At 27.8% G+C, this 72,089-nt stretch overlaps 3 protein-coding genes across 3 annotated transcripts in view; all 3 read left to right on the top strand.

The window, feature by feature from the left end:
• The window catches only part of LOC112596347 (gem-associated protein 5), an 11,479-nt gene extending 1,819 nt beyond the window's left edge, over positions 1 to 9,660 (top strand). The window contains exons 5-21 of the mRNA XM_025341984.1: positions 129 to 308; positions 377 to 538; positions 628 to 736; positions 798 to 1,044; positions 2,429 to 2,555; positions 2,621 to 2,805; positions 2,865 to 2,983; positions 3,838 to 4,015; positions 4,094 to 4,162; positions 5,071 to 5,271; positions 6,112 to 6,268; positions 6,333 to 6,590; positions 6,662 to 6,872; positions 7,655 to 7,879; positions 8,263 to 8,458; positions 8,528 to 8,860; positions 8,938 to 9,660. Of these exons, the coding sequence (XP_025197769.1) occupies positions 129 to 308; positions 377 to 538; positions 628 to 736; positions 798 to 1,044; positions 2,429 to 2,555; positions 2,621 to 2,805; positions 2,865 to 2,983; positions 3,838 to 4,015; positions 4,094 to 4,162; positions 5,071 to 5,271; positions 6,112 to 6,268; positions 6,333 to 6,590; positions 6,662 to 6,872; positions 7,655 to 7,879; positions 8,263 to 8,458; positions 8,528 to 8,860; positions 8,938 to 9,569 (3,589 nt within the window). The 3' untranslated portion in view covers positions 9,570 to 9,660. The remainder of the gene's footprint in view (positions 1 to 128; positions 309 to 376; positions 539 to 627; positions 737 to 797; positions 1,045 to 2,428; positions 2,556 to 2,620; positions 2,806 to 2,864; positions 2,984 to 3,837; positions 4,016 to 4,093; positions 4,163 to 5,070; positions 5,272 to 6,111; positions 6,269 to 6,332; positions 6,591 to 6,661; positions 6,873 to 7,654; positions 7,880 to 8,262; positions 8,459 to 8,527; positions 8,861 to 8,937) is intronic.
• A 1,460-nt stretch (positions 9,661 to 11,120) lies between these two features.
• On the top strand, positions 11,121 to 18,342 carry LOC112596301 (exocyst complex component 4). Its single transcript, XM_025341906.1, has 15 exons — positions 11,121 to 11,366; positions 11,756 to 12,087; positions 12,160 to 12,325; positions 12,567 to 12,730; positions 12,810 to 12,924; positions 13,002 to 13,259; positions 13,420 to 13,541; positions 13,601 to 13,661; positions 14,648 to 14,769; positions 14,864 to 15,041; positions 15,107 to 15,327; positions 16,486 to 16,672; positions 16,746 to 16,931; positions 17,699 to 18,052; positions 18,117 to 18,342. Exons 1-15 carry the CDS (start codon positions 11,313 to 11,315, stop codon positions 18,291 to 18,293), a joined length of 2,697 nt encoding a protein of 898 aa, XP_025197691.1. The 5' UTR covers positions 11,121 to 11,312; the 3' UTR covers positions 18,294 to 18,342.
• A 4,221-nt stretch (positions 18,343 to 22,563) lies between these two features.
• Positions 22,564 to 60,819, top strand: LOC112596477 (ubiquitin carboxyl-terminal hydrolase 48-like). The gene is made up of 18 exons (XM_025342177.1): positions 22,564 to 23,302; positions 23,712 to 23,918; positions 24,033 to 24,243; positions 24,327 to 24,442; positions 24,514 to 24,756; positions 24,826 to 25,004; positions 25,077 to 25,639; positions 25,711 to 25,886; positions 26,798 to 27,462; positions 27,542 to 27,666; positions 27,732 to 27,907; positions 34,474 to 34,590; positions 40,343 to 40,455; positions 43,548 to 43,684; positions 47,837 to 48,049; positions 52,805 to 52,933; positions 57,736 to 57,796; positions 60,742 to 60,819. Exons 1-18 carry the CDS (start codon positions 23,166 to 23,168, stop codon positions 60,759 to 60,761), a joined length of 3,588 nt encoding a protein of 1,195 aa, XP_025197962.1. The 5' UTR covers positions 22,564 to 23,165; the 3' UTR covers positions 60,762 to 60,819.
• The last annotated feature ends 11,270 nt before the right edge of the window (positions 60,820 to 72,089 follow it).

Raw genomic sequence — 72,089 nt, 5'->3', positions numbered from 1 at the left:
CTTTACTAAAATTTCCCTTTCTAATTGTTTTTTCTTTACTGCTGTTTTTATATGCATATTTAAATTTATGCAATATGCTTTTTATGTATTAATCATAATTACACTGTGAACATTAAATATATTTTCAGAAACAAAAATAATTTAATTTGGAGTTGTGTTAAATGGATAAAACCAACAATTCTTATTGTTACATCTGGTTTTGGAGAAATTCTTAAAGTAGAAATTAAACCAGATATGATATCTGAGCCAATAGTGACTTTGATGAGTGATACCCACAAGGATATAATTTTTTCTATAGCATGTCCTCGGTACATAATATAATATTAAAATATAAATAGTTTTATTTGTGCAATCAATGATATATTTTGTGAATTAGGGAATCAACTAAACCATATTTATGGTCATCATGTATGGGTAGGAAATTGATTCGAACTCGCTTACTTAATACTAGAGAAGAGACTGCTGAATTACCATTGGAAGTACCAACACTTGGTGGTTTTGTTTATTGCTTTGCACTTTCTCCAGTTAATTCAGCTGAGTAAGTATAAAAAAAAAAAAAACATATTGTTTATAATATTTTATAACATAGCTTAATATATTTTTTACTTATAATTCAATCAAAACAAGCTTTGCGTTTGGACTTGGTGATGGAAGAATTTATTATTGGAATGTGTCTAATAAGCGTCAATTAGAGCTAATCACATTGAGTTATTCTATGGACTCAAAAGTATTATCAGTAAGTTAAATAGATACATTTATAATATTTTAATTAATATAATTTTATAATTTTTCTTTAGTTAGCATTTCATCCACAAGATGAAGGTTTGTTAGCATATGGTACAGGTGATGGACGTATTGGAGTTTTTAATTTAACAAGAAAAAAAAATAATGTTAATTTATTAAAAACTGTACTTGCTAATCCAATTTATCGGTTATGTTGGGCACCATTTCCCAATACAAAGACAGTCGATGATGCAAAACTTGCTCTTTATGCAGTTGGTAATGGGCAAATTATAATTTACAATGATATGAATGTTTGGAAAGGTAAATTGTAGTATGAACATAATATTAAGCTTATACATAAATATAACATCGTTATAATTATATTTAAGAAAGTAATTAAAATTTTAACTTTATTTTGCTAGAAGAATGTCATATCTATCTACGTTTATAATTATTTATAATCTTAAAATTAAAGTGTAAAAAGCCACATATAGTTTATTTTTACCTTTAAATTTGACGGTTAGATCAATTCTCTCTAGTTTTAAAAATAGTAGAGTAAAATGTATTATTCTGAACATAAAATTTGAGATGTTACACATTAGTAATATAGAAACAAAATATGAGGATAAATGTTCTAAAAGATGTATGATTAATTATTGTTAACACACAACCTTTTTATTAAGGGGATTGATATAGGCAATTACAAATAACCTTTAAGTAGTCCCATGTTATATAGCAGGGGCGGCCAAACAGTCGATCGCGATCGACCGGTCGATCGCAAACGATTTTAAAGTCGATCGTGCTAAAATTTATTTTTAGGCTGCGCACACGAAAATTAATTATGGTGGTATAGTAACTTAATAATAATAAAAACTTTTTTATTGAAGTCGATCCTCAAATGTGAAGTATATTTTTAGTAGATCGCGGCCGAAAAAAGTTTGACCGTCCCTGTTATATAGTACCATTGTTTGTAGTTTCATACTCAAAAATGAATTTCCATAGATATTAAAAAATTTTTTTTTTATTTTTTTCAAAAACCTACTAGATTTTTTATAAGTATTTCATATTGGAACTAAAATATTTGTGAACACAATTTTTTTATATATATATTTTAAATTTAAATTTGTACTAAATTAGATACCAAAACAAAGAGAAACAATTTTAGATACTTTGTTGTGATTTAAAAATATTTTTTCTCGAGGATTTGAAACGTTTACTTATATTTTATGTATACAGTGCACAATGACTTTTAAACCATTTAGATTAATTATATGTTATTGCTTACTAATAGTTTGTATTGTGTTATAAGGTAATATTGTATTAAATTGTATTATTGATGTTAAGCTGACAGTTTATTACTACTCAGAATTTTATTTCATATACAATAATTTATCATTAAGTTTAAATTTTATACATCTATTACAGTAATCTACTGAATAATAAGTATAATAGACTCTACAGCAGGGCAGTTATATATTTTTAAATCAATGATATTGGAAAATAGAAATGCTACACACAATAAATATTATTTTTATATTGTGTGTGTGTATTATTATAGTTTTTCTACTGTAACTTGTCTTATACTCTTTATTTTTCATAAACAATTTGTGGATGTAAATTTGTGGTGTCCTCAATCAAATAAAATTATTTGTAAATAATAATATACAAGTGTACATGACATTAAATTATATATAATTTATTTTAGATCCATTTAATTTGAAAGAATTTACTCAATTTAATGAAATTGAAGATAAGTTATCAACACCTGTTAAACGCATTGAAATGGCTTGGAAGCCAAATTATGATGTAGTTGCAATAGGAAATTCAAATGGGTATTTTTATATAATTAAATTACATTAATTACCAGTTTGTTTTTTACATTTTTATTTTATTTTAGGAGTATTTATTTATTAGACGGAAACACGTTAAAACTTAAACATGTAGTGAGTGGCCATGATCAATCTGTTGAGTGTATTATCTGGCATCCAACACATGTAACTTCTGACTATAGTGAAGAGTCTAAGTATAAAAATTATTTTGCATCAAGTTCGCACTGCATTAGAGTTCATCAATTTAATGAAGGTACTTATTTATTCATAGTTTAAATTTAAACTAATTATTATTTAATTTAATTTTTTCAGATTGTGAACCTTCATTGGTTGTTGAGTTTAAAGGACATAAAGAAAAAATCAATGAGTTAGCGTGGAGTCCTCATCATAATTTAATACTTTTGAGTTGTTCAAATGATTTTACTGCAAAAGTATGTTAATTATTGACTTATTATTTTATATTTAAATTAATTAACAAATGGAAAATGAACATAGCTCAATATCAAAAAAATTAAATAATTTTTATTTTATAATAATACAATTTACAATAAGGTTATCCAATATTGTAACAAATTAATTCTAAAATGTTATCATAGCACCTCTTATATTTTTAAAAGATTTGATATAGGCATTTTTAACATTTTAAGGACAATTAAAATATAATATATTACTGAATTAACATGTGTTTCTATACTCTTATGTCTATATTAAAGCTACTAATAATTAATATTATTGCAATCAAGGCTTGAAAATAATATGTTGTATGATCATTTAACTTTCAATAATTTGAATAATTTTCCATGATTTAGTAACTTTTTATTTTTTTGTTTACTTAACAGATTAAACCTTGAGATATCATACATAATATAAAATATAAAATGAGCTACTATAATCACAAAATGTTTTATCAAAGATTTTTAGTTTGATTATTTAAAATACCAAAATAAAAAATAAAGAACTATTAGGGTAGATAAGTTAATTCACATTTTAAAAATAAAAGTTTAAAATCATGTAAATAAATAATAAAGATAATAATAATTAAACAATATTATATAGATTAAATATTGTTTTAAGAAAATACTATTCGTCAATTTTTTATTTATGTAACAAGATATGATCTTTTCATACAAATCATAGTTTTTTCAAATCTAAAGTTAAAGTTGGTCGTTCTGTTTTTATATATTATTGTATTTATTTCAATTATTACACTAAATTTAATATTTGGTTTGTTAAAATTAAAAATGTTGATAGATATCTTTAGTATTATTTTTATTTGTCATTTCAGGTATGGAATGTGGAAAAGTGTACATTGATTGGAGTTTATTCTAAACACTTATGTACTGTATTGTGTGGTATGTTCTCACCTTGTGATGCTGATATAGTATTCACTGGATCTGCTGATCATTCTATTCATTCATGGCGATTATCAAAAGATTTACACAATTACACAACAGAATTCAAAAGTAAAACAAATGCTTATAAATATTTATTATTGTTTATTAGTACGGGTCATCAAATTTACTATATTTTTAATGTTTTAGAAAATCAAGATTCTCCTAATATTGTTAAAGAAAAAATTGTGACAAAAGTTGCAGACAATTCTAAAAATGGTATTTGTTTATTAATGTTTTTATTTTTTCTAATTTAATAATACATATTTTAGTATTTTTGTTAGTGTTTTATATAATCTTTTGGGTAATATCAGAGACTTCTTTTAATGTTATTTAATTCTTTTAGTTAGGAAATAAAAAAAAAATAATCTGATCTCTTATATTCAAAAATAAATGTTAGATATGACATTGTGGTTAATCTATACTTGTATTACATTTCAAAAGAAAATAACCATATTTTGTATATCATGACTGGTATCAACAGCTACATCTAGACTCATTTTCTTCAACATATAAGTTAACATTTCCCAAACAGCGGTAATTGTATAAACTTGTCTGATTTTTCATCATTGTTTGGTAATAAAATTCTACAAGCTGGGATATGGTCAGTACCAAATTAAAACTGGTTGGTGATCTGAGTATTCTCATTTAGAATGAAATCATTAGACTTTATGTTTTTAGAAAAAAACATACTCGAAATTTTGCTAGATTTTATTTGTCAAAACTTACTTAGTATATCGATTTTTAATGCTTAAATGATGATGCAGTCATTATTTATTTTTACATTGGTTATAATGTTTTTAGTTTGTCTAAAGATGTTAAATATACCTATTTATTATTTACCTTTATAGTCTATTGAAGTTACCCCATTATCAATTAATTTATGCAGAGGTTTTTAAATTGGTTTGTGTACTAATGGTATGTTCTAGATCATGTTGCAGTACCGGAAATAAATTAAAATATAAATACCTTGAAAATGATCATATATTTTACCAAATTTTTAAATTCTTTTTTTATGCTGTACATAGTTATAGTTGATTTACCATATACATTTAGAGTATACATAATGTAATGTTAGAAAATTTCATAGATAATGTATTATAATTTGATTTTTATATGAACTACAGATTCAGGCAAAGAACATTCAAATAAAGTTCAGCAGTTTCCGTTATCAAGTTATGAACTTTTTATTGGAAAACATCTAGAAAAAGCAGTAGACAAATTCATCGATTCTAAGTATAAAAATAATGTATCTGTAGATGAAGAGATAAATTATTTGGCATTTTTTGGATCAACTACTGAAATGAAAAAGTTTTTAGAGGATGAATGTAAGTCGAGAAATTATTAATACTTGAAATGATATTTACCCATAATTTTTTAATATTTAAATGAAATCAAACATAAAATTCTACTTTGAAAATTTGTTGCCTTTATGAAAATTGGAATTGACTTTTGTTTAATCATTAATTAATTCTAGGAATTACTTTTCAAACTTTACATTTATTTTATTTAAGTTTTTAAAAGTTATTAAGTTATAATTTTTGAATATTTAACTTAGAAATATCCATTAAATCAATTAAGAAGTTAATCCATATTAAAATAAATAAGCTCATTTTTGAAATTCCATCAATTATCATTGTACTAATATCTAATTTATATTATGTCTCCTATAAAAATAACATTAGGCAGTAGATAATAATTGTTATAGTTATTGTTACTTTATTATTCAAATAACTACCTACCTTTGCATTTAAAATAAATTAATACAAAATAGCAATTTTTTGACCAATTTTCAGAAATATTAGCTGACAAAAAAAAAAACTGATTTATCTAAAGGGTTGGTCTAAACTTGGTGAAAATCAGTTGCTACCTAAGGTTATTCTTATATGAGACAAGAGTAATACATAACATGAGTGATATGATTAACTAATAATTATTAGTAAAAGTTTTAACTAGTTATTATTTAGTTAATGTTGATAATGATTTCTAAATATAATATCTAAATAAGTAAAAAAAAATATTTTATATAGGTTTTTAAATAGAATAAATGTAATTACTGACTATATCTGTATCTGTCATTTAAATTTAAATTTTATAGTTTTTAGGAGTTTGAGGTCTTATTCATGATAAAAACAAATTTCAATAATTTAATTATTAACTTTGTCTAGACTGTGCATTAAAAAAAAAATCTTCAAATCAAATGATTCCTTGTATGAACAATATAAATATATGGGGTCAAAACTTAGAAGGTTATTTTAAGGATGCAATTGTAACAAAAACTATCAATGATTGGATGATAGCAGTTGCTCCAAGTATTAGTTATGAGTATGTGCTTTACATTTTTAGATAAATAAATATTGCAATATTAAATTTATATATTTATGTTTAGATTATGGACAAAAATGTGTGATGTATATGCAAGTCAACTAGAAGATGTTGGAGAAGTTACTAAAGCATCAACATATTTAGTAGCTATAAAAAAATTTGATGAAGCTGCTATGTTGTTACTAAAAAATAATTTGTTTCGTGAAGCTTTAGCAGTGGTTAAAAGCCAAGATAAGCAAAATGATGAGATTATATTGGAAATAACTAAAAAGTGGGCGGAATATAATGTTCTTCATGGACATCCTAAAGAAGCTGCTCATTGGTGAGAATATCATAATTAATCTAATATTAGCTATTTTATTTATTTATACTGTTGATGAAATTATTTTTTAGTTATCTGAGTATAGGTGATGTGAGAAATACTATTTCATGCCTTATAAAAATTAAACAAAATAAAGAATTGTTATTAGCTGCCAAGTTAGCTAGATATATAGATGAAGATATGGAAGAATCTTTGGTTGTTAATTTACTGAAAACTGAATATTTTAAGCATCATAAATGGAATGAAGCTAAAGAACTTCTAAAAGATCATCCTAAACTTAATGTATGTGATTTTCATTAATTTAGTTTTAATAAGAGATGTAAGCCTACTGTAAATTGTACACAGATTAGTTTTTATTTTTGAATATTTTATATAGATTCATTTTTAAAAACAGAAACTTCAATTACACTTTATGCTGGTTCACTTTACAAGTGGTAGCAGATAATGGTTTCCTTGTCTTGTTTATATATATATATTATACATTTATATTGTAAATGTTTTAAACATTTTCTTTAATTTGGGTTTTCTTTTAGTTATTATAAATTTAAAACTTATTTGATTAAGTATTATCATAAGATTTGTATGTAGGATTACCATAATGGTTTTAGATCACGTTTAGATACCAAAATTATATTTCAATGAGGGGGTAGACCAGGTAATAGATATATTATATGTGAACAAATTAACACAAAAATACAAATAATATTAGTAGAACTATATTTTAGTAATACATTAATCGTTTATTTTGTATCAATAATGATGACAATAGGTCATGCGATGGCATGTGTGATATTTAGAGAAAAAAATATAAATGACATATTATACATTTATTTAAGTTTAACACAAAGACCTTACACCTGATATAACTTTGTCTTCAGTTTATCTTTACTAAATCTGAAAAAGTATCTGAAATTTGAGCTGTCTGGACGAAATCCTAAAGTATGGTAACCCTATATGTGAATACTTATAATAAATGTTTTCAATATTTAAAGTATTAAAAAAATAAATAGTTAGGTTAATTATATTTACATTTCTTATTTTTAATTTGATTTTTTTTTTTTTAGTATTTGAACATGTGGACTAGTGTTCATGAAGCAATGTTCGAATTAAACCCCAAAGTAACTCAAATAATAATTAAAAATTGGATTTGTGCTATATCAGTCAACGAAAATTCTTCAATTTTAAATTATATTTTGGAGCATGTAGAGTATAAACAAGATTATTATGACAAGTTATTAAAAATAGTGGGGTCTGAATTTATTTTTGATGCTTCACTTTTGTTGCCAATGGTAAAGTAAATTATTTATTTATTGTATTAAGTAGTAACATTATTTTGTTATGGTTTTTTTTATTTAAAGATATAAACATATGTCTAGCTATTCTGACAATAGCCAAATATGCAAATTTAAATTGACTCAAAACTAATTTTTATAATTTTTTTTTTTTGTGGTTTTAAAACTAATTGCATACAATACAATTAAAAAAAAAAATTATTTTGAATTTTGCCAATTTTTAAATAGTATTATAATATTTCTTTATAACCAATGTTTTTTAAAAAAATATGTGTAAGTTACATGTATTATAATAAATTAAGTTTAATGATAAAATTAAACTAATCATATTAGTTATAATTATTATTATTTTACTTAAAAAAAAAAAATTTATTTTTTAGATTACTGTGTTCTTAGCAGGCCAGTTATGTTTAATAGCCTTACAGTATCAAAAAACTGGATTATTTACTATAGATTCTCAAAAGCGTTTAATAAAATGTTTTGCACTTGCATATAACTATGAAACAGAATATACAGATTCCAATTCAAAATTTAATAAGATCCTCTCAAGATTGATATTATGGCTTTTTCCTAAAGGTAATAAATAATAATAAACTAATCTTGATAAACCATTTAACTTAATTTTATTTCTATTTATTATTGTAGGACCTTTAACATTGGATTTGTTTACACATTTTGAATTGAATGACAATTTCATAAAGTCTATTCGATCTTATTTATGTTACACTTGTTTTTCATGGTTAAACCCTTTGCTTACTAGTATAAAAAAAAAACTTGACTTGCCGGTTGATGAAAATTTTACTGATAAAGAGTATTTTAGTGAAACCATTATTTTAATTCAACAATTTCAAAAATTATTTGACAATTATAAACATGATATAATGGATGTAGAAACTGTAAACTACTTTAAAGCTAAAAAAGAAATTGAACGTATAAATCAACTACTGACTTCTAGCTCTTCTGAAATTAATATTGATGGTAAGTATTAATTTTCCTTATTCTATTTTTAACATTTCTTTTTAGTATTTTAATATTTTTATCTTATTTAAATAAAGGGACAGTAAATGAAGAGTTAATTGGATGTATTAAGTCAACTACCAGTGAAGAAGAAAATGAGAATACCGAGTTTTTAGACAGTAAAGTAATAACTTCAAAAGCCAATGACACAAAATCTTTGATTGAAAATATGAAAGAATGTAATATCAATAGTAGTATTAATTTTAACAAGTTATGTGTAGAAAAAGATCAAGAAAAATCAAATGATTGTATCTCATTACAAAATAAGGAAATAAATAATTTACTCAATAATACTAATAAAAATGGTGATATAATTCACACAAATAATGAAACAAAAATAAATGAAGTAAATTTGGAAAAACAGAATTCTTTTACAAACTTAGACGATAAGCTAGTTATGCAAAAAATAAAATTTAAAAAGAAGATTTATCAATTTTATCAAAATATCAAATCAGAAATAGAAAATTTGAATTGTTTAAATGATCAGTCATCTGTCAAGTATATTGCTCATTTAGAAATTGAAGCCTCAAAGAAAAAAGAATTTGAACAAATTGTAGCTGAATTTGAAAGTAAACGGATTAATTCTCCTAATCCGTTTTTATTTATAGCTGAGTTGAAAACATTTATCCATGATTTTGATATCAACTTTAAATCTGATAATTTGCTGTAAAACAAAAATGGTTTTTATTTAATCTATGTGATACTCTACTGTTTCCTTATTGTTAGTTAATTGACAATTATCTCTTATTTATCTTTAAAAATTTAATAATTAAGTTTATATAACATGTATTAATATATAATAACATTTTAATTAACTAAAAATATAAATTCTAATCTGTTTATCTGGAACTACAGTAAAAAAAAAAAATTATCATTTAATAATTAAATTTTAAGACTGAGTTCTGTTTATCAAGTAATTTATTTATTTTGTTGATTTAAATTTTGATTTAAAATAAATTAAGTAATTTAATAACTATATTGTAGTCATTGTAGCATTTGTTGGTACCTATTTACTGTGAACTAAGTATAATCATAGATTAAATATTCTTAAGTATATTTAATCTATGGTATAATACACCGAGAATATATTATGAATGTTTAATTGTATTTTTTTGTTACAATATTTTGTTTTTGTATAGAGTATATAATTATTATAATTGTTTATTAAATACTTTAAAAAGGAAAAAAATGATAAGACAAAACATTGGGAATTTGTCCTGCGTCAAAACGATCAAAATGCAGCTTAATGATACAATATACATTACAATGCAATGATGGCAACTGAAAAAAAAAATACAAAGTGACTTTGATTTATAATATATCATCTTAGGGTTAGGGGCTTAGGGCTTTATATTTAGTGTGTTAAACATTTTTTTTTAATAACTATTTGTAGTTCACAATACCTACCAATTTAAAACATTTATCGAATACTGAATGAATAGTATTAGAATTATGAATTAATGAATATTAAACGCGACCTCTAATAATAGAACATTATACTTTTTAAATATAAATATTTAATGTTTCTTAAATCACTTCAATGGATGCAGCAGTGAACCAGGATTGTTTTGTAATGCTTTGGCTGCTGTTCGTAAACAGTGGTTAATCATATTATATTCGCGCTGCTGTTGAAAAATAAATTAAACTCGAATATTACATGTTCATTTTTTTTTCCGTGTTTGACGAAGAAACCATCCAGCGACAGTACTTCGACACGTACATTTATAAAATTAGATTCAGGCCTGGCCATTTCTTTTGCCGATCAACAGTGATCTAAAATTCAACTTTCAACATGGGCTCTCTGGCCTTGGCTTTTGCGTTAATCGATTCTGTGATATGTAGACTATCTATGTGAACTACAAATTTTGCTATATTTGTATTCTTTATTGTGACGTATAACTATGGTCGTAGTCGTAGTGTTGTTCAACTTTAATTATTTGGAATTTGGAATTTTGAAATAATAATACTGAGATATATTTTATGTATACGGTAAATTCGATGGTAACTGTTGGTAATGTTTTTTTTTTCAATTTCCAGTCTTTATCGGGACCTTATCATTTTTCAAACAAGTGTTTATCACAACCCGTGTTATGATAGTGAATAATGATCGAAATTTAGTGATCACTGATCACAGAAATTCTTTGGGAATTAATTATTTTAAAACATCTAAATATAATATATATATAAAAAACATTTTTGAGTATATAAATGATTATTAATTATTACAATCTAAAGACTATAGATATTATGTTTATCATTCGTTTGCTTTTTCAAACTTGATTTCATGTAAAACTTTTAGTATTATCAGCCGCTTAACATTTTAGTTATTATAAAAAATATAGATTATAATTTATTAAAATAACTTTAAAATACCTACCTAGTTTTCAAAAATTAATTCTTACTAACTTTTACCATGGCAAATCCACCAAGTAAACCACCGCGGGGAATTAAGACTCCAAAGGAAACTGTAAGCACTTATAATTCATATTTATTTGCCTATAAGTTTATAAATTAGGTTTGCACTTATAATACATAAATTTATTAATTATTTATAATATACTAACATTTCAATGTAATTTTTAGTTCAATTATAGTTAATAATGCAGTTTTAAAAATATGATATCATACAACCTATAAATTATTAACATGACTAAACAATATAACACTTTTAGGCTTAGATATTTATTATATTTTTATCTAGTAAATACAATGACGATTTGTTATGTATACACTGTATACAATGTTTACTCTAAAAATTTAAATTGTTAAATTTTTGGATTATTTCATAGTTGCATTTTCCTTTGAATAAATTGTAAATTAAAAAAAATACTTACCTATTTGTTATATTTTTCATAGAGCGGATTACTAATGACTATGATTCGAGCATTGTCTGCTACTGAATCTAACGAACATCGTGAAATTGAAAAAACTGCATTAGAGAGAGAATTTAAGCGATGTGATCAAAAATTAGAAGAATTGATTTCTATGGAACACCAAAATCTTGCTCGTGTAATGCATTTATTTACTTCAGTGTCTAGTGAAATTAATTTATCTAGAGAACGAGTTCAAGCTGCTAAGCAGAAACTTCTTGCATGTAAAACATTATTAAGATGTAAACGGGATGAGCTAAGAAAATTTTATGTTGAGAGTATTGAGCAACATCACATGCTAACACAATTGACTCAAATGTGAGAATTAAATTTAAGTTACTGACTATTGTGTATAATAATTAAGTATTTTATATAATGTATTTTTTTTAGTGAACAAATTAAAGAAGTTCCTTTTCAATTGAACGTATTAGAATCAAAAAATCAATATTTACAATGTACTAAATTGCTAATGGACACTTTGCAAATAAGTAATAATGATTTGAAAAATATAGATGCATTAAATGAATTAAGAATTGAACTGAAACACAAAAAACAAGTAATAAAAATTAATAAATACAATTATAACTTGTATCATAACAGTGTGGTTCTATCTTCACAAACATTTTTTTTTTTTAAATATTTATGATCTGAGTTACTAATATACAAAAATTACTCCTATGTTTAATAATATGCTTATTATACTAATAGCAAATAAAGATAAAACCATACTGAGATACCTATAATGTATATTTTACTATTTTATAGCTTTAATTTTTTTATATATTTTTATTTATCAGGCTCTATACAATAGATTATTGGATGAATTAATGAATCATATTTATGTTATTTCACCACAATCTGCTAAATCATTTCGTCGTACTGGGTCAGATGGATATAATTCTTCATTTGGACAAAGTACAAGAAGATCATACAAATATATACCACAAATTGTTACACACAAGTATTGATATTCATTTAGATGTACCTATGTTTACTTATTAATTTTTTATTATTTTTTTTTTTTTTTAAATTTATAACAGAGACAATTTAAATGAAAATAATGAGACTGATATTAACGAGCTTGATACCGAAAAATTTGTCCCTATAGCTGTTGAGTGCCTTGCCATACTTTTTAAGTTAAATGATACAATTGAAGTAAGTATTAATAGTTTTATTTTAAAATAGTTGATTCAATTTTATTAACCATGACCATATGTTACATTATTTTTAAGAAATTAAAATCTACAATGCAAACACAATTAGTTGAAATTGTTGAAAAAACTACAAAACAAATATTAACTACTAATCAATCAAAAAATTCTGGGGAACAATTAGTAACTTTAGTAAACGGAGTCATTTTACAATTTTATTCAGTTGTTGATGCACACCAGCTCTTTTTAAGCAGTTTAGATAAGATTGTTGACCAAAAACTACTAGCCAATGTAAACAAATATGATCTTAAATATGTTTGGGAAAACATTGAGTCTATTGTAAGTAAATTATTCAGAAACTTTTATATTTTTAGCAAGTATTCAGTTAATTTTTCAGATAAAAATATACTTCACAAATTACTTAATACTTAATAAAACATAATATATACATGAAAGTTAATTTATTTCATTAAGTTAAAATAAAGTTTAATGTTTTTAGGTGCAAATGTTCTTAAGTAATTATTTGGACGTAAATAGTCATTCAGATTTAGTTATAAAATCTACACCAATTTTTAGTAATATTGATCTAAATATTTTTTTTTCAAAGAAAAAAATTCAAAGGTAATTAAGTTATTTATTTATTAAATCTTCTAAATTTTAAAAATTTGTAAATTTTTTAGACCAAAACAATGTCTTTTTAAGTTTTCAAATGCTTTTGAAAGTTCTTCTGATATATTAGAGGTAAGTATTTACTTTGATTATATATTTTTATTTACTAACATTTGTGGAATTGAAACAGTGTTGGTATAGTATAAGAGCTATATTACTGAAAGAAAATATTAAAAAGTAATTTACTCTTACAATACTTGATAATTTTGAATGTTCACATTAGGCACTTATAAACTATCAGTTATTTTAATTAATTTGTACAAAATATTTTACTATCATTTATTTTTTTTTCAAGATATGTTTCATTTTTTTTTCTTTAATTTATTTTCAATTCATGTAATATTTATATATATATATTTTTAATTATACTTAATTAATATAGTATTTAAAACTCCTTGAAAAATTTTTGGACATAATTTTGTCAAATTTCCATATCTTCATTTTCAGATTGGAAAATCCCAATTACAAGATTTTGTTTCTAATAATCATTATTATGTTTTCCTTTTTAGAAATTTATAATTTTTATTAATAATTTAAATACATTAAAAAAATAAACACAAATCTGTTCATAACATTTAATATAAAAAATTTTAAAAATATTATGTAAAGAAATATTAAACTTATTTGAATTATTTCTATTTTTCTGTTTCTAAATTAAGAACTCTTTCAATTGGAATTGTAATCTTTGTAAATTCCTATACCATAAATTGTATATTATAATAAATTTAATAACATTAAAGTTTACTACATAATTATCTAAAGTTGAAAGACTTATACCATTTTGGTTAAATTATAAAACATAAAATCAGTAAATTGTGGTGGCTGTTGATAAAAGTAATTAAGTAAAATCTGTATCATTACTACACATTTTTTAGTAATTTATTTATACAAATATATTCAAAAAACTGATTTTTCATATTTAATTAAATATTTTGGAGAAGGGATTGGGTAATAGGATTATTCCTAACAAAAATGTGATCTTTATTAATTGATGTTTATGTATATTTTTTATTATATGAATGAATTAAAGAGTTATAATAGTTTTATGTATTTTGTAGAGACCTTTTACCAGTATAACACAGACACAAACAATGATTTGCACATCAAGTTCAGATAATATAATTTATATATATGAACCACTCACAATGTTTATACAACAAATTGAACAATCAATAAACATGTAAGAGAGTCTTAAATTAATAAAACCTTAAAATAATATATTGATTACAAATTTTATATACAATTATGAATAAAGCTAAAATTTAATATTTTAGGAGTACATGTACTTTAAGTTTATGGCTTAATGAATACATAAGAACAGTTTTTCTTGATCGTCAGCATAGTAAAGTAGCAACAACAGTTGAATCAATTACTAAGCAAGTTGATGCTTGGCATGCAATTACTACACCAGAACAAATTCAGGAGTTAATCATTTCTAGACCATTATTATCAGTAAACAATAAAATAAAAAGTTATATTAATTAATTAATATGTTAATTAAAAATGTTTTGTTTTAGAGTACTGTTAGCATATGGAATAATATATGTCAAATAAAAAAATTGGTCATAACTATGCCAGAATATGCATCACATTTCTTAATGATAATGGTTAGCATTAGTAGAAGCTATAAAGAAACTTGTGATAGCTTATTTACTTCCAATATTAAATCATGTGATAATACTACCAAGCTAGTTAGTTATTTATGGATTCAAAAACATGATTTAGTTGACTATCTCAAGTAAGAAATATTGCCTGTTGATAATAAAATATATAAAAACATGTTAATTGCCAGACACAGAGCTATACTTAATGAAATATACGTTTGTTAAGTTTGATTGCACTTTTGCGATGAAAATCAGCAAAATACAAATTAAAATATGTACCTGTTCTAAAATATTAAAATATACTTACTTTAAATGTACAGTAAAACTCGCTTAAGACGCTTTCCCGCATAAGACGCTGTTTTTAGTCGGTCCCTAGACATTTCCTATACTAGTCAATGTAAAAATCACCTGTTAAGACGCTCAGTTTTTCTCTGTCTAATGGGGTAAAACGCTCTTTTTTTCAGCAGATTACGATAAATTTTAGTAGTTTTGTGAAAATAAAAATAGAATTTTTAGTACTATACGTGTTCTTATCGTTTTATTTTATCGCTATACCTATTTTATCATTACTTATTATAACAGTTTTACTGTATTTCATCGTCTACTCCTACAATAACTATTGGTTTGCAACATTTATCGGAAATTCGGAAAATATTATCCTATGTTGAAAATTCCGAAGAAATGTTAGGTTGTCTTAATAAAATTGAAAACTTTCTTGCTGAAACACATTGTCAGAACCTTAAACGATCAAAAATAGATCATTTTTTTAATAAACAATAATAAAATATGTATGTAATAATAATATTTTTTTAAATTAAATTCAGTAGCACAAAAATATAAGTATGTATGTATATTGTAATTATAATTAATTTATAAATGTATTTCTCATTAAATTATGTTTAATAATAAAAAATAAACTCGATATTTCAACCACATCATTTTGTTTCATTCCCGCATAAGACGTTTTGGAGAGCTGGTCCCTTAAAGAGCGTCTTAAGCGAGTTTTACTGTATTTTAAACAATTTAAATTATGTTTAAAGCTTAATTTTTAATTATATTATTTAAATGTAGCAATATATATTGTATTTGCATATAAAAAGAGCATAATATTTTATACAAGTATTTTTAATTATCAGTGATTATTACTTGAGTAAAATATATCTGTTAAATTTAAAATTGTATGAAAAATACAATTTTAGTATAATTATTAAAACTAACAAAACACCAATAGTAATAATTAATTTCAGCTCTGTAAATGAATAAAATATTATTAAAAAAATAAATATTTTCAGACAATCTCACAACTGGGTTAGAAGAGAATATGAAAATAAATCAAAAAAAAGTTCAGTGGATGAATTAAAACGATATACTCAAGAAGTTGATAAGTTGTTTGAGAATTTAGAAGGAAACGATTTTAAAGTAACCAGTGTTTCAGATATAAATCAACTTAGGTGTTTAGCACACCTTTTGGAAAGCATGGTAAGTTCACAGTAACTGACTGTTTGAAATTATTTTTATTTTATAATTTAAAATAATATTTTGTTTTATTAAGGAATGGTTTGGAAAAAAATTAAATGAGATTTCAAATCCAGAATCAAAACATTATTTAGTCCCCAAATTGAACACTTCTAAAACGGACAATAATAATTTACCATTGTCACTAGTTGAAACTTTACACCAATTGGGTAAAGATTTCCTTGAGATTTCAGATAATATTCTTTTGTACCTTTATTTAGAAGTAAGTATTGTTATAATGTCTAATATATCATAATTAATTAGAAGTTTAGACACTATAGCTTTGGTTGCAATCATATTTATTATTGCTGTATTTTTTCCATTTTTGATCCAATATTATCAAAAGTAATTAAATAATCCTTTACAAAATAACCAGTTTGTTCTTTTAAAAAAAGTGATTAAGTATTTACTAAATGTATTTATGAACAGTAAATATATGTAGTATAAAAATGAAGTAATGCAGCATCTAGTTTCTATTGATTCTTCCGTCTGTCAAAATGTACATGGACTAAAGTTATGTGTTTGAAGTAGATTTTTATTTAATAAAAAAGTCAAAATATATAAATATTTATGTAGACATTTTTTCTATAGTACGTGTTTAAAAATATGAATAATTTAACAAATAGTTGTAACTTAACATTTATTTTAATCATTTAAATCATATAAAAAAGGAAAGTACTAAATATAACAACAAACTAAAGCAGCTAGTAACTAAAGAAGTAGATTGTATAACATATATAAAATAGGTTTTAGCTAATTTTTGAATGAATGATGTAGTTTTTTGAAAATTTATTAACAAAATACTTCTTAAGTATTCCATTAAAAAAATTCCATCCAATAAATATAATTAAACTTAGAAATTATAGTAACTGACTTTTAAATACAATTTTTTTGTTTAATTTAATAATAATAATAATAATGTAATAACTTATGACTAATAATACAATGTATATGGCACATTAATTATAATTTTTTTTTTTAAATTTTTAGGTGCGTGCTATAAGTATTTACTATCTTTTACCTAGTTTTGAATCGGCTATTGGAAACACAACAGAACCCAAAGTTTTGGATCTTAATCAATCTGTATCATCATTGCATGAAGCTATGTTGAATGCAATTTCAAATAGCAAATCTCAATACATTTTTGAAGGACTTGGTGAAGTGATGGCCAAGAGTTTAGTAAACTATACTCGAAATATAGAAACGATTGATGAAATTGCAATTAGAAAAATAATACGTGATATTACAATGCTAAAATACAACATAGCTGCAATGTTAGGAGCATCACAAGTTACTTTAGAAAAAACAATTCATTATTATGAATTATTACTTTGCACTCCAAAGGTAAACAAAAAAAAAAAAAAAGAAATGAAAAGTTTTAAATCTAAACTTATAATTTTATGTGTAGGAAATACTGGAAGAGATATTGGAAAAAGGAGCTAGTTTCAGTGAAGCAGAGTATTTAAATTTGCTACAAATTGTTCATAGGAGTAATAAAAACGTAGAAGAAACAACTAGTTTACAAAATGATTTGAAAAGATTATCGGATATTTTATCACAGACTAAACAAACATTTTTAATATAATTATTTTATTCGGCAATAATAAACATAAATTATATTTTTTTATAATGAACTGCTTATCTATTTAGTATTTATTAAACAAAACAAATATATTACTGTTATATATTTTAATATTATAAAGTATTATAGTTTATATTGATATTATTAATTATTTATACACTAATTTATTAATAAAAAATATTTTTTAAATGTATATATTTTTTCAGTTTTGTTGCTTGTTTATTATTTTTGAATTTTTGAATAGTTATATAATCATATTATATACACAAGAGCACAGGGAATGTATTAAACATTTTAATTAAAGTTATTGTTCACATATTTAATGTTTTATCATAATTTATAGCTCTTTAATTAAAATTAGATAATTAGATTTTAGATAGATTTTTCAGTCTAACATTTTGATGTTTTGTTACCATATCAATAGCATAGATATCTAGAGAATTTTGTGTCAAATCGCTGATCCTACCGAGCACCGGTTACCATTGCATCTTGTCATTTTATGTCAAACCGATAATTAATCTTCGAAATTGTGATTAGGACAAGCTAAATTATCTTAGTGTCTGGGCCTTAATCGTAGCAGGATTTAGAAATTCCAACAGCAAACTCAAATACAATTCGTACTTGTTTAATTTTTCAAGAAGTTCGACATGAAACTGCTAAACGTTGACACAGTTTTCCACCATGTTTACGGTTGTGCACTCTTAGCTGAGAAGCCAAAACAGCTTACGTCTTGAGCAAATAATCAGGCTTTTACCTTTAAGCTTTGGTATCGATATACGAGAATGGGATATATTTAACTCATAAAATAAAAATGAACCAACTGTCTGGAAACTGGAAAGAAGACGACTTTGTTCTCCACGTGATTTCCATCGGACTATGATTTCGGACCGGGCAGCAAAATTTCCAGATAAGCTTTGATTTGTGAACTTCCATTCGGACATCCCGTTTCCTAGGTACGTCGAATGAACACTGAACAGCTTTCTGTAAGTACCTACATCGTGACTCAGGTCGGATAATAATAATATTTTGTTTGGACAGTTTCGATGTTCATTGGAAATATATATCTAAATAGGTTAGGTATTTTACTATTTTATTACCAAATCAACTTGTCTCAAATCCTTGATTCGGTAATATCATAGAAAATTACAGTATTCGATGGTAATATCCTAGTGTTAACCTCGCGGCCACATTTAGACCGTTAGTGGCAACTTATCATTGTGATTAAATGCGATGTCTATTTGATTTTAGTTACGTGTATAGCAATAAAAACATATGAGTGGTAAACGAAAATTGAAATTTTGAGAACTGTGTACATAAATAATTTCCCGATTCCAAGGTTTCTTTTATGATTAAAAATCCCACAAGAACTTAACCTGTTACGTTTTAGTTGAAAATAAGTATGTCATAAACAGGTGGGGATCCAAAAATGTATTAGGAAGGGGGGGTAATAAATCCATCATGCTAAGCCCCGATTGACAGTCTATCGTATTTCTTTTGGGTAGTGGGTAACCTAACCGAAGCTCAAGGGGAGTATTTACCCTATTAATCCCCCACTCACCTTGGATCCGCCACTGGTCAGTGGTCATAAATGCATTCAAAAATCAGTTGTAAAAAAAAGTAACCACTCTGGTGTCGATTTTACTTCGTCAGAAAAGTATCAAGAGCTTTTGAAATAATGGGTATTGGGTGTTTTAAGTTTAATTATTTATTGTTTAATGAATAATCTCAACATTCTCAACTCTGGTACCCTAGATAAAGGGATAATAATTAATAATATGTTTTTAGTTAAAACCAACGGCTTCTTCCGCTGATCCGCTGTCCGCTTGAAGTTTTCGACATTTGATATGTAGCTTAATCTCTCCGCTAGATAGCACAGTCATGTTCTATTTATTTTAAATACAATTTTTAGTTCTCCGAGTCTGTGTGCAGATTTCTCCGTCTGTAGTTAATTGTGTGTCTCTTGCTCGCAATTCACAAAATGATTTTCTTATAATTTTATAAATTTTATTTTGAATTATATTTATATTTTTAGCCACAGTTACTGTGTAGTAAACCGTACCTATTATTTCTTTCTTACGTGCAACAAATATGAATAGAGTTCAATTTTTAATTTAGACGCGGTGGACTTGCTGACACTGAATGTGGAGAATACGCAAGAGATTATCAAAGTAAATTATCTAATTATATGTACTAATCATTACATTTAATGGTCAGATTAACAGACTTTTCATTTATGTGTTATGTACAAATGTATAATGTACCTATTTATAAATATATTTTATTGTAAGCCACTAACATGGGAGAGGCTCCATTATAAAAATCAAGTTGAGACTTGATGAAAAATCAAAATGAAAACTAAAAGTTCCAGAGTAGAGGTGATAAAATATATCTGAATTGAATTGATGTTTTAAAATTCAAAATATGTTAATCAGGCCAATTAGGAGCAAATGTGTATAAAAATGTCTATATAGTGGTGGTTTGTAAAGAATTAACCATCTTTGTAATGTCGTAGAGTTTACAATGTAAATTAATGAATAATGATACAATATAATTTAAATATTTTTTGGTATTATAAATTTTTTTTGGGAGAGTTAACCTTTCAGCATTTGCCATTACTGCTAAAGGTATTATCGCGAATAGTTTGACGGCGGAAACGTTTTATCTACTGTAAAATATCTGGCGGCAAAATCTACAATCGGCGTCGAAACTCGAAATCATAATAATATAGTAAAATGTCCTAATTAGAGTAATTAGACCTAATATCAGCTATGAATTATTATTATTATTTGTTTATTTTAATTTGGTTTCGTTTTACTCGTTTGGTGTTTTATTTGTCTTATTAACGTACCTACATAATAAAAATATCATGTTTTACAATTTTATTTTGTTATTTTTAATAGTATATAAGATGAATTTATCTATTAGTAAACTTAAAGGTAAGATTACAGTTTATGGATCTATCAAGTAGAATTTTTATGATATTTTTTAACTTTGAAACAAGTTATATGTATTTTAAGACTGATCTAACTTGGTTATTTTTGTAAATTTTAAACACGAGACTTACGAGAGTACGATGTATATTTCATAGAACTTTTAAGGTCTATTACTCTATTATATGACGTTGACTAGGGTTCATCTTAGATAAACTGATCTTTGGGGGGACCTAGGTCAATTTCGTCTACGATTAAATAATAGTTAGTATTTATTAATTAGGTATCTACAATTAAGATTTTGACTTTTTGCCAGAGAGTTCATCGGAATGGTCTAGGAAAAAACATCTAATCAAAAATTTAGTTGGTTAATCCTCTCTCCAATCGGTCTTTTTATACTACATCTCCATACGGATCTACTCACCCCAACTCTTCTAACTCGCTCCAGTAAATTGGAAAACCGATATATAATTTATAACCATAAAATTATTGACTCAATTCTATAGCAGTTTTTTTCGTTTATGTAGTTGTTTAAGTTGTTGATTTCCTTTTTGGTGGTGGTCACGATTATTTATTCCAAGTAATTATGGCGGAGGCATTCCGAATAGGTAGGTACCGGTTACCTACCAATGTCGAAAATCGTAAATACCTATTGTACCTAGTTAATAGTAATATAATTATAGCTCTAGTGATAGTTTTGGTCTATCGCTAAAAAAATTACAGACATGTTGGAATGAATGACGTTGCGAGTCACGAGACAGTTACACTATCACGTATTACACTTACGATAAGCACACAGATAATTTTTCCATTTATTCGATATTTTTCTGTCATTAAATTGTAAATTTTTTTCTAGCGACAAAGACTGCTTTCACCGCTTTCTCGCTCTGTCACGGCATTTTATTGCCGATGTTCTTTCTCATTTCTTGTGTAATAGATAAACTTCTCAGTTCTCGTGGTCTATCCATTCTCTAACAATTATCTGTGCGTCCGACCGAGCCGGTAAGCACCGAACGACCGAATGTACGCGGCACGCCCGGATATCTGCGATGTATGCGGTATAAAATGTTATGTTTATGTATCTATGCGAGAAAAACATTTTTATTCCCCATATTAGTTATCGTTGGATACTTGGCATACTCAATACTTCTATAGTTCTCAAGTAACTGTATAAGTAAGTTGTGCCGTAAGCTAAAATAGTAGGTACAAGCAATAGAGGTTGGCAATGCTGAATGTATACCCGCGCCGAACGTACTGTAAGCGCGCGAGTTGAGAACCCCTAGATAACAGCGTATAGAATAATGATATTATTGTAATAAATACACCGACTTACACACACATACACACGCGTGTATATATATATATATACTTAAGTATATTTACGTGTGATATTAATAAAAATATCGGTTTGATTATATTTGTGAAAAACCAATATCTGTCGGCTTTACAGTAATTAATAGTGTTGTTGATGGTTAATTGTTATTGGTTACTGTAGATCAACCAAAATATGTCAACCCGCGATCTGTTACCAAACGGCTGTACGACAACAACAACAACAGTATTATAGCAACTCAAAATATTACCGTCGTTGTATGGATCTGAAACCGTACACGGCAGTGGTTAATGGTTATTGGCTACGAACTGATCTTACTGATCAAAGTACGATCGTCGGTGTTGCCGGTTTAACCCCATCCGATCGGGCGCGTGAGCTTTGTGCTTAAGTGTTTTAGATTAAAACTATTTTGAAGTTCTTTTTATCTTCTCAATAACGACGACGACGACGATAGAGCAGCAGCGATTCGGAACGGTTTCCTCCCGACGTTTATCATATCGGCCGGTCGCGGAGTCATTGCTAAATCAGAAGATTAGAGGTACCGGTTAACGAATCCGTTTTAGGCCCTCAGGTCTTCGTGCTTTTTCATCGTATGTAGAGGGTGGGTACGACATGTCCAAGAAAAAAGATCACGAGAGAAAGAGTCAGTGGGCATGGGCCGAAAACATACACCCCAACAACATCGAATTCGAACACGTACTCAAAGCATATCGCATCGGGCTGCCCAACTGCAAACCTCTGTCTTGCCGGTAAGTTCGACCCCTTTAATATTTTGTTGGACTTTTGTTCCATAGTCTCCTTTCCAACATTCATCGTATTTTTAACTATATTTCTGATTCTTCTCGAAATCATTGAGTCACTTGTATTTAGTAAGTCATGCACAGTTTTAAATCCTTGTTATATGACAAATTATGTACATAATCATAGTTTTGTGGTTATGCATGATTTTCATACATTTAATGGAGAAATTATTTTTAATTATTTTAAATTGATGTAATTTAATGCATTAAAAACAAGTCGAAAGAACTATGTAAAATTTAAAATACTGGTTTACTCTGCTTAAATTAAAAAAAAAAAAAAGTAATTTCATAACCTGGAAAACATTTTTAATTAAACTCATTTATTCAATTGTTTGAATTGTAAATCTTTGGTTTTTAGTCGTAATTGCAAAAATAATCCATACTGTCTATCTGGTCTGGGTGAGCAACGATGGCTTCAAGACAAAGTTCGTACACCTGTTGATGATTATGAAGATCCAGAGCTTGAACGACGACAAAACAATAAATTTGTTGGTTTAAAAAATTTGGGTGCAACATGTTATATTAACAGTCTCTTACAGTTATGGTTCCATAATATTAACTTCAGGTAAACATCCATTATTTTATTTAAGTTAGTATTTTATGTTTGATTTTGGTTTAATATGTTTTATAAAAATTAATTTGCTCATAATGATAATCGTCTTGTTATTTTAATTTTTAGAAAAGCGATATTTAATTGGAAACCAGAAGAAGATTCAACTGAAAGTCAAAACAAGTCTCTTTACATTGAAAACTCGTATGTACCAGAGACTAGTGTTGGTCATCTACAACTAGTATTTGCTTTAATGCAATTTGGTAAACAACGTTCAGTAGACCCTGAAGACTTCATCACAACTTTAAGAATTAATACTGCTCTTCAACAGGATGCTCATGTAAGGTTTTTAGTCAAGTAATATTGACAATATTGAGAAATAATTGACTCTAGGTAATTAAATAAAATTGTATTGAAATTCAGGAATTTTCAAATTTGTTCCTATCAGTCTTAGAAAACAAGTTCAGCACACAATCTGATGCGTCTGTCAGAGATATGGTTAAAGATAATTTTCTTGGTGAATATAAATATGTGACTACGTATGTACTATTATTGAATAATGTCTAATGAATTAAAACAGTAAATACATATATAATTCTTTTTTTTATAGGTGTTTAAAATGTAAGACTAAGTCCACACGTCCATCAACATTTTATGAACTCGATTTAAATATTAAAGGTCATAAAACATTAAATGAAAGTTTACAAGAGTTTTTAAAAGAAGAGCATTTAACTGGAGATGATCAGTACTATTGTGATCATTGTAATTGTAAACAAGATGCTGTTCGAAAAATATGTTTAACTACTTTACCTCCAGTGCTAAATATTCAACTAATGCGTTTTGTTTATGATAGGTATGTTTTCTAATCAATATTGTAATAAAATAAATTTTAATGTTCTATATAAATTATTATTTTTTTTAGACAAACGATGCAGAAAAAAAAATTAAACACCTATATACAATTTTCACAAACATTAGATATGGCTCAGTATTTAAATTTACCTGTTGATCTTAATGAATCATCAAGGGAAAAACATATGTACCATTTATGCGCAGTCCTTATACATAAAGGTTCAAGTGCATACTCTGGTCATTATATTGGTTAGTTTTCCATATTATTTCATATAATTATGCGATTTCAGTAGAATGATTGTATTTTTTTTTATATTGCAGCTCATATTAAAGACATTGCCGCTGAAGAATGGTATAAAATGAATGATGAAAATGTTGAAAAACTAAAAGGTAAAGGTTTAAATTTGTGCACAGAAGATGAATTTAAATTAAATGGTTCAAAAGTTACTAAAGCTCCCAAGATTCAAAAAGGTATGCTACAAACAAACAATGCTTATATGTTGGTTTATATGCATCATACCATGATAACAAAACTAAAAACTGAATCGTCTAACTGGGAGTTGTCACCAAGACTGATTCACCTTGTGGAGGCTCGTAATAATAACTTTGAGAATACAATATTAAATATTAAGAGTAATCGAGAGTATGTAGAAGATAAAGATAAAGTATTTGTTGAACAAATGTTGAATTTAATAACTGAAATGAACTCGGTATCTGTAAAAGAAAAAAATAAGGAAGCTATTTCATTACAGTGGCTTAATTATTGGTTTAAAATCACACCAAATCAGAATGTCAAAGAAATAAGCAACTGTGCAATATTATGTAAACATAATTTACTTGATCCTGATAAAGTGCATGAAGCCAAATACATTGGAACAGAATTAGTACGTATGAATAAGCATAAAATGCATGTATATTTATATGTTACTTGATGTTATTTAATTTTTACTTTCAGGCAGATAAATTGTATGGTATATATCAAGGGGGTCCAAGGCTAAAATTAAATTCATCATTATGTTGGAAATGTGTAAGAAATAAATGTGCCTTATTATACACTAAAGCATTGACTACTGAACAAAATAAAACTATCAACAGTGTTTTACATAGTTGGAATCCGAATCATAGTGCAGAGTGAGTATTATAAAATTTAATTAAGAAATGGATTTTTTTATAATTTGAATAGAAAAATAAATATTATATCATGTAAATAAAATATTTATCATTAATTATTAATTAAAATATGCATTTAAAACAAAACAGAAGTGTCTTTAAAAGTTTTATAGAAGTACAAATTGCTTAAGTATATAGTTTATATGTTTTTTAACAGTGGCGTGATATATATATATATATATTTCAGCTATATGAGTATAACATAACTAAGTTTATTTTAAATCTATAGTATGATGTTCCTAATTTTTTAAAATACTTGAAAACAAGTTAGTTTTTTTGTGACTGTGTGCAGCGTCAGATAGACAATTTTTTGCACTATTGAGTTTTAGGATTATTAACATTTGATACAGGTATTGCTACTGTATAGTTTAACAATTCATCTGTATAATATTTTATACTTATCATGATTATAATAAAAATAAAATTATAAACAAACACTCAAAACCAGCCTGTATTTTGTAGCTAGTAGTTCACTGGCCCGGACTATGCTACCATGGTTTTATGACCACTTACATTCAAATAATTTTATTTATTTATAAATATATCATTTTTTTTTTTTTTATCAGAATTTATTTAGGCATCTCATTTTAACAAATATATTTTGATATTATAAAAATCAGTTCATAACTTATTTTATTTTAATTTATTAAATCATTAGAATGTTACTACTGTATTTTTTTTTCGTTTTTTTAATATCATACATAATTAAAACTTATTAACCTTTCAATCATTCATTTGGTAAATTCAATTTCTGGTTGTGTAGTACATTGATGTAAATTAAATACTTCATTGGAATTTGAATTGACTCATCTGATTATAAAATAATATTTGTGTTAAACCTTGTAAAATTTATTTTTAATTTTATTTTGTAGTGATGAAAATCAAGAAAAAAGTTACTGGGTGGGAAAAGATTCATTAAAAAGTTGGCGACGAATGTACTTGGAATTGTTTGAATATTTTGTTAATAACCATGATATACCTCCAAACACAGCACTGCCTCTTAATCCAGATCTGTTATCAGTAGTATGTGATCCTTCTAGCAGTTTTGTTGAAGATAAAAAATTTTTTAAGTCTAAAGATCGAAGCCGATATATTAAAATGGAAGGGATAACTTTAGAATCTATTGATGGATGTCGGAAACTTGCTCATTTGTTTGTTAATAATTCTATATCAATTTTCAAAATTTTAAAGCTCAATGATTTCAAACCTTTTCATTATTCATTGTTGGAATTAGAATCAGTCTTAGAAGAAATGACAAATATATTGTCTTCAGTTATTGCTAAAAAAGTTAATGACGAATTAGCCAATGAAGAGCAAAAATATGATAATAATAAAATAGATAATTCAAAGAATATATCTGAGTGTTTAACTCCAAATGAAAGTGGATCAAAAACAGACGATGAGCACAAAGAAGATGATGTTGAGGATAACAGTCATGAAGAAAAAGATAAGCATGATGATTCTGATTCCTTTGATAACAAAAACGATACTGAGTATATGTCATGGGGATTCAATGAAGATATAACATGTTCACATGGTAGGTTTATAATAAACATTTTTTGTTTTCAATGTTTTCACTTATAAGGTATGACTAATTTATTTTTTATATATAATAGGGAACTTGACTATTGAGAACAACACTAGGAGATTGGTTCCAGAAGTAGTAAAAAGTATACTTCATTCATATTTTCCTAAAGCACCAATATTTGCTAATGATATAGAACCTTGTAATATATGTTTAGTAAGTAATAGGATTCTTAAATATATTTTGACCCATAATTAATTTACTATTGATTCAAATTATAGAATATGCATAATCAAGATGAAATTACTAAAAATTTACATAAGCAGTCCGCTATTTCAGAAAAAGAATTGCTAAGTGATTTACTGTGGAATAAAAAAAGACCTGTTCCTTCTCAAGAAAATTCTCCATATCCTTGCGTTTCTAAGAATTTTTTAGAATCTTGGAGAAAATTTGTGAGGTAATAAAAAATGATATCATTATTTAGTATTAATTTGTTGCTTGTAAAAATTGTGTATAATATACAGTAAAACCTCTCTATAACAGACCCTCTATTAAACAGAATCCTCCTTATAACGGAAAATGTCAATAGTCCCGGTGTAAATAATATATAATTTTCTACCTCTCTATGACGGAAAACTCTTTATAACGGAAATAATGTTGGTCCCAAATGATTTCGTTATAGAGAGGTTTTACTGTATATCATAACTAGAAAGATGCTTAGAATTTTTACCATAATTCATATATTAATTGGTTTTGTATGAAGTTCTAATTGATTTTCATTCTGTGTTTTGAATTATTCATAATTTCCTTTTAAGTATCTTACTATAATGTGCTATATGTATAAAATTGATTTATGAATTTGAATTTTTTACAACTTAAATATCTTCCATCTTATTTAATTTGTGAATTATATCATGTCCTTGATTAATTTTGGATTAAGAATTCTGCTAAGTAATGAATAAATTTATTTTTGATATTGGTTTTTAGTTGTGAATGTGAAAATGGTCTTGGTAAAATTAGTCATCCAATGGTATAAATTAAAAATTGATGGAGCAGAAATTGTATTTTGTCGATATTTTTTAATTTTATTATTGTTGGAACAAATAGGTGTTTTAAAATTTGTATTGTTCTAAATTTTGAGATCCAGGTGTGGTGTAAAAATATATCAATTTCCAGTTTCTTTTGTATCAATTAGAAATAATCTTTTTCTTATGTTATATTTTATCAATTATCAATAAAAAATTAATGTAATAATACACATTCAATTTAAATTAGGTAATTATTTTAATAAAATGCCCAATATTAAGAACAATTTGACTTAAAAAAAAATTGATGAATCATAATTTTTACATTTTAAATTACCTTTAAATTTGTCATATTTATGATGTTAAAACCATTGTCAAATTTTAATTTTTATATGACCATAAGTATTTTTAATATTTTTAGTTTTTAAGTTTTGGATCAGTATAATTAAGTACAACTCACTGGATCTATCATTAAATATTGGTTCTTATATTATCTGATACATCAGCCTACGTTAAAATATTTAAAAAGTTGGTACCTATATAAATTTACTTAATCTTTATTAATATATTATATAATATGTTCTTATAAGTTATAACACGTAATTTATTACTTTTAGTAAATAATGAACCATTCTGGTCAACCTTGATTATTGAGTAACAAAATATTAACAAATATAATTATGTATTGTATTTAATCGTATGTAAACATTTTGATTTTTTAACAAAATTAATTTTTTTCCAAAATCCAATTTAGTTTTAAAATTAGTTCAGATATCACGCTTAAAATTTGTTAAAAAATAGAAATTTTAACCTTATATTTTTATGCTAGTAACATAATCAAAATATATTATTTTAGAGTTAAAAATTTGAATGACAAATATGTATATATATATATATATATTTGAGTTATTTATAAGTACAGGAAACATGAATTTAAATTTTATTGACAGATATGTTTTTAAATTTAAAAATGTACCTTGAAACCTGTTGTTACCTACTTGATAGTTGATGTCTAACTTATAATAACGTCTAACTCGCATCACTATGATTATATTAATAAATTAATGGTTTCTATTTGTAATAAAATTTTTCTATTTTAGACTAACTACACTATTGCATTTTTTTTATTGCGAGCAAAAACCATTAATTAGACTAGTCGTCACGTAATGACAGACCTATTCGAGTGATCGATCCCGTGTGAAGTGGTAATAATGAACGCACGTTGAAGTTACACATGATTCTTCATTATCTACTACACACAGCCCCTAGTGTAATTCTTTACACATTTCGTTGAACAACGCGTGAATGACAGCCTGTGGTGTCAGTGACGAATAGCTACACCATCGAACTAATTGTGTGAAATAAATCAATCTTAATCAATTTTCTTCCCTGATTATGTATACATATAGTCTGTTGTGATAAATATGAGATTCCTTAGTAGTGTTTTTCTTTCTTTTTTTAAAATAAATTTACTTATATTTGCGTGATAAAATGAAGAGGAGGACCTAGTAAAACGCATCATAGCTAAAAGAGATTTGGTGAATCGGTAGTGAGGAGGATACCCAATAAATCAGAATTCAATTTTGAAGGGTAAAAATAAGGATGATTTGTGGCTCGAGCAGAGTCAACAACAAATACAAAACCACAGACTGTTGCAATATAATAATACATATATATATGTACTAGATCCTATGTCTGTATATACGTAAAAGTAATATAAAGCGCATTAAATCTCCATGTGTCAAAATATTGTTCCCGAAAAGCAGTGATATCTGCCCATTCGGCAAATTGTGATCGTGGACGAAAGAAGAAAAAATAAAAAAGTTAAAATAAACAAAACATATTTTTTAACCAAATGTTACGTCGAGTTTTGAGTTTCGATTAAATAGCGTTATTATAATATTTTATGATGTAATATACTTGAAAGAACCGTAAATATTTTTACTATTACTCATTCACAATGATATTCAAGTAAAAAGTTATTTAAAATAAATTTTCTAGCTGCATGCTGCATAATGTTTTGTTTGTTGAATATTTTCGTATTAGTATACATATTAATTTTTAATACTAGGCATCTATTTAGTTATTTAGAACTAATAGCCTCTTCTTAAACCTGATTCGACCTTAAATTTATTTTTGTGCTATTTATAATTCATATATACTATTACTCCATAATTTTCCTGTTACTAGGTACACGTAGATCGCTGTACTTAAATGAATTGGATAGAATAAAAATATTACGTTCTTATTTCTAATTAGTTTTACAAAAAGGATTATCTGCCTTTTTCGTTATAATTCCGTTGACCAGAATGCGTAAAAATTTGATATTCACATGGTACTTGTCTCGACCTGACATGCACTCTCCCTCCATATCCCTGTTCTTCTAACCCGTTAAATCCTTTAAATTCAAAGGATTTATTTTTACGAGGGTTCATTGCCACCTCTGAAACCTGTGACGTCTGCCCCTGGATTTTATCTGTCAAAATGACATTCGCTGTATTCTTATAGCCCAACAAGTCTAATATTACAAATGCATGTCGTTTAGAAATAATTAAATGGCTATGTAATATTATTACGTGTATGTGCTTTGTAGTACTGAATAATACTTTACTTTTGTTACGTATTATATTTACACAATTCGTATTGCTGGGTTGTATGTAAAGCAAGTGCATATATTCTATTATTAAAAAAAAATCACTAGGTTCTTAACTAGTCAATATAACAGTATAATATAATATTGTTGGCTTTAATGTGTTTTTAGACATTTAATAGAGTTTTAAATTCGATAGTGTATTATTTGTTCAAAACTATAAAAAGTTTGCAGTTATTTATTTTGATTTACTTTACATATTAGAAAAAATGTACAGTGATAAGCTTAAAATAAAAATAATTAGATTACATTTTTATTTGATATTTCATGTTAGATATTGAATATGTTGATATATTTGAAAATAGGTTGATTGTAGTAGTAGGGTCTGGACTGAATCATTTCATTTATTATGTAGTGTACTTGTATTATAGAATTCTTTATTATTTAAAATTCTAGTTCATACTTTGTAAAATAAAAAATCTCTTGACGAGTTGGAAGGTTTCTGGTGTGTCACAAAACTATTTGTTTATTTTATTTTTTGAGTTTTACTGGTTTATAAACTCGCAAACAATCAAGCTACGGTACAGTGGGTCGGCGCGGAAAATCAGATTTAACAAGCATGAATAGCTTTTAACCTTTCGAACTTCTAACCAGCTTTTCTTTACACTTGGTTCGCGTTGAATAAGTAAAATTCTTTCGGAACGCTCTCTGCTGCTCTCTTCTGAGAGTATACCTCCGTCTCCAATACACATTGTATTGTGATCGGAGAACTATTACAGCGGACTTTCTGGCGGCGTATTATTATGGTTGTAGAAATGACGATATTGCATCGCCTTTAGCGCCCCCCTTCCCTCATCCTTATCCACATGTGTATGCATATATATAGCTTCCATCACCTCGAGCTGGTATAATTAATCAAAAATGTTGTCGGAGGACAATGTGATGTCGAAAAGGAGAGGGGACGCCTTTGCTGTATTGTTATACAGGCATCGTTATGTGTAATTAATAATTCACACTTAATTAGTCAGAAGATATTCGGGTTGTGGTCAGAGAACCATTGAGAGGAGGGACACGTCGAACAATACTTGACGAAATTACGAGCTGCCTTCTCTCTGCTGCTTGACGACTTTTCATTTTAAGAGCGGCAACGAGAAAAGGGCCTTTCCCAAATTATTAGACGGTGTATAATAATTATTCAAAATCCGGTGTTGTGTGTGGCTAAGTTTTTGCGTGTTCGTTCGGACGTTAAGGATCGTTTATAAATTACTTTATCACTGCACATACACAAAGGAAGGCTGTCCACTGGCCTGCAAATGAGCGTGTGTGTGTGTTGTGGTGGTGGTATGATTAAACCGTTTCCTGCGAACGTTGAGCGAGAATGCAGGCAGCTATATCTTTTATCGGGTCGTGGTTACAATATAATAACGGACGATGAGATAATGCGAAAAAAAGGCGTCTCGTCGTTATTTGTCGTGGGCGTAAGCTGTATAATAATGATTTGTCTAATGAAAAATACATTATCATTTAGCTATATTTAACCACGTCGTATTAGATTTCATTTTAATCACTATTTTTACTGGATTAAATGCAGTTTATCGAATTTATACATTTTTGATTATACTAGTCTATACTTGTGTAAGAGCTTTCAATAATAATAAGAAATAAGCAAACCAACGGTGAGAGAAAATATAAAAATAGTCACTGTTCTGCGTACAAATTGTATGAATATATTGTTTTGTATATTATTATTATTAAACTGAAGTATAAAAACAAATCTGCGCACACATACAACGGTGTAGAAGTGAAACGGTGAGAGGGTAGCAAAGTACAGGCAATTGTCGTGCGACCGTGTCCTCGTAAACGACCGGAAATCTTTATTGGAAAACAGGAGCGGGTAAAGCTACACGTACATTTGTTTGATGGGTTTTCACCTACACCGCGTTCGTTGGCCGGGTTTATATACCGCTTCGGACTTGTGTCGACCGCAGCGTACCGCTCTCATCTTCGAAGGAAGGGTGCGCGGCGGTATGCCCTTATATACCACACTACACTAAAACCACGTTTTACACTACAGTATTCTATGTATATGTATAGGGAATATAACCATAATATATTATATATATATATGTGTGTGTGTGTTTATGTACTATATTACGGCTGTGTATATGCTATTACACCGCTTGCGCGCTTTCTCCATCCCTGTGGGGCGCAGTTCAGTATATAATGTTGACTGATGGCAGGCCGTCTTCTACATGTGTTGCTCTGCCATAGTAGTTGGCCTCCACCTCTGTCGCAGTTTTCGAAGCTCTGAAAGACGACGTCGTTGTCGTCATTGTCGATGGGTCACGCCGAAACTATGCGTATATATACAGGGCGCTCGCGAGATAGGGTGAAAAATGGTACCGAGGGGGACTCGTGGCGATCGTCCAGATGAATTGCCAGCTATCAAGGCTCGCCACTGATCGTAGTGCGTGTGTGTGTGTGTGTGTGTGCTAATGACGTTACACGCCGTCGCCACTCTGACCCTACCAACAAAACGTATCATTTCTCAAACGACCCGAAGCTACTGCCTCCCCATATCTACCTATACTTCTTGAGTTCCCCGTGTATGTTCAGCGCGAATGTGTATCTCATCTCCTGTGTACGAGAGAGCATTTTTCCAATTTTCTTTTTTTTTATTATCATTTCGAGCTTTAGTCATACGTGACCAACTTATGTGACTTAACCTAACTAACATTGGGCATTTTGATTAATAGACATGTATAGAAATACATATTTGAATGTTAAATTTTCAAAAAATTTATAAAAATGTATTTGACCCTAGTCCTTTTACAGAGTTACTACAGACCTTTCTTTCTACGTGACTACCAATTTTCTTTCTATTCCCATTAAATAAAAATGGTTATTTATTTATTTAATTGACATAACATATTATATGAAATCTCAAAGAAAAATATATTACGCAGTACATAACGCATAGTTCAATATTTTAATAAAATATATATTATATTAAAATTAGCGCTTTATGTCATTTGTAATACTCGTATTTATAGGCTATTATATTTTTTTAGAAAATTTGTATTTAAAAATACATTTTCTAAGATTTATTTTTGAGTTTGATTACAAATTGATATTTAGATATCCTGTACTTAACGTACTTTATTATATGTATGACTGTACAACTATATACGTTTACCTTTCCGACCTATTGAATTTTAATATTATGTAAGTGGATAGATAAATCCTACTGTAGAGTAGTAGTTTTACCTATATAATAATTAATATGTCTTGTTTATATTGTTTTGCTAAGTGTATTGAATATAATTCTTAGCTGTTATCGTACGTCAATTATATTTTTAAATTTGTTGTTTTATACTTTTAATATTTATGATAATATATCTATTATAGAAATTCATCTAAAGAACCAAGACCGCAATCAATCGTAAACGAAGCACTTCTCTGCAAAGAACATACTGGATTGTTATTTGAACCACCTTCGAATTTGTATTCGACTGAACAAAATCCGTAAGTAATAATGAGTTTATTAATTAGTAATATTAGTATATTTTATATTCTTATAAATATTAGTTGTGTTTTTTATTAAAAATGTCTACTATTGTTCAAATGCTAGGTATTCGTTAGTAGTAATAACGACTAAGTGTTTTCTCAATATTTATTAATTATAAAATTCAAGAAATATAAGTATTATTAATTTTTTTAGCAGCTCACAAATTATTATTATACTTTTATAACTTTATTGTTGTTTCTTCGTGTAATATTATATCTAGTCGTTTGAGTAAACAAAATATGACCTTATAGTAGGTTAGGTTAGGTGTTTCACTGTACCGTATACCTAATCGTTTTCTTAACTTGGTTTTATACATATTTATATACTAATTTTTTTAAATTTTTTTTTAAAAAAAAAGAATACATTTTTGGAGAATTCATAGTTCTTTTCTTGAAGAATGTACAAATGTATTAAAACATCTAATATGATATTGAAATAAAAATAACAAAAAAATGTTCGAATAAAAGTTTTTATACTTTTTTATATTGAAATATTTTAAAAAATTATCTTAAGTTTTAAATTTAAAAAATAATTGCGTGATTTATATATTATACACAATTCTGTGCCTTTGATTATAATAATAATATTTGATAATCGAATAATATTTTTTGTTTCATAAAATTAAAACTCTTCATTTTCAATTATAGAAGAAAACATAATCCAGAGTTTTTAAATTTAGCTAAAAATTATACGAAAGTCGACCCGTTACTGATTATTTATTTTTCATGAAGTGTTTAGTTCCTTTAAAAATAGCATAAATTTTATGTTAAGTTATTATAATATTATAGTTATTTAATGATTTTAGTATATATGGTGTGCTTAAGCTATTTATTTAACATTTTTTATTAAAACTAGAAAAAAGTAGAGAAGTGATGCAACTAAGTTTTCAAGAATGCACAATTTATATTTATCTTCAATATTTAGAGAGATAAAAACGTACATTTTTAGTAGTAAATTATGGTTGGTACTTAGATGGTCAAAAATAAAAAATTGGCGATACTTAATGCGTTTATCATTTAATAGCTAAAAATCAATTAAACACAGTATACAGTAATAAGATTCCTCATAAGTTCTGAATCTTTAAAATACATTTATTAAACAACTTTATTTTATTAGTCTTTGAAGTTCAAATTTAATTCAATGATTTTTCCAATAGATTTTAGTTATTTTGTTGGAATTTAAAAAATAAATATTAACCTTGCAAAAATATAAGTATTGTGCTAATAGTATTTATTACTTGTATATTATCATTTTCTTCACACGATTTTGATAATATTTTGACTAATTTTATGCTATATATTTGGAGGTACTTAAATATTCCACTTTTTTAGTTTATTTCAATATATATATATAATATTTATCATAATATGATTTTCTTCTGAGTGAATCTTTAAAATTTTTAACAAGCAAGGTTTATCTTAAGTTTCTAATTGTAATTAAAAAGGGTAGACAAGTAAGTTTCGTTTTGCGGCACAATAGGTGTTGAGTAGGTTACTATTATGGACTTAAATTCAATGATATACCTATTAGTGTATACAAACAACGTTTTTGAGCCTAAATAGTTTGTCAGCCTATATCATAAATTATATTTCACATGTTTTTTTTTTTTTTTTTTTTGATATACTTAACTGTTAAAGTTATTTAATTCATTTATGGTAGGTGGATATAAATTTGTCTGAAATATTGCATTTACTATATTATTAGTATTTAATTATTATAATAATATATATTTTTACCATATTATATTAATATATGTAACACTGAATTTATCAACATTTTTATTTAAATACCGTAAAGATAATATCAAAATATAAATCAAAAATATCAATACATATAGTAAAATTCATTTCAATATAATTTATGCATAAATTTAAGTCCATATATGAATAATGTTTTTATATTTTAATAAAATAATATTATTTATCGTTGAAATACGTAATTTAATCCAAATTTAAACTTCAAATGTATATAAATAAAATTGTGCATAATATGTATTTTTAATACTTTAATATAACTATAAGAACAATTTGTATGTGATTTTGTATTACATTTTCAAGAACTTTGATCCAACAAATATTTTTTAATCGTCATTCTTCGAACAAAAGTTTTAAAAAATTGAAAATTTCTGATGCCTTCAACCGATTTCTCTGTTTATTTTTAATGCAGAGCAGTCCAGAAAATAATATATAATAATAATTTAATCTTAATATATAGAAATAAAATTATGTTATTGGTTTAAATAGTGACATAAGTTTCATTACCTTTGTAATGTAAATTTATAAATGAAAAACGTACCTACTCTACACGATTGTGTTATGCTTTTTCAAAGAAAAATTAAATATTTAAAATATTTTTAAATTTTGTAAGTATGGCTTGAGAACCATCAGTAGCCTATATGATTGGTAATAATTTATTGATAAAATTGAAATAAGACGCTTGTTTAAAACCTAATACACAGCAGAGCGAATTCTTTAGTAATCTGTGTGTTTTTTAATGCGACAGTACTTTATATTTATATACCAACAACACGGTGATATCGTTCTTTCGAGTGGAAAACTGCGAAACTTTTGGTGTAAAAGTAGGAACTAGCGCGTGGTGTAGTTTCACCTTCCATTTTAGTAACTCTTCCACCATCGTCTTCACGATGACTGAACGACATTCTAACCAACAGAGCGATGTTGTGGTGTCAACTTCTACATTTCTCCACCCCAATTCACTCAAAACTCACCCCATTCGTTCCACAGGTTTTTGTTGTCTTCGATGCGATCAACTGTAGTTTTTAATTAATTAATTCTGTTCATCGTATTCACTCGACGGGTCAAGTTATTCGGTAAGTAAAAACCCACGTCGCTGCTATCGTCGTTGTTAGAGTAGTATAATATTATTATTATTACTAGAGCGTTGGGTAGAAAATTATATATTATAATATTTTCAGTCTGTTCAAAATGGTTTTTAATAGCTGGGCGGGTTGTCGTGCGTGTGCGTCTATATTTCTCGAAAGAAGGGGTACGGGGCGCAAAATAATCTTATTGGCTTCTGCGACCGCCGTTGTTTCTAGCGGATGTGCCGTAGTCCGGAGGAGAGGAATTTAACGTGACGGTGATTATGCAAATGTACACTGAGTGCCTGCCGTGGCGACTATGCAAATCGTCGTGCCCATAGGAGATGTGTTTTTGTCAGCTGCCGTCAGTATTTAACAAATTATCCAATTAATTAAGTATTATCGTCGTCACTGCAACCGCACCCTTCCTGTTTACGTGGGTGGGGCGAGTGTATCCTCGAGACCTCGACGCCGTGGTTGCCGTGTTTTGGTGGTTACACTGTCGTGGACGATGTGTGCCGTAATGAAGTTGGCCAATACATAATAATATAATATATTACATTTGAATGTTGCTACTCTTTTTAAATCCTTTTTTGTAAAATATACATTAGATTAATATATATATAGCCACATAAATAAAATAACTACCCGTTTGCTAAATTTATTTTTCTCGTGTAAATGAAACCTTTAGTGTGTACAGAAAATCACTTAAAGTTCATATTTTTTTTGTTTTTTTTTTTTATTCTGAGTAGAGCGATATATTAATTTAATAATATCTAAGTATAGATTTTACAATGATGTGTTTTATTTGTATATTTGTACATGATAAGTAGTCGATTTAATGTTTTGATTTTTAAAAATAGAAATAGTTTTGGTAGAAAACTGGATCTAGTTGGTACTTTAGGGGGTCAAAAGTAAAAAAAAAAAATAGTATAAAAGTAAATTTTTTAATCGGTAAAAACTGACGGATAAAAATTATAAAAAAACGGGGATTTTAGTATTAATTTAATTTAATTTAAACAAAAGAATATTTTCAATCTGTAATTTTTATACATATTAAGAAAATTTGATAAATAAAGAAAATAACATGAAAAACGCTAGAAGGGAGGTTCACTAGTGTTGAAACACTCAGACTTGGAGGATAGAGAAGTTTTTTTAGTTAATACAGTCGGGATTTAAAAGATCTCGTCACAAATATTTTTTTGATATACGTAGTAAGATATTTAATTTTTATAGGTGTTTGTAGTTGTAAGTAAAGACTATTTAAAATTTTAAGTCTTTGTGTAATGAGAAGTTTGAGGTGTATAATGACTCAGATATTTTTTGGCGAATAGAGATTGACTGGAAGGCCTGTGTGATATGTTTTTGGGAAGGTTTGGCATATCCCCGCATATATTTGGGGACCATAAGCCCAGATAGGTTTTAGCATTCAGTTATGTATTAATAATTTGTAGTTCATCAAGAACTGAACTTGAGAATGGAGCGTGATAGATGAAGTTTAGTGTTAGAATCACTCTTTTAGTATTTATGTATGTGTGAACTCCAAGTTAGACGCTTGTTTAAGATTAGACCTAGATATTTAGTTTGAATTGTTGTTGGGATTTGGTCATTTTGAAAGTAAATTTCAGGTAGGAAACCCTTTTTTTAGAAATAAAGGGATGTGAAATCATAAATTGTAAAGGACTTAATAAGGGATTTTTACACGATTGTTTTTTTTTGTGTAACTTGAGAACGAATAATTGTTTATTTACAATACAATTTTCAAAATATTTCAACTCTGTACTATTTATATAAGTTTCAGAAATTTTCAATTTTTAAAATTTTTTTTAAAGAATGTTAGTTAAAAATATTTGTTGGATCAAAGTTCTTGAAAATCTAATTCATGATTCTTCATAAATAATTCATACTGGAATCACAAAATATTAAAAATATACTAAGACAATTAATTTTTATTTATGTTTAAATTAAAATGTAGACGAAATTATGTATTTAGAGATACATAATATTATTTTGTTGTAATAAAAAAATATTTTTCTCAGGAACTTAAAAAACGTATGCACATTATATTACAAATTTTAGTAAAAGCAATGAAATTTTTGATTTCTTTTAAAATTTTATCTATTTATACTAGTATTATATTTTTACTGTTTTAGGTATTTACAGATAGATGATATTAAATTTTGAGCCATCTTTTTTAATACTGAAAGTAAAATGAATGACTTAAATAGTTACAGTAAAAATATATTACGATATATACTTAGTGATTGAGGTTGACCAGTATTTTCTCAGGATCGTTTTTCGTTTACATTGATTGGTATTATCATTGAATTGAAATTTTAACACAATAATAATAATGATCCATTCTGCACCTTATGTACTGCAGAGTTTAGGTATTTTTGTTTTTTGTATTTATTCACTTTTCAAATTGTTATTAACTTATTCTTTATTAGTTAATAGACTTTTTCTTTTTGGTTTTAAGATTAATATACTTATTTGTTAACAATTTTCTTTTAAATTGTCAACAAATTATACTATATAATTATTTTTTTTAATAAGCCACAATAATATACTATATTTTTTTTTTTTACTATATTAGTTAAATATTAGTTGATGGTAAAATGCCTTTTAAATTAATTATAAAAATCTAAAATAATTCGTTAAAAATATATTTAAATTGTTGTGCCTAATTCATATAATATTTTTTTGATTAAATTAATTTTGTTTTTAGTTTTTTTTTCTTAATTTTGTGTTTTAATTTTTTTTTTTCAAGTTAATTAACATTTTAAAATCATATGAGCTCATTCACTATAGTCTTTATTACGTAATAATATAACAACATAATTTTTACAATCTAAATCTAATAAAAAATTATAAAATCTGTATTTCAGAATAGCATTATTAACTAAAGAAGAATGGTCGATTCTTTCACGATGTTATGCAGCTGATTATGGAGTATACTTGTACTTTGGTGAACTTGGAATATTTACAACATCGAAACCAGGTAATTTATTAAATTTCTGATACAATTATTTCTACAAATTTTTAGTTGATAATTGGGTGTGATTAAGTTATTTAAATTGTTGTTTCATATTCATTTCATTTATAAATTTAGCTTAATAAATAATTTATTTTAAAGTTTTGAGTTTTAAACACAGTGTAAATATATACATTTATTACTAGTTTGTTGCTTATTCAATACATCATAATATTTCACATTACATTTTATTCTAATGTACATCGAAACAAGTATTTATAAAATTCCATTAATATAAATTTAGTAAAATAAAAATATTTAAAAATTCATTCTTCAAATCCTTGTATGTAAATTATTATAAACTAACTGTATTACATAAAACTAATTGGACTTAGTTCTATTTAAAAATAATGTCTTAAATATTTTATTGTATTATTATTTTTGAAGTAGCTACCACCAATCATTAAAATCTCTTTTTAATAACTTAAATTTATAATACTCGTTAGGTTTGTTAATTTTAATGTAAAAGTGATATTGTAACACTGTTTTGGTTTTTATTGTCTTTTCCCTCATTTTTCATATTATGTAAGTAAACAACACTAGAGGTTCGAGGTAAGCTGATTGTCGGCTTACCTGTAATACTACCCTATAAGGTTGTCTTTCATATCGTGAGTATTGTTCTTTGAGTTAATTTTATCTCAAAATATAGTTAGGTATAACACAAAAATAAAGTTAAAACTTAATTTTTTTTAATTTTTATTAATAAGTAGTAAGTAAGGTACGTACAATAAAATTATATTGGTAATAGAAGCAGGTATTTATAAAATTTGCTATATAGTATTATTTTAGTAATCATACAGTTTTAAAACTAATAAGAATTGTATGTTTCATTTATAAATTCATGGAAAAATTAGTTTCTAGAATTTTGTATTTTTATAAGTTTATACTATAAATATAAAACATTAAATTATCTCAAACAAAGTTATATTCTACATAAAGCTTAAATAATGTATCTGTTTTTCGAAACCTAACAAGTATATGATGGGGGTTTTCTGTTAGAAATTTTTGTTATTTCTACTAGTATGCACTCTTTTTTTATTCATTGAAAGAATCTAGTCAAACCTATTTCAAAAAAAAAAAAAAAAAGAAAAGAAAATATATGTTTATTGGTTAGCATAGTAAAACTTTAAATTTTACAGTTTTTTTTTTCTTCTTAAATCTATTGCCATTAGCAAATTAGTTTAATTTATTAAGAATAGCAGCCAAAGCAAGATGCCCAACGTGCGAGGTAATGTATTTTCATTTGGAACGGTCCCAGAGGAACCCGAAACTTTGGTCCGAGCGCTTCCTTCTATCGTTTTTTCTCACTACTCTCATTGGACTGGCTCTGTTTTTGCGCCTCGGAATTAATATCGCGCTTTTGTCCCGCCCGCCGAATCCCCGCAGCTTGACTCGAATTTCAATTCCGAATCGGAGGAGGTCATCTTTCTCTCTACACACATATACATATTATACACATGACTAACATAATACACGCAGTGGCAAGAAACTAATTCATTTAAGGGATACGTGGAGTGGTAATGTTTGTATGTATGGTATTGCGCGTGTGAGAAACGTGATGGGAATGCTTGTAAATCATTAAAAGGTCACCTTTGGCTGCACCAAGGGGGTTCTGTAGACGTTATAGCCGGACCCTGTTATCTGGGCCGAAGGCATTGATCATGTTTGTGGTGAATCCAATTAAAGATATGGAACAAGAAATCACAGTTTGTGTTCCAAACAGGGTTGTATATTAATCGGGTCCAAGGACCATTTCACCCTTTGCTCCCTCAGTGTGTAGCCGTGTCACGGAGCCGTTAAATCATTCGTAATGTGGCGATTCTAAACTATACATGTGCATAGTATTTATGTCGTGGTTGTCGGTGAAGGGAAATGAGAGCCCACAGACAAAAAAAAAACTTAATTTGATTCATAGCCATTTCGGGTTATACGAGACCTATCAGCTATAGTGTTTGATTATAATAATTTCCATTGAGTAATGTACTAGCTGTTATAATGATATTCAAATTATTATTATTATTATTAATTACTAATATTGTGCGAATTGAAATATTATTGTTATAAGTTCGCATAAACATGTTACTAAAGATTTTTTTTTTTAAACAAATATTGGTTTTTTGGTAAATTTTCAGAACTATAAAAAAAAATACCTACATGTATAATACGCGTATACCTCCTACATGTTTATTAATTTGACAAAGATTATTATAGAGGTAATGTTTTTCTTTTTAAAAATTGTGTAACTATAGTAATAATATTATGTAGGCTAATTTTGTTTTGTTGAAATTTTTGACTAAATAGAAAAATGTATTAATATCGTCGTTGAAATTTGGAGAGACATGGTGTTCTTACGGAAAAGGGTTAATATCACCCCCTCCCTTCCACCCGTATAAAGTAGTTAAATGAAGCGTGTTTTGTTAGTGGTCAGCGAATTGCAGATAACCGAATGTGCGGTTCGGTTCATTTGATACAGTCGTTTAAATATAATCCATTGAAAAGGGAAACCCTCTTACTTCGTCCATAGGAATATGATGTAAAACAAACGTAACGCCGAGAAATCAATTTGGATTTCTTGACTTACCAGTTTTTTCTTTCCTTTTTTTTCACCCTATATAAAAAGACCATCAGTTTAATAGTCGTTCAATATGTTTAACGACCAGTTGGGAAATCCAGGAAACCTCTTTTACCTCCCCCTTCACCACTAAAAACGGTCGTTAAGTATTGGTTTTTTTTCAGACAAACCTTTTTTCTCCCCTGGACACAAGCAGGTTGAAACGAGGTCCCGACGTGGTTTAATAAATGACAAGGCATTTGTCGCGCTTTTATCCCACTCTGTGCAAAAGGGATAGCTCATCTTGGGACAGGACCCAACGATAATTTGAATCGCCCTAAAATGAGAGAAAAAAGTACTAATGACGCGTTTTTAAAGATTAATATATGAAAATATATGTAGAATTTAATTTTAATTTTTTTTTTTTTTTGTTAAGGTTGTGTAGAAACTATCATTAATAACCTTACTCGTTACCTTGTTAAATGAAAAATTTAACGTTTTGTTATAGAAATATGTGTGCCGTGCCGTCAGAGAAGACTGGATGAAGAAAAAAAAGAACAGTTGAAGTATAATAAAGCAAAAATTTTTATTAAAGTGATCGAAAAAGAATCACATGAAAATAGATTCAACGGAATTGATGACAAGGTAAAAATAAAATAAAATTATAGTGTTATAGTATAAGTTTAATAATTACTAAAGAAATTATGTGTGAAAAATATTATGATTTGATACATATACATTTCTATTTGTTTTCTTCGTTGAAATTTGGAATATTTATGCATATTAGTACTTAAAAATTAAATTATTAAATTAATATTATATATTATTATACCTTCAATATTGTTTTTGTAAAAATAACTGTTAAAATAATATCAAAAATTTAGAAACGAAATTCAGTTGCGTTTATTCTACGGTTTTCGAATAATTTATCAGGTAATATTAAGTTTTACTGATAGTGTAATACAATATAAAATATATGATAAAAAATGATAACATACGAGTACAAAAACACATAATATTATATTGATATAGCGGTATTATTGTTTATAAAAAAGCTTATTTTTTTATTGATTCAATTGATAGATATCATTCGTACATTTTAATCAGACTGGTGTTCTCTACCTTAGCAAAATGATAAAGTTGAGTTGTCCAAAGAAATAAACAGATAAAATGGTCTTAAAAAAGAAAAAAACGAGCTAGTTTAATTTATATATATATATATAAATTATAGTGGCTCGAGCCAAACATCACCGCCGCCGGTATCTACCCTATCTATATAGCGTAATTGGTGATCGTAAAACTCGATAATTTTCTCGTGAGAGCGGCAAAAAGACTGAGAGATGTGCGGAAAGACATTATAATAATAGGACTCCTCTCTCGGCCGTAGACACTGATGGTGAATATTCTGGTAATAAAGCCATCGCGCCAAAGATGCATGCACTATTATATTGTATAAAGAGACTGCTGCTATACCATTCACGCTTGTAATCATGTGCCAAATCGTAAACTTCCCATTTACACACACATATATATACACTAAGACCTTAACTGTAGTATTATAATTACCTGAACTCCGGCAAACAAATCAGAACAAGTACAATAAAGTCAGATGGTAAACCCCACCGGAGCGCCGGGAACAAGGACGGGAAAAACGAATAAAAAAAACCAAATATAAATATAAAATACATCCTCTAGGCGTATGTGTACGCGTCTGGACCGTCAAAATAATTACTGTTGTGGTTTACGACCTCGTGCTCAGGTGGAGGCTGTACACACTGGAGGGTTTTCATGCACTCGTGGAGATCTGTTCGATTTTTTATTTTTATTCTCCTTCATTTGTTTGTTGCTCATTTTTTACACTTAGGCTGAGGTCAATATTATTACGCAAAGTGGTCCGATTTACGTTTGCCACAGGTAATGAGTAGTAGGCATAATAGTAATAACATTAATAATTTTTACTTGACAATTAATTATAATAGCAACGTTTGTTTAAAAAATAAAAAAGAATCACACATGTAATTATTGTTTCAGTTATTTAAAATCTAACTTAAATTAAAAATATATTTAAGTTTATATAGGCAGTACTTAGTTATCACGAAAAAAAGAAGAAAACTGTTCGGAGATTGACATTATTTATATTGAAAATTCTCGTTATTGTAATTGTTCGTACATAACTTAAACATTGTTTTCATCAATTTACAAAAAAATAAAATAAATTTATAAATAACTTACAAAAATGCCTTGCGTGTTTAATGACATTTTAATAGTAAGTTATCGTGTTTGATGTATTTATCGATGTATTTCTTCTTTATCGAATATTATCAATGAATTACAAAAGATTATAACATTTCTCGTTTTGGTATTCATTTAAAATCGTTATCTTGTATCCATTTACCTAAATTAGTTTTATTAGCAACAGCTGACTGCTAATTTTTTCAACGTAATAATAATTTATAGTTAATTTCATAACTCGTTTTGATTCTCGGATGGCTATTTTTTTCAGTTCTTCATTCGTTGTCTTACATAAAATATACAGAAATACATGTTTTTAGTTTAATTTATTCAGTTATTATGTTGTGTAATTTTATTTATAATGCTAATCGTTATTACTTAAATGTTAAAGTAAAAATACAAATTGTTCAATTTTATTCTTATATTATGTATTTATGTAAACTATTTGCGGAATGTGGATATTTTCATAGTTTATTTAAATGTATTATGTATATGCTAATGAATTTTAATTTTAAATCAAAAACAAATTAAATATTGTTTTCAATTTTTATAAAAATATTACCTCAGAATGAAAATTATCGAGTTTATCTTAAGTAATATAATATATTATAGTTTGTTTACGGTTGTGTAGATAGTTTTAAACGATTTACTCTATAGTGCATCGACACCTGCTGTTTGTATCTGATGTATAGAGTTTTTAGGTTTACACTAGTGAAAATTATAAGTTTGAAACAAGAACATTGGCATTCTCGATGACGTTTAAATATTTTCTTTAGGTACCTATATAATAATTATAATTTATGTACCCACCGTATATTCATATATTTATTATAAGGTGTTATTTGTTGCTATTCACTGATTTCTACGTATACTTACAGTGTCTAATTTCTGTTCGTTTTTTTTCTTTTTGTTTAAAGACTAGCTAACTTGCCACGTAGCCATAAAATATCGATACAGATTCCCCCAATTAAGCTTTAAACAAAATAAATACTACTGAAACGTAGTAATTAACCCATAGGTTTTGTACATTTAATCGTTTAGTTGGGTGAAAAATAATCGTTCTAATAAAATGTATAAATCCTATTGCTGAGGTAGAAGCAGCACCAGCAGTATCTTTTTGATATCGGTCGGGTCGTGTTGCTTGCGGCTATATACGCCTTCCGAGTTCTGTATTGGATAGAGTTAATAATTAATTGTGTGTATGTGTGTGTGCATATATACATATAATATATATATAAAATTATAATGTTATGATGAGAATATTTTTTATGCAAGTTCCTGTAAAATCTCATGTTGTAAATTTTCATTATTTTTTTACACTCCATTTATACATCTGATAATAAACAGGAACAGAAGCAGAAAATCTTTTTTTCTCACAGCGATTAAAATTTGCTATTTAAACAATTTTTTTTTTTTGGTGTTATGTTTGTTTTGGAATGTATTTAATATTTATATTTGTTGTGTACACTTAATATATAATCCACAGAATATTGATGTGGTGTAGTTCAAGTACAAATTAAAGAGCTGATACCTAGTACCGTCATTTTAATTAGGTTTTAATTTTACCTACACCGTTCCAAGATTAAAATACCTTTTGTTATTCAGTGGATGATGAAAGATGTTTTATCGACTTGAATAACTTTTGATAGTTATTGAAATATTGTGTAAGAATTAATCAATATGCTTAAAGCTATTGAATAGATCCAATTTGCTCACAATTAATTGATACACCGTAATAATCGTAGTATTTATATAGTTTCTGAGTATGTTAATAATTGTTTTTACACGTGCGTGAATAAATCAAATGCACGTATAATTTCTAGTAATTTAAAAAGTAAACATGATGGGAAGGAAAAATGAAGCGATAAATGTATTTTTCATCATTTTAACTACCTACCTGTTGCTACCGTGTTTGATTTATTATCAATAAGTGTTGGATAGGTATAGATGAGAGATAAAATAATAACGCGTACATACTTATATATACAATAGCTGCTGTAAGATTACAGAATAATCGTTAATTACATAAAAATATACTCTTCAATGATTTCTTATTTGTTAAAGTAGACTATCGTAGTATAAGTAATTGTTTTTCGTTTTGGATATCTAAGTAGTAATTTTCAGTATTTTCATCTTAATGCTGTTTCCTGTCCATGTTTGTGTGTGTGTGTGTGTGTGTGTGTGTCAGCGGTGTATGTTATAAATTGTCTGTCATTTTACTGGTACTAGCGAATAATCGAAAGGGTCTGATACAAAGGCACATACCGTAATAATTAGGAATGTGTCGTGTGTATGTATAATATACTGATAGGGCGTGATTTTATCTCGACTCGTAAAATACGACTGTATACGACTTTATTACCGACCCGTGTATTCATATATTACCCCCTATAACTTTGTCATATTGCTGCACCGGTGACGTGTCAGTATACATGAGATATATACGTATATTATACACATAGATGTATTATTTGCATACCAACTGCAGCTTTGGAAAACAGTTTCAAGATGTTTTTGTATCACCGAATGATATTTAAAATACTAAATTGTGCGTTTGGTTTGTAGGATGAATTATGGGGCAACTGTTCGAAGAAAATTAAACTGGATACGGCGTGTGTTAACGGCGGTACTAGTGGCTCGACAACGACCGCTGCTCCCACGTACGTCAACAACGGCACATTAGAGTTGGGAATCAGAAGGAGTGCACGAAACCGAAGACCTAGGGGTGAACTGATCGTGGTTTCTTCAAATGACACGTTGCTTGATCTCAAAATGAAAGTAAGTTGGTTTTGATAACTCCGTATTGTTGTATTTTTCGTTGCATACTGTTCGTTTGTTTTTGTATAATTATGTAAACTTCTAAAACTTTTCGTCGTGTATAGTTACAACGGTACTGAAATGAAATTGAGTTTAGTCAACCGTACACTTATGGTAGGCGTATATAAAGAAAAAAAAAATCATCAATCGTTTAAAATGTTTGTAGCAGATAATAATAATAATAATTTAAGAGAAATCACATATTTTGTTTTGCTATACCATTAACAGGTAGTTAAAACCCCTAGTCGACTAGATCTATCCAAGAATGACCGTTATCGAATCACCACGCTCATTGGCTGAGATACCAAAACATTGTGTATACATTATCTAAATAACGTGCGTAAAAATAATAAGCAAACAGTCATTTTTGACAATACAGTGACATTATGATCATTTAAAATTGATATTTTTTGACAAGTTTATTATTATCTATTAAATATATTTGCATTTTGATAATATATAAATAATAGAATATATTATATGTATTTGAATTGTAACATTTTCTTTATAACATTTAGTAATAGGTATTTATTAAAAATCTTATTTTCTCGAAAGAAAATTAAGTGATCATAATATGATTTAAATGATGTATTCTATAATTTATTTTAACAAGTGCACTTATAGTATACCATGCGCAGAATAAAAACTTAGAAAAGTAACATTAGGCCTTAAAGTTCAAGGTTTTCTGTTGTTATTTTTTTACAGTGACTAAAAAATTTGTTTTAATGTATCTACAACGTGTAACGTTTTATAAGAAAAATGGATACATTTTACTCATTTTATAATAAAATAATTGATTATTAGTTATTACTATTATTATCAAACTAAATGTACACTTGTGAGTTGTGGTGATGAGTTATTTTTTTACCTGTTAATGATTTTCAATCATAGAAAATGTATTACATCTATATATGCGTGTAAGTGGTATATTTTATAATTAAATTTGACAAGAGTAATTGAACGAGATTGGTTTAAAGTTTTGACAATAGAATATTAGTTTTATAAAATTTTAAAAATTGTAACAATATTTTTTTAAATATAATTACTTCTATACATTATAATATAATACGTAATAAAAAATCAAAATAAAGCACTTTCATTTTCTATGAATATACAATAAACCTAACACACGTCATTAATTAATATTTATTAAAGAAAGTCTTGATATTTTGTGTGAAAACAACTCATATTATGAAAATTATCAAGAAATCCAAATAATATTTAAGAATTTCTAATGAATATATTTTATTAAAAGTTTGCTTACAAAATTTGAATTTTACTAAAATGTACATTATGCTTGCAGGTAACAACATCTATAATCTATATTATACATTCAAACATAGTAATTTTGGAAAGATTAGAATGAATGCCAACACTGACATATGTTATCTAGAACTTAGTCCTTGGTTATTATATTAGACGTATATTCACACACTTCAACCCATCTCATCTTCACTGTTTTCTCAGTAGTCAGTTGGTTAAAACTTGACAGCTTTGAACATTTCAAAACTTCAGGCTAGCTTAATGTAATTGTGCTGTAGAATCCTGTCGGAGACTTGTTCGCATATGTGCGTAGCTGACATTTCTAAAGTCAATAATATTATTGTTTAAACTTTGCCCAAATGTGGTTTAATTTTTGTTTTTACGGATTTTATTGTTACAGATAGGTATTTTTTGAGTTGCCCATGCCTTATATATATACGATAAATATGTTATAGACTTCGTCAAACATAAAACTATTTATTGAAACGCTGAATAGATTTAAATGTCTTAAAGCTACAAGGCCGTAATAATTATTACGGTTTTTAAAATTTAAAGGCGCGACGCGAGAATAATATAATATAATATGTATATATTACACATATTAATATTATTGTGGGAGGTATATATGGCCCGTGTGCGGATGGCTTTATATATTATAAATATTCTTTATGTGTGCTCGGCCAACCCACAATAGCCGAAGTCGTCGTGGTGAATATTTATATTATTATTGTGTTGTTATCCTATACTATATATTGAGTCATTAAAAACACGGGGCGAACTCGTGTAGACTGCAGCTAGAGCATGCTACAGTACGCTCCGGGGCAGAATATTTCGCGACGCGCTGGTGGCGTTTAACTGCCGCCGCCGCAATCTCGGTTTTTTATGTTGATTTTCCCTTCCTCATCCACTACCACCTCTACTACATAACCTCGACCAAAAGAATTGTTTTTTACGACACGCACTTATTATTAGTGGCTTAGAATGGTAAATGGAAAACACGAGAAACGTAACTACTTTAATGCGACCGCAGTAATTACCGTGCCAAAAAGAATGCTTAATTATATTATCGACTAGAACCGAATGATATTATTTGATTATCTGTTGTCAATATTAACCACAGACCGAGTGTTTATTAAACATTGTAATATTTATTTCAAAATGTATAACAGTCCTCAGTTGACAGATTGCTGGCAAATGATTATAATTATTGTATTCGAATAAAAACGTAGTTTCTTACTTGATACGAGAATAAATGATAAATTGAGTTTAAGTTCTTACTTTATATTTATAGAATACATATTATGTCGATAGTAATATTATAAAATAATATCTACCGTATTATGTGACATAGGTACATTATATTATTACCTATATATATTACTTAAAATATAAACGCGCTGTGAATGTAACGATTTAACTTTTAAATTCTGATATATTAAAATAGACACTATTTAAATTAAACATTACGAGTATATTGTAATTAACTAAAAGGCCTCAGCCAGGTGTAATATGAAAAGAATATATCTATTATCTAATATATATTATATCTAATATATTTTTAAACGAAACTGTTTTTGTTGACTACAACAATATTACATTATCTAAAGAATTTTTTCAAATATTGATTATTAATCGTGTTTTTGGGACTTAATTTAGCATTAATTTATCTTATAATTAAACTTAAACTAAAAAATTGTGATTTAAATTACTTGAAGTATAATATTGTAAGTTAATATACCTATTTGATAAGAAATTAAAATCTTTGGAAAAGTGTATATTGCTAGCCCAACTTAATATATAGTTAGATTGAATAGTATCTATTTCGTTAAATTATTCACGATTGTGTTTAGTTTAAATAGATCAAATATAATTTAAAATCGATTTTAATCGTTTCTAATATTTACAAAGACGTTAACTGTAATTACTTTGCTTGGACCGTCTTAATTGGTATAATTTATAAGAACGTTATCAACTGAACTGGTAATCCACCGGAGACAAATCCGTTTGAGGGATGCAAATGTCGAGCGAGCAAACAGTAATAGTGTTAGGAGGGTGTGTAGTATGTGTATTTAAGCGCCGAATTCGTTATCATAACTGCTGCTGCAACTGCTCGGACCCTTAGTAGTTGACTGTTGAGAGAGGATCGGGGGAAGTGGAAATATTAATGACGTCAGGCTGGACCAAAGGACGACAAAAAACAGTTTACCGTTCTATTATTAATCTAGAACATTCAGATGAAGGTTAGGAGAGGGTTAAATGACCGTAAGTGCTGGCCCCGACAGCAAAACCCCCTAAGGCCGAGTAGCTTTTTACTGCGAAGAAGTCACCCTTTCCTTCTATCTCACCCTCTCGCTCTTACCAATGCACCGTCTCGTCCCTCTTCTATCCAATCTCTACTCGGTATATCTTTAATCATAATTCAAAGGTTTTACACACAGTGTGTATATTGTATATACGAGAGAGTGTATCGGACACCGGGCGGACGTGATTAACTGTTCTGCGAAATTGTAACTGTGTGTTAGAGTGTGAACTTTACCCGAGAGAACTTTCTCACCCTCTGAGCTAAATTGGCTGGACATTGGATAACTCTAAACCCTTTTTCTTTTTTTTGCTTATAAACTTGACGCAACATACTAAACTTATTCATTCGATTTTTTTCCACTATAACGTTTTGTTAGACGTTTTAATCATTGTCGTGTGAACTTTTTCAAATGTCATATTTCGTATGTTGTTCGGTTGGCCATGAATGTATTCATGTGTTTTTTTATTCTATGATGGCAATTATTTAACTGTAAGTTCGTAACAATAAAATATAGTTACTGAGAAAATATACTGTTCAGAGTTAGCTTAGCACCTGCAATCGTTTAATTGCTGACATTGATTGACTGATAATTTTGAAATAAAAATCCATAGACGTTCTCTAGTCCTACCCAAGAATTATTTTAATTGCACCCCATCAGTATAAACATAACCTTTTGTCTGAACTAGCTGTCGGATAAATGACATCCACCAAATCTGTATACTGTCTAAACAAATATCAATTGAGTAAGAATACGGATTACTGTAAGTTTTATTAGTAATTTTTTTTTACATATAAAATGATCTTATTTTCTTTAATTTCATTACAAAAAACATATAAAAAAGTATATTATAGGTCATACAATTATTGAAATTATATTTTATCTTATCTAAGTACTTATAATGATTGTTATATATAAAAAAAAAAAACTATCTTTTTATTACTTCTCATACTGTTATAATTTTTTTAAGTTTATTTAAATCAATTGCGTTCAGTATCATATCATTTTCTTATGCAGTATAGTATTGTTAAATATTAAAATATAGATAAACATAACAAGGATGTATTGATGCATTTTTTTAATCACATTTTAAAATAAACTGTAGAACGATTTTATTAACGGTGATTAAAATGTTGATAATTTGTGTTCACAGATCATGGGCGCATTCAACGTCATGCCCAATGATCAGCATCTGAAAACAGCTGAAGGTGTTAGGTTGGATGATAATGAAGCTACATTGGCTGACTTAGAAATTCTTCCAGATACATTAATTTTAGCAAAGGTAAGCAAAATTCATTAATTAATTAGAAATATTTTTATTTAAACTTTATAATTAAGATAAATTTAGTAAGATAACACAATTTGATAATTATATAATGAACTATAAATATGTGTTAGTAGTTGTTATTAAAATTACATAATTATGAAAATCTTTAAATAACATCTTTACAGTATCACATAGTTTCAATAACGGCAATAATCTATTAAAAATATGTCTGACAAAACTTTTTTTAAATTAAATATCGATAAAAATATGATTTTTTTTATTGATTTACTATTTTTTAAATGCATAAATTATTCTTAGTTTATTTAATTATTCAATAATAACAAATGTTAATACGCATTACTCTAAGATAGTTAATATTAATTATTTATTCAAAATACTAAATAGGTAAATATAATATAAATAACTATTGAGTGATACAAATGTGGTTATGATTTAAACTGAAATATTGCCAACATTTAAATCAGTATCTGGGATATGAGTAAATAATGATTTCTCTGTGTAATGTCTGCGGTTTGAGAATAATCGGAATATATTTTATAAAGTATTTTTTTTAAAGATTTCCCGGTAAAGTGAATGGTTGCCACAGATAGAGTTAAGCTTTCAAACTGACCAAGAAAATTACTGTATTTATTAACCTTTCTGCTCCTTAAATATTGACATTGATTTATTTGTCCTGTAAAATATCAGTATTTTTTTTTCTATATATATACCTATAACAAACCTAGTATCAAATAAACTCCAACCATTCTTGTTGTAATACTTAACTAGAAACGATCTTAAATATTTCGTAAATATCAAACAATTATTATCGTAAGCATATCACACATACAAACATCATCATTATTCACGAAATTTAAAATATGAAATCATTTAACTTATCTATTCATAAAAACTTTAGGAAACACACTTAATGAGTATACTATTTTCCTGGATTCTATATCTGTTTAATTAATTAGTTAAAAGTTATTTAACATTTTTAACTAATAATTTTATGCTATATTCTATGCAATACGTATAAATATATTTCCATTTTATATAACAAAATTTAACGAAATATGCTCAAAATGTCATTCTGTTTAAAGTTTAAATAATTATAATGAAATGTAGTAGAAGTATTATCGCTCTCAGTTTAGCGATATCATAATAATAATACAATAAAAAAAAATATCGAAATGTGTTATCAAATACAATTTATAGATAAGTATAAGGAACGTGACTGTGGTAGTTGCGTGAAATATTTAAATGCGATTCAATTAAATTATTAACACAGTGCATCTTGAAGTTTGGTTAAAAAAAAATCAATTATATTTAATGTGTAGCAGCCGCCGTAACAAAAATCAAGATGGAGTGACATAACGTTTATTGTGATTATATTATTTTTATAAGGAGTTGGAAACATAGTAAGTTTATTCAAGTCTAAAATTCTAGTAAGTCCGTCGACGTGATACAAAGTTTAAAAGACTATAAAATAATAATATTTAAGTTGTTTTCGGATCGTTTGTCTAGAAATAACTTTTTTTTTTGTACTCTTACATGCGTTAAAAATCAGTTGCGGTACACCACCGCCATTTATCGTGCATACCGATTTTATTATAATGAATGACTTGCACGTCAAATGATTCGTGAACACCACACTCCGGCAATTCACCTGCACACCCTTAAGCATACAGTGCTATTACGTCTTTTAATAAATATTCAATAGTCCGGGTATTGCAGATGATGTGTATTGTTTTGAAACAAAAAAAAAAGTTTAAGGTAGATTATGTCCATGGCTACTAACATATAATAACGAATGAGTTGATCTGTCGGCAGCTGAATTGAATGGGTTCCGATTGAAATAAACTATTTACTTAGGATTTTTTTTTTTCTTCGACTGCGACGCGTTTTCGTCTTCCGTTATTTTTTCTGTGTACCTACTGAAACGCGATCGTGTCTGGTACCCGAGACACGTGCTCCGTGAATTACCAGGTTAGTTTTTTTTTCATTCGTCTCCGAAATCCCCGAGCATAATAATTGCCCGGTGCTCCATTTACTTTGGTGTAAGTGTTTTTTCCTTCCAATCATTCTACTACTGGTCGGCCATCACCTGCCTTTAACAAACAATAATAATTCGTGGCATTTAGCTTCCTTTTTTTCATCATTCATATCAAAATTTATGTATTCAAATTATATACATTAATTTGTTTACACTGTCATTGGTCGACAAGTATCTTATTATAAATTATAATATCATATAATTGATATTTTACATATTCCTCCAAACATTTATAAAAAAAAACCTATCCAAGCCAACAATCTGTTTTTTAAAAAGTTACCTACTTGCCGTGAAATATTATGTTAGTAATACATAAATATTTTTTAAATTTTCACATTGATTAATACGTTTTTATAAATGTTTATTACCTAAATAGATTTCATATTATTTATCAATTTGCATATTTCAAATTTTTCTAGTTTGTTTCTGGTCAGATAAACTCATAAATGGCTGTTTAAAATGTCAACATGAAAATTGGTTAAAATTAAAAACATTATTATACAGTGCAATTTTTATTAAATTTTAACAGAAAAATCAAATGTACAGAAGACCGTATACAAAACCATCAAGAACTATGATTTTGACGTTAATGACCTGATCGCGAGAACTTCATAAAATATTTTGACGTCTTTATATATACTGTGACGTATTTCATGTCTTCTGGGACGCTTTGAGGGTCCGACGAACGACGGGGACAGTAACCTATGACTATAATATGCACGTGATGAGGAGGTTAAGGGGACAATGGCCTTTTTTTCGTATAAGAAGGTATACGCGCGCGTGTGTTTGCGGAATACTGTATACCGCGTAACGGGTTGACACCACATGCAACATAGGGCGCTTTCGCTCTCCCGAATAAACTATCTCTCTCTCTATGTATATAATACATATATATATATATCAGCAGTTTGATCCCGAAAAACGGTACATGTGCGTCCAGACCTCCAGGCTCGTTCCCACGACGTCGACTTGTCACCCATGTATATATATATATATATATATATATACATGCATTTACACATGTGCCGTCGCTATCGTGATAATATATGAAGTGTAGAATACAAAACCGTTCACGCATCGGCGCCATGTGTATGGCGTGCGTATATATACCCCTCTGAGTGTGTGTATACTGCCTACCGAAAGTGAGGCGCAATGATAATATTTAATTATAATATTGGATGAAAAAAAATAAATAAAAAAATTACTTAACAACAACCCTTAGACTGCTAGGGTAATTCGTCTAATGGGTTAATGAAATGATGACTTTACACCACCCACGAGAGGTGTGCTCGCGTGGTGGTTTCTTCTTAAACGTTTTTTCCATCATCTGTATAATAATAATATAGTTTCCCTCAACGGTTTGTATGGAATATTAAATTGGTCGTATCTAATTGAAAATTATTTAAATTGTCGTTTTTTTCTATTCATAATAATATGATGTTATCATCGCATCCCATGCGCCGCCAGAGCAAAGAGACCACACATACGCAATATTATATTATAGTCTACTGCAGTATTGGAATTATAAATCACTGTATGGAAAGACTTTATTTTATTAATAGGTTTGCAAAAAAATATTATTTATGTATTGTTTCTCTAATATAAATCACCATGTAAATTGAATTTATAATTTATATTTACGTACTCTATCCTTGTTTAAATAGGTAAAATGGTAATTATTAATAATATAAATTAGATATTGATGATTTACAGAGATCTGGATTTTTTAATTTTTGTATTCTGATCAGTAAATCAGTTATACATCGTAACACGTAAATATATTACAAGAGCAATAAAACGTGTTAAATATTATTATTATTTTTTTTTTCTATATAATATATGATATTAAATAGAGTTAGTTGAAGTACATACGTTTTTTTCTTATGTATTGATCATTTGATATTAATTTTTATATTTCCTATTTTATTGTCTTATAGTATGAAGTATGAACTAACCTAAACATTATTGATCAAGCCATTATTTTGAATTTAATAGTGCTTATAATTTGTTTATATCTTAGTATTATATAATTGTAATATATATATATATATAAACAATTTTTTAAGTGTATGTATTATATCTTTTATTAACATACACTGCATCATTAAATTTTATTCGAGTTAAAACCATTCATCACTTCGAATGTATATATATATTGATAACATTTAATATCAAAATAGATGGTCCATTAGATAGTATTTTAAATTTTGTTTACCTATTGTGTATGTATTGTAAGGTTAGGTCTATGAACTACGTATTTCATTATTTAATAGCACTAATTGTATTTTAGATTATAGGTGAATACATTATTGTGTTTAACTTGTATTTTTGTATCCGTGAGTATTGTTAGAATTATACAAATTATAGTATTGAAAAAAATACACAATATGATGTATGTAATGTTGGATTATAGTTATGAATATAATTGCCACTTAAAAATCTAATATCGGTTGCTAGGTATATGTAAAATATTGTACTTACTATTTTACAGTGAGTACGACGTATAGTATAAATGTATCATTATCTAAATAAATTATTAAAACTAGCTTTTGTTGTTTCTACTGTAATTTGTAACAGTCATAGATATTAAAGTAAAATTAATGCATTTTAGGTAGCTTATTACTAATAATAATTTACTACCAAAAATTAAAATGGTACATTTTATAGTAATAATTATCAAATTTAATAAAAAATATAACATCATAAAATAATTGTTATGTTTAAAACCATTTTCTATGCTTAAATACATTTGTTTTTACAGTTTGATGAGCCTACCGAAGACCTGCCAGAATTCGTTGCTGAGGAAGAAGCTGGCTTCAAAGGTTAGTTGTTCACATGCATTAGTTTTTTTTTTAAATTTAAAATCGAACCGTAACGGATCGTCCCTTAGAAAGATTCGTTTTAAACTGGATCATACTATAGTGTGACAGAACGATGATGGAATGTGAGAAAATATTTTGATGGTTTTAATACTCATTTGTACTGCATAATATATGTAAGGGGACTTTATATGAGCTATTATTGTTCGGATGTACTAGCTTCCTGTGTTTGTATTTCTTGACACGTTTTTTTTTGATTTCACACGCATTGTTATGTACGCATTGAGATTGAACTAAAACTTTTAATTAGTGATGTCTTTATCACCATTACTTACTTAACTAACACTTCATTTATAATTTTGAAACAATTTTTTTTCAAAAAATATAAAAAATAATATAAAATATTAACATATTATATTAATTGACTTGTATAGTATTTCTGTAAAATAATGTTTTCTCTTCATCAATTTCTTGACGCAGTACTAACTACCTCTTGCATACCAATGTTCGTCATGTATCTTCCGCGTCATAATGACTTTATACACATCTATTAAATGTTTCGTTTCTCTTGAATATAATTTAATATAATTTACATTCTAATAAGCAACAACCTCGCGTAATCGACTAAAATGAGAATTGTATTAAAATTAAAATAAATCACGTGGCAGTTTATTTGCTCTAGTAAAAAAAAAAAAATGAAACACTTACTTGGTCGGTAGACAAATAAATTCCTTTATAATTTTTATAAGTGCATGTGTTTGTGTTTGTATATACGTACATATATTATATAGTGCAATGGACAGTGGACACGCTCGTATTTTTGTGGAGAGCTATTGACATTGGATAGCAATAACGACAACGACGGCGTTATTATATTGCCTCGGGGTATTATATACAAAGCCACAATCGCGTTTCCACGTGATTATTTCCGTTTTGACTTTAATTCACTATAGACTTATTATTATTATGAGGAACAAGACCGCGGTGACCACCCGAATTCGAAAAATTGTAATCACGTAAAACAAGACGGCGGAAATCGTGATGCATAGACATACATATACTACGCGTACGTTGGTTTTATTATTGAAATACTTGCGGGGGACGAGAGGCGGTGACGGTGCCGCAATTACCGCAACGCATAATATCATCGTAATCATCATTATGTCGCGGCCGTGTCATTTCCGGTCGGTACACACACTCTCAACTACTGACGGCTTGCTTCTTCCCCTCATTCGGTGGTCTCGATACGCGAGGTAATAACGTCGAAAACTTTCCTGAGTCACGTCACTCAAACTTGCTTTAAAACGCACAACATTACAATATACCTATGTAAATACGAAAACTAGGCAATAACTAATAGTTCAAAATATTCAATTCAAGTTTTTTTTTATGTAAACTTTTAATTTGATTTTTTAAAAGATCAAATATGTTATTAATATTATTATTTTATATTTTATATGTTTTTCTTCAACTTACAATTAGTCATTATATTATTTTTTGATTATTTTTGCTCTTCTTCATTTAATTAATATAACCTAGTCGATCCAAGCCGATTGAGGTGTAGAATTGAATGTGCATTATGGAATTAAAAAAATTATAGAATCACATTAAATATGACTAGTATTAGGTGTAACTGCGAGATACGCTTGAGTAGAAAGCTTTAGTCTTAAAAATAAATTTGAAATTTATTTTATATGCCGTGTATATTTACTGTTAAAGATGACTAAACATTTTTGTTATAATATAACTTTTAATCAAATCGAATTTAGATTTAAAATTATCCATAACTAAAGTATTCTATACTAAAACATGTGTATAGGATCAATCAATGAACTACACGGAACAGCAAACATTCCTTTCGAAAAAATAATATAATATTTAAGTTTTATTAAGAATTTATTATATTATTTTAATTCCGACAGGATTTGAATCACGTTAAATTCATCTGTAAACAGTCATCTATGTATACTTTTTATAGCCGCCCAATTAGCGCCACTCGAATTCAGATCTCTCTGTATAGTATGTACGTATATCGCATAAAAGTAATATTTATTTTTTCTTCCGCTGCTTATACACACGCCCTGCAATCTCGACGTGTACAAAGCACTCGGGCTCTGTTGTACTCGTTTTTATCGTCAATTAAACGAAGAAACCCTGTACAATATTCACGATGTATCTTTATATATAATATTTATAATATGTGTTTAGCGACCGTAAATCTGCAACGATAATAATCATGATATTATTAATATGTGCGTTGCAGCGTGAGCATATTCGCACCACTATATTATTATATTATATACGTGCAATTCACGTGGGACCCGACGACGATACATGATGCACTTGGTCTTTTGTTATTATTATTATTTTTTTTTTTGTCCCTCTTTCTACTTCCCCTCCTTCGGTGCATTTTGTTTTCTCTCCGACATCGTTAACAATTTAATTCATTATTGTTATTGCCCTGACACGTGATGTATAGTAATAGGTATGATTGGTGTCGTATACCGCGAAAAACCACTGCGCCAAAGTCCCTTGTTCAGCCTATATGGATTATTTTCTCCTCAATCACTTGGCGACCCCCCCCCCCTTTCCCCTAGCGTTATTCTCTTAGCTAACGATCGTAAGCCAATTGCGGCCAATTGGTAGATAGCTGCCGCGTTAACGATACACCGCCACCATTAGAAACGGGTCTAAGGATTTTTTTCTTTTAAATTCTCATTAAAAATATCGAGTGCAATATTTTATTTCACAACTTATCTGGTGCGTACAAATACAATTGAAACGATAAACATTCTCATATATTTATCACTATTCTATGAATCTAACAAATACATCGAAATTGACTATTCATTCATTTAACTAACCCATTTAGTATATTCCTTCCTTGGTTTTAAAATATAATTAAACGCTAAAATTTCGTGTAATAATATAGTTAATTTTTTTTTCAGGTACCGAACTCATGAGTTGAAAAATCCGAATTGAAATTGTATAATAAAGAAATATATATATATTTAACATTAATTAAAGAAAAAATATGGGTAGATTATTTATTACTTTTATTTATATATATATATTTATACATATAACAATGTATGATGTATGTATATACCAATATTGTATTGAGTTTTTAAGTAGGTAACTATTATTAAATAGTTTCTTTTTCAAAACACTTATGTATATGTAATATTAGATTATGTTTTAGTATTTATTTCAAGCAAAATCGTTAATATAATTATATTTTTATATTATTTTTAAAAATGTGTTTATAGGCTTTTTTTAGACAGGGATATTTAAATTTATTTGTTTACATCGACATCATTTATATGTTTGTGCAAGTAAAGCGTGTGCTGTAAATATTAAAATATTGTCATCTCTCCATCGGTTAACGTCATTGTCGTGAAGCCAGGAGAGAATATCGTTCCAAGCTTTTGTTGTTATATCATTATCATTTATTAATTATTATTATCATTATCATATTATAGTATTGTACATAAATATTTTTTGATAGTAACAAGACACGGAAACGTTTTAATGAGATATTATAAGTGTTGCGTGTGTTATATGATAATGAATTACTTACTATTTTTGTAACTTGCTTTGATGTTAAATTTTCGCACATACAATATACTTTGTGTGTGGAAATAAAAATAATTATTATTAAAATAATAAAAAACAGGAACAAATGGATATACCAAAATAAAATAATTTGTTTTACTTTCGTAGGTTTTTACCGATGGCTGGATAGTGATGTTTGTGTGGTGTAGGCCTGCGGAGGTGGCTGAAAACTGCATGATGCTAATCGTAGGTATTAGCCAATAATATTGCTACATCCGTACCCTTATTGTTGCTTATAGTGTAATATAACGTAATCAGTCAAATTATAGCAGTGGGCGTAAACATAAATCCATTCATTATAATAATATTCGCGGCCCTATAAATTGTCGTCATACCCCGCGTCTATGAATGATTTATTGTGTTAGCTAAGTCGCTCGAAACTCCCTGAGTATAATTCGTCGTGATATTGTTGTTGTTGTTGTTGTTGTTGTTTATTATGCCGTTATGGTTGTGTCGATGGCTGAGTTTTCATCTTGGTTACTTGCTACTTGCATCCACTTCTGTTGAGACAGGAAGCGCGTGAAAACTTTGGATAGTAGTGTCGTCGACACTATTGTTTCTTATCTTTCTTCCTGATGATATTATAAGTGTACCGCGAACGAAACATATTATTTGTGAACATGAGTCATATGACATCATTTTTTTATAAAACTTGCCGAAAACACGAGAAAACAATCACCCTGCAATAAGTGCAATATAAATTCTAATAATACTATATTATGCTGTGTGTGGGTTCACCCACTGAGTTAGGTCATTTACGACTGTCGACCATGACACGTGTATATGACGTAAAGCAGTGGTTAATGCAGGGTGTGTTCGCTTGCCGTTTTAAGGTGTTAGGGGAGGAGGAAGAGGAGGAGGAGAGAGTCCGCTGGTAACGATCTGTATATGATGTACATCTTATCGTTTATTTTTTAAAGTCAAATTTTTGATTAAAAAAAAAAAAAAAAAAAAAAAAAAATGAATAAACGATTTTAATACGATTTTAATAGATTTAATGAGTTTGCGAATCGTGTATATATATATATAAGTTGTAGAAGTAATACTACGGTTAGTTTTCGGAATAAAATAATACAATTTTTTATTACAATGATTGGTGAATTATAATTTTTCAAAATGGTCATTACTAATTTTTTTATTTGTATATACTAAGATCAGTTATATTATTTACTTATTTATGTTTTAAATCGTCATGGTACATATTATACATATCAAGTTTATACTCACATAGCGGTAATTAGTAAGTTTTTTTTTAATTGCGAAATGCTCGATCGTGCAATTAATTTTGGAAACAAATTGCAATGTACTGCAGCAGATATCCTTTTTATAATTGCTTGAGTAAATAAATAAATAGATACTGAGAAGATATTAAATATTTGCATAACGGTCGATTATGTTTGTATTCATTTATCAGTGTTGTTTCATTTTTGGTTTTACTTCACTTTATATAAATCAACTTGTACAATAAGGAGAAATGGAATAATCGAAAAAGAGAATATATTGTTTGGTTAAGTGCACGTATTAATATTTTCCCTAATTGGGAAAATTTTATTTTTGCGATGTAGTAAATGATAAATTGTGTCACTTATCGATGATATAACTATTTTGTATTTTGCGCTATTTCTTAGTTTCTTACCTTCTTCAATGGTCATGTGCAAGACCGTTTGTAGTATTCAGGAAAAACAGTTGATAAGTCGTGTACCACCAACAAATATAATTTGTTCTTTATAAGGAGAACAGATTTAAATTGTAAAAGCGTATTTTTACGGGAATAAGATCTCTGAACATAACTGATAAATGTTGAGTTTTCGATTTAAATTATTAAATACTAACATAATATCAGTAAGGTGGTATAGTTTACAGTTGTAGGCACGTTGTCGTTCGCGCATATCAAAAAAAAAAAAAAAATCGTTGTCAATAAACGTTAATTATTGAAGGTATATTCTTTTTATATTGTGATTTCACGACTCGATTATAACGCAACAATAGTACGTTATAATATAGATTAAATATTTAATCTATGGTTATAATTTCTACTGTATCATGTGCCTACGCATATATTATTAAATGTTCTATAGATCACTCTATTGGTATCTGTATAATGTACGTCCGTATCGCCGAAATCCGTTGACAGGGAAGGTTAAGTATAAGTAGGTTGTTGTATAATATACGCACTATATATTATAATGTCGGTTATAAAATACTTTAATGTATTATATTATACACGTTTTATCCTATACGAAAACAATAGCCCCGTGCCATTTTCGCTGTACGCCGACGCACTCTTACCTTTTAGCCGTACAGGTAGATAGTCATAATACTGTTTGTGTATATTATTATGTAATTATTTAAAATGCGCGCGCGCACGGATTTTTTTTCTACTCAAAAACTGTTATTTTGATAATCGCTCTATAAATGTACGCCGGACGTTTTACGGGGACGTACCTATACCTACCGACGACCACCCAGGTGTGTGAGTGAGTTTTTTTCTGTTCTTTTGGATTTTTTTTTTATTTTGTTTTTAAAACGTCAAAATGTTAACGAATTTTGTCACCGGACGTCAGTTTCCGCCGCGAGGAGTAAAAAATGCCAATCTGCCTGCCTGCGTTTCCATATTTTTGGAGTATATCAACTCTCATGGCGTTTAAACATTTCGGTCGTAGTGAAATGCACAATATACGTCAGTGCCGGTCACCATTTAATATTTTTGGAATGTCATTTTAGGAATTCAAAAAGCTTTTAGAAGAGACCATTTCAACTATTTTGGTTATTTTTTTATTACCAAAACATTGGTAATAAAATTATCAGTTTGAGTTGAAAATATTAATGAAGTGTTATAATACTTATTAAATTAGATGTGTGAGCGGTACATATTATTGAAAGTTAGCTTAAGACTTTCTCAATGAGCGAAATTGAAAAAAAAAATTCAACTGTATTTGATTCGATTCATACGTGGAATATACCTATAAATATATCAAAAATTAACAAATGATGGATATTCTAAGACTTCTACTAAAAATATAAAATATGCTTAATGAGAATTTCTATTTCTTATCCTAGAAATTTGAAATTTCCATTGCTTATTACTATGAATGACAATGGTAATGGCTATTTAAATTATATAAGTCTGTGAAAATTATAAATATTTAAAATTAACAATTTACAATTAAATCTTCTAGATATACATTATATCATAATGTATTAGTTGTTTAATAAAACGTGCAATACACAGACCTAGGATTGTTGTTTACGAATAAAATTCAATCGAGTTCTACAACTTAAGCGAACTTGTTAAATTTTCTCAAACAAATTGTGCTCGTTCAGACAGCTGCTCATAATAAGGTACGTATAATTAAGTAATAATTACGTTAATTACATATTTTCGATACATGTAATATCACGTGTATAGGCATTTTATTATTATATACACGTCATGATATAAACGTACAGTAAAAAACCGCAAAGGTTTGCAAGAAACCGTTCAAGTCAAAAACAACAGTTGTATTATTATAATAATATTATACTCGCGCATCGTTCGTCGTCTCTCCCCTCGTATTATGCACACGCCACGTCGTCTTTTTCTTCGGTTCGCGCCCGACCACGCGGCGTTGGACGGTCGCCAATTCCGCTGGAAAGGGTTTATTTTTTTAATGGTCTATCCTCAACGAAAGTTTCGCGCTATATTTCATTTTTATACGGTTAACGCTCCGCTAATAATCGGATTATTATTTTAATTATTAATAATTTAATTTCCCGATAAGACATAAATCACTGTGCGCACCTATATAGTTTTCATTTTTTTTTTTTTTACTCCTCTCCCGCGCACGATATTATTTTTATACGACGATCAACCGCGGTCGGTGGACCGCGACGAACCGACGATCGACGACCGACGGTCACGGACGGCGCGGACGCGATGGAGTGGTGTCCCGGTGACAAGTGCGCGCATAAAGGTACTTCATCAAAACGAATTACTCGACAATTGTCGGCCGGGCCTGCCGTCGTCTTTGCGGACGATTTGGCGTAGGTGTGAGAGGTGTCTTTAATGTATATTTATCTATTATATGTATGAGTATTATACGCGTAAATCGATAGTTTGGCGGCAATCGACGACGATCGTGATGACATGTTTGATTCCGCGTACAAAGATCCACAACAATATAATAGGTATTGTCTGATGCGAAATTTCCGATTGGCGGTATGGTGGCGGTAGTCGCGCGTAAAAATCGTCCGACGAAAATTAAATAAAACCATTTATTGTTTTTGTATTCTTCGGCGGTACTACTTATTAAGTGTTTGAGGAGTTTTTTTTTACATTCGGTCGTTGTTTGATTCATTCATTTCGCCATTTCGGATATCCGCCGCTATGAAACGTTTAACGTAATTTAACTTTAATTTTCATCATTATCGTTATCACAACAATAATTATGTAGGTACTCGTATTAAATGTTGGTCCCGCGGGTATCGGAAATAGACTTCGTTTTGATACCAAACGCGTGTGTGTACCAATTGCGTTCAGTTCTACATATTTGTATTATATTTTGTTTGACGTGAGAGGACGTCTCATAACAATAATTATAGTACAAAATGTCTAAAACAGTAACGTAAAATAAATAATTTAAATGTTGATAAACTTAAAATTTCAAATTAACGACGTCGTCCCAAGAATGTATAAGACAACCAAATTTTGATAACCAAAGCTTAAAAAACTTAAAAAATAATTATATTATCATAAAATTGTATATTTTAATTTATTTATTTTTAGTTATGGTTAGACTATTAAGTTAAAGGTTATTAGTTACAGTAATAAAACGTGTCTTTAATAATATTGTTCAAATCGGATGACAAACGTTGAAAATATTAAGTTTTTATTAAAAGTTATTGTCTGCTCAATGTATAAAACCGGTATGACATACATAACAACGTTTAGTGACTTATTATATTGGTCAAAAGTTTTATTTGTTAATTATTTTCACGAGTTATGAAATATTTTTTGTAATTTTCGTGTAAATAAATTTAGTGAAAATCAAAACTCCTGTAGATAAACCCGTTGGTGCAGCGAGGGCAGAGGTCGACATCCGACGAATTTATTTAACGGTGAAAACATCATTACACCTAACTTTATATTATTATTGTCGTCATCGCGCGTACCTCGGATACACACACACACATATATATATATATATTATATAAGTGTATAACGTGTATAAGCATATCATATCATATTATTATGGCTTATAATATAATATTGTATAGACGGAGGAAAAGTTTTTCGGGTCTCTTTTGTTTGCGTTCGCCGTGCACGGATGACGTCCGTTCCGCGGAACCGTTCTACTGTGTCGATAATATTAATATATATTATATATTGTATTTTATATACACGTTGTTATTATGTGTTAGGTTAGGTATATATATATATATATATATATATACACATCTATGTATATGTATATATACGCTCGTACATATTATAATGCGACTCGCGTCCACACACATAGACATTATATGCTTCATTTATATATATATATATAGAAGGTGCCTATTATTATTATACTTGGCGAGTATAGACGACATTCACGGTTGATTGGAATATTTTATAGTGTTGTTTTCGTATACTTAGGTACTTATATAGTATATAGTAATATACCTAATGTATATTATATATTATATGTATACCCGGCGCAGCTTTTTATTCTTGTTCTCTCTCTCTCCCTCGCTCTATTTTTCTGATATAGATGAATGGGAATATTTAAAGTAGTAGAAAAAAACGACAAAAAATTACACGATGACGACGAAAAAAGTGTTTGGTCATCGCGTTGCTACCCGTCGTCGTCGTCGTCGTCGTCGTCGCCCACTGCAGCTGCTATATTATGTGTATACGCTATAGCGTCGTCCGGCACACGTGGGTCCTGCCGACCACGAAAAGGTCTATGTATTATATATGTATACATATTTTTATAGTCTTATAGTTGTTTCCCTATAGCTGACTCCGCCACTACCGATAGCCATACCGGAACAATGGACTCCAATATATATACATAATATTATATTATATTACAAAACGATATTTTGATGTACCTACAGGTATTATGTTTATGTTATTATATATATATTTAAATAGATGCGATGATAAACGCGTAAATCGGTCGAACCGTTTAAACGACCGTGAACCTAATATATGTATATCGAACTGCTTGATACGCTCCTGTTACGACATCCCGCCTCCAAAACGCTCACGATTTCGTATGGAACAGCACATATTATATTGAACTTAAACGCTCACATTTAAGATTAAGCATCATAAGCACATATTATGGTGTATAATACTGTCCTCATAAACTAAAATGCCGCAAATCACTGAAGAACGTAAGAACGTTATTGAGAAAAATAGGTTTTTATGTCTTGCATATTCTTAAAATCATAATACGTCGTAAATTTTACTCTTTTTAGTACAATATGTGTTTTCCCATGTAAATTTACCTGAAAAATGCAATGAAATAAAATTGAATATGAATAAATTCATTTTTAATTAAATATTTTACTTTTTATGTTAATTCTTAGCATTGGTGTATGTTATAAACACTTATAGTTTATAAGCAAGATTGCCATAAGTAAGAAATTTACAATTAAATCATATTTATTTCTATAAATTAGTTCTTATTATAATTATTAAAGTTTTACATAAAATATGTTGTTATTTAATAAAAAAAGTATTATACCGTACCATGAGGTGAAAAAGTGTTCGTTCAATGTCGGGTAAGGATTGTGAGTTTCAGACTTTCGGTATACATCGGGCCAAGTTTGTAGACCGTTTTTCCCGTACATTTTAAACAGTCAATGATGTATTTATTTGTTAGCTTTTTCAGTAATCTTTAAATTTGATACGTCTATGAAATTAATTGTTAACTATATTTATTTATTTATTTGTATATATATTTATGGGCTGATTTCTTTTTTACATAAATATAATACTTATACATTTTATGTAGTTACTGGCTAATTCATAGTTAATTTGAAATTTAAAAATTAATTGAGCTTAACATTTGTACTAGGCTACTTGTTTAGTAATTGAACTTTCACATGATATACCTGCTATTTGCTAAATAAGAGAACTAATAAGAATGGCTATTAAAACGTGTAAAATCTGCTTAATGAAATTGTTTAAAGAATTCCAAGAAAAAGTACGATTATAGAAATTACATAAGAATGTTTGATGAAGAATTTCATCATTTTTATCATTGTTTGGTTTTTTTTTATTTAAAATAAAACAAGATATTCGTATTAAAATGGTTATTTTCAGGTAAAGATAAATTAGTAACTAATAGCTACTATCAAATTTTTAACAGCCGATAAAAGATTTACAATTTTCAAATGGGAGTTTACCAATTGCACTTAAAATTTATATTTTATATACCAATTGCGCTCTAAATATTTTAAAATGCTTAATGAAAACTTATTAGTTATAATTATAATTATATAATAAATGAATACACTCATCGATTTTTGTCGCATATAGATACATGATATAATATAGATAAATATAGTCAATTATTCAAAATTAAAGTTATATCAGTTACATAATAATTCACATTTAAACTTTTTTACAATTCAAATTAATTCTAAACAACAAAATATAAGTAACAGCTATCATCAATGTGTTATCCTATATAGTAGTACTATTATAATTCACTATATATTGTGCAACCAAAGAATTAGGCTGATAAATATCCAACGATAATTAAAACGTATTTTCGTCTGTCACTCATATTTATACTTGTACGATCAAAATATGTGCGTAATAATAATAATGTTTCAAAAAATTCCCGATACTGTTATAAAATATATTATAACTAATCACTTAAACCAGTAATCAATTGATCAATAAATACGTTTTTAATGTTTAATTTTTAATAATTTTTGTGTTTAGATTGTTTATGGAATTTGATTGAACAACAATATTTTCATATCTGAAGATAGGAAAATTTAAATACAAGTGCAATCGGTACACTGACCCTTAAATATAAGGAACGCAATTAGTTCATGCCCTTTCCAAATATCTTTCACTTCGCCTACTTCAATTTCTGGGAAAAAATATTCGTAAAACATATCAAGCAATAAAATATTATTATAATATAGTCTAATAATGGATGAATACATAAAGGTAAACAAGTGTTAATTTATATGCTTTTTATTTTTTATTATGCATAATCTTGTATGAATTGTGTGTTAATATGTATTCGTATAATGCCGAGCATGGACCATCTAACAGTACTTGAATATTATTAACTATATAGTGTCGCACGAGTTTTTTCAATGCAATTTTACTTAATACTCAGTCTCACTTCAATGACTTTAAAACTACGTTTTTTGAAATTTAACTTGAAATTGTATATTTTTTTAAAATAATTTTTTGTTAAATTTTTTTTATTTGATTTTACATACATACGTATATAAGTATTATCTTCAGTTTTATTTAATGGTATATTATCGATGAATGAGTCATGTCTGTTGTTAATATCATCTGGTGTCTATGGATTTCCGTAAAAGTCACGTAATTTATCCCCGATCAAAAACTATTTCAAATTTTGTCTATATGCAAACTTTACAGCCTTTATCATAAATTAGTCTGATGCTCTTGCGCATTTGGCTCTATCAATATGAAGACAATGTTTTTGTTTATTTTTCAATGGATCCATTTATTAGTATATTAGGTACTTTTAAAAATCCAAAAACCGCTACTATATACATAGTGTAAGAACTTAATCAGGGAATACAGATCGCGGATCTATTCTGTTTTTCATGTCGCATAGTAATAATATTTGTGATTTGTAGAGGACAGGACAACGCTGGGACTAATACTCGACGGCTACCGGTTTATTATTACTATTTTTTTTTAATCGTTAAGAGAATTCGATTTTTTTTTTTACTTGTATTATTTTTCGTCTTCTCCGTTGTTTTCGCTCTTCTGATCCTTTTATGTCCGTGACGTCGTCATAGTTCGCGTGTGTGCGTGTATATTATATATACGTACCAAAACTGCGGCTGACCGCCATTAATCAAACCGAAACGACTGCTGTAAACGGACACGTATATATAAATGCCGCCGACTATTGTTACCACTCCCTCGGTCGTGGCCGGTTTTTATTTTATTTATTTATTTTTTTAATTTCCACCGGGATGCCGAAAGAGAAAAATTTTCGGCCAGGTTTCTGTACACACACACACACATATATATACACATATATAACGTCCGTTTAATGTCGCTTAAGTTTATACATTTATTTTTTTTTCTACTCACATCGAAGAATCCGGTCTAGCACCGAAAAATGTTTTTCGCTTTAATTCAATTCAATATGACGCGTATATATATAATTATTGGAGGCAGTCAAATAATATATATATATATATATATAAAGAGAGAGACGATACATTTTTTGTACCGCCACCGTTTCGACCACGCGAATTTATAATATATATAATAATAACAGCAAGAAGTAAGAGCTATACTTCCCGTATGTTGCATCGTTGCACGTACACCTTTATGTATATATTACATAATAAACTATTTGAAAACCCACTGCAAAGAAGACTACTACGCGACATAGAGCTGCAGACAACAGATTATTTGGCAAATTCCAACCATCGAAATTTGCTCAAAATATTTTTTATTTCATTTCAAACCGACATTTTATGTATTATTATTTATTACACATCGGTCGCATATTAGTTTTGCTTTGTCTACGTGTATAGTATGTTAGGCGTATAATATTATTTTGTGACACATGGTCTTTATAACGTCTATGTATGCGGTATTATCGAAGAAATTCAATTTTTATCATCGACTTTTGTACGTTTAGCTTACCACAACAATATATCGTAGTACCTATGCAAAACAAATAGCCGGTTTGAAAGAAACAACCGTATTTCAATTAAATCAGAAAAAATCATAATAAACGCGATGCAATTTTCTGCTGACGGATTTTAAAAAATAACTTTTTTTTTCGTTAGATTGACGTACGTCGGTCATATTATAAATTTACTTACAACTCGAGTGATGTTTTTAATTCAAGTATTGATTAATTTATTGAAAAATTAAGAAACTTATTTTAGTCACTCTGTAGAATTTACAAGTTTATAATATTATACATTTCTTTTAAACTTGAGTGCAATATTTTCGATCTACCAAGTTAGGTTAGGTTAAAAAAAAAAAACAAAAAAAAAATGAATTCTGCGAAACTATTTAAGTATACTTTTAGTTTAAGATTTTTTAAGTTTGTTACCTTTATAATATTGTAGCGACTTGTTTAAGTACTCAACATGTATTCATTTTATGTTGATTATCCTATAATAAAATAAAAGTTGTAATTACCAATTGACAATAGGATACCTATAATCAAGTGTTTCTGTTCAAACATTGTGTAGCTCTTTAATAAATATCCATAGTTGTTTTCAATAATATAACATAATTTCTCAAAAAATACGAAGTTATAATTATACTCATTTCCACACAGTGTACTTGTAAATACACGCGCTTGACTTTACTATCTTTAAATGTTATCATTTGCGGGCTTATTATGTTTTATGTAGGTACTAAAAATAAAAATACCCATCTGTAGCACCTGTAGCAGAGCTGATTATTATACGTTCGGAGAAAAACGTAATTATCGTTAGCTATAGAGTC

This window comes from Melanaphis sacchari, unplaced genomic scaffold (genome assembly GCF_002803265.2).
Source record: "Melanaphis sacchari strain LSU unplaced genomic scaffold, SCAv2.0 Contig31_pilon_pilon, whole genome shotgun sequence".
Classification (NCBI taxonomy): Eukaryota; Metazoa; Arthropoda; class Insecta; order Hemiptera; family Aphididae; genus Melanaphis; species Melanaphis sacchari.
This window is presented reverse-complemented; position numbering and strand designations above follow the sequence as displayed.

Coding starts and splice junctions, on each gene's coding strand:
- LOC112596301 (XM_025341906.1), top strand. CDS start 11,313: ATGGCAAATCCACCAAGTAAACCACCGCGGGGAATTAAGACTCCAAAG. Junction 15,042..15,106: donor TTTCTAGACCATTATTATCA/GTAAACAATAAA, acceptor GTTTTGTTTTAG/AGTACTGTTAGCATATGGAA. Junction 16,673..16,745: donor CACACCTTTTGGAAAGCATG/GTAAGTTCACAG, acceptor TGTTTTATTAAG/GAATGGTTTGGAAAAAAATT.
- LOC112596477 (XM_025342177.1), top strand. CDS start 23,166: ATGTCCAAGAAAAAAGATCACGAGAGAAAGAGTCAGTGGGCATGGGCC. Junction 23,919..24,032: donor TTCCATAATATTAACTTCAG/GTAAACATCCAT, acceptor TTTAATTTTTAG/AAAAGCGATATTTAATTGGA. Junction 25,005..25,076: donor ATACTCTGGTCATTATATTG/GTTAGTTTTCCA, acceptor TTTATATTGCAG/CTCATATTAAAGACATTGCC.